Source organism: Mesocricetus auratus, unplaced genomic scaffold (assembly GCF_017639785.1).
Source record: "Mesocricetus auratus isolate SY011 unplaced genomic scaffold, BCM_Maur_2.0 Super-Scaffold_100019, whole genome shotgun sequence".
NCBI lineage: Eukaryota > Metazoa > Chordata > Mammalia > Rodentia > Cricetidae > Mesocricetus > Mesocricetus auratus.
This window is the reverse complement of record NW_024429200.1, coordinates 26640186-26712274: the sequence shown is the minus strand read 5'-3', so window position 1 is coordinate 26712274 and position 72089 is coordinate 26640186. Positions and strand designations below refer to the sequence as shown.

General features: G+C 38.2%; 1 protein-coding gene across 1 annotated transcript; it reads right to left on the bottom strand.

The window, feature by feature from the left end:
- Positions 1-19820: 19820 nt before the first annotated feature.
- Positions 19821-69444, bottom strand: Bmt2 (base methyltransferase of 25S rRNA 2 homolog). Its single transcript, XM_040728563.1, has 5 exons — positions 69170-69444; positions 53685-53826; positions 37859-38029; positions 24786-24900; positions 19821-23015 (listed from the first exon to the last, which is right to left on the bottom strand). Exons 1-5 carry the CDS (start codon positions 69321-69323, stop codon positions 22386-22388), a joined length of 1212 nt encoding a protein of 403 aa, XP_040584497.1. The 5' UTR covers positions 69324-69444; the 3' UTR covers positions 19821-22385.
- Between the last annotated feature and the right edge of the window lie 2645 nt (positions 69445-72089).

Sequence of the window (72089 nt, the reverse complement as noted above, 5' to 3'; positions counted from 1 at the left end):
GTACTTTTTAATTGTCTTCCTAATCTTCTCCCCTTGAAGGTCACCTATATTAATCTTATTGAAAGTTACCGAAAGGATCTAAAATTTTATGGAGGACTACATTTATTTATTTAATTTTCCTTCTTTCTTTCTTTTTAAGTTGGGAGGGCAATGAGATGCCTCGGCCAGTAAATGTGTCAGCCTCCAAGCCTAATGGCCTGAGTTCTATCCTTAAACCCCACACAGTGGAAGGACAGGACTGAGTCCTGTAAGTTGCCCCTGACATCCAAGCACATGCCGATAGCCATTTCCTAACATCTGGCAAATCCACAGTCAAACACCTGAACATAAGACAGTTGTTTGGGACTCATTTCAGTGTCAGGAGATTTAGGGCTATGGTGATTGATGATAATGTAACGACCCTAACAGCTGGAACAGATGTTCTCTGACACATGCTTCTTTGTAGGCAAAGTCTATGTGCGCCATGCCAAGAAGATCGCCCAGAGCAGTTAATTCAGATGAAAAGCACCTGTTAAAAATAGAACCATGTTAATAGCAAGAAAGGGCAGAGGGAATAGCCCCTGTGTCACAAGAAGAATGGCTGTTTCTATCATGTATTCCAATCCTGCGTGGCAAGAAGCCAACAGTGAGTCTTACATAATTTCTTCCTCATAGTCTGTTGCTTTCCTTCCTTCTAATTCCTCAGTCTGGACCTGCGGCTAAAGTCCAGGTTCCCATGGGATGGTAGCAGTGTACCATTTTGGTTGCAAAGTGTTTTCTTCTATATTATATAATCTTTCTAAAAATCCAATGCTGTAAATAGCTCCACTGGTTTAAAAATAAAGTATTCAAGATCCAGAGAAACTACATGGCTTCAGGTCCTTATAATTAGTCATCATAGAGCAGGAACTTAAACCCATTTTATGGTTTCAGTTTTGGATCCTCACTGGGGAGCAATCTTATCATCGTAGTTTACAGTAAGAGGAAAAGGGCTGCAGTGCTACTCTTGGAAAAATCTTAGAGCCATCTCAAAGAGTCTAAAGTACATCCCCACTCCGGGTCTACTCTGTAGTAAGTCCTAGGTGTTCTGAAGTGATTATAGCAAGGGAAGTCTCAAAATCACTGAGACCTTACCTTTATCCATACTGTGGTGTTTCAGTGTGGTCCCCAGAGGAACTCATCTCAGAACCAGTTAGAAAAGGAAGGATCGCCATGCAGTGGTGGCACATGCCTGTAATCCCAGCACTCGGGAGGCAGAGGCAGGTGGATCGCTGTGAGTTCGAGGCCAGGCTGGACCGACAGCCTCCAAAACAATACAGAGAAACCCTGTCTCGTAAAACCAAAAACAAACAAACAAACAAACAAACAAAACAAAAGAAAAGAAAAGGAAGAATCATCCTCTAACCTCAGGTCTACTGAACCAAGAGCTCCTGAGGGTAGATCCAGGATTTAAGGATTAAACTCAGAGAGGTACATGGTTCATACTACTTAATATTTTTTACTTAAAATTTTAATTTTATCTTACTGTTCTCCATGTACTAAAAAGTGCATAACAAATACTGATCCTTTGCCTCTTTGAGATCTGCTGCATATGGCATTTAAAAGTTTAAGTTTTCTTCACTGAACCTCGACCACACCTAATAGCAATCTTTGATGGGTCCCCACAACGACAATTTCATCAGGACTATGATAACACTAGTAAGCTGACAAACATCTCCTAAAGATCAGCTACAAACTGCTCCAGACAATTTCAATATGACCCAGTCTTGCAGACTACTCTAGCCAGGACATGATGTAAGTCCTGCATTTTCCCATTATGCGGAGACTGAACATGATATCTATGTTCCCAAGAGGTGGGGTGAGTGGGCCATCCAATGGGTTATGGATATTTGTCTTTGTTTAGGTTACAAGCTGTTATTGATAATGGTCAAGAACAAAGCTGAACAAAGGAAATTCAATTCAGAAAAGAAAAGAGAGAGATATGGATATGATAGGGTAATATATGGACTATTGAATTTACTTTATAACCAAAAAAGCAACTACTAGTTTTAAATATTTTACTTGGCTTGGATGTTTGTATATTGATACAAAATTGAGGTTATTTTTGTTATATTGTATATATGTTATACAAATGATAGAATTAAAAGGTAGATTATTGAATCTACTTTTAAACCAAAAAAACAACTATTAGTTTGAAATATTTTTCATTGTTATGGACTTTTGTATATTGATACAAATTTAAGATTATTTTTGTTAGAACATACTGTACATACATTTTAAATCTTGTTGAAGGTATTGTTCCTATGCAGCTCAATTAACAATTTAATGTAGATTTCTAGCCCTTGAAACTTATTATTGCAAACTAGTTAAGAAAATAAAGAAATGCAGGTAAATAGTCATTTATTACAGTTGAACTTGTAATCATGTTAAGAATGTTTGCAAGGTCAAACAGAGATATATTTTAGACATACAGGTGGTCTTCAAATACTTCAGAGATCTACAGAATATGGCATTTAAGATGTTTTAATAACACAGTTACTGTTTTATGATATTGAGACATGTCTGCTCCTGGCATCTTCAGAGAAGATGATGGGAATTGAAAAAACTCCATTTGGAGTTTACTTTCTTTGTGGCAAAAGTTACCCACTGAAGAAGAAAGTGTCCTTGCCTTAACTGCTGACAATTTGTTGTCCAAATTAGACAAACAGGACACAAAGGACAGTGACTGCTAAAACAAGGTAGGATAGCCCTTCAGAATATCCTGCTTCACAGAAATGTCACAGATATGCTAGGCCTAAAGGCCAAAGATGGATGCCCCAATGTTACAGAAGAACCTTGGGTGACTGTCCAGGCCGCCAGCTGTTTCTGTCATTTCTCAACCTTTTTTGAAGCTGCTTGCTTGCACTTTCTGTTTACTCAGGTAATGTTATTTCTTTCTCAGGTCTCTGATGGAGTAGAAGACTAGGTAGCTATACTTTTTCTTGTTAACAAATTCAGAAAAAAACTCACAAAAGAGGTGTAAAGTGTATAAGGTTGAGAGACATCAAAAGATAGTTTGGGGTTGGTAATACGAATTAGGATAGGTACAATCCTTTGAACTTATCAAGATAGGATAGATAATGGAGTATTTTCTCCGAATTTTTCAAATGCTGATGGACTAGACATTGTTAATGTAATTATGCCTTTATATAGTTATTGTCCTTATCGTATATAGTTTTCCTAGGTTAGTTAGAACCTTCCCTTTTTATTTAAACAAAAAGGGGGAAATGTGGTATTTTGTTTGTGTTCTGACAAATAAAGCTTGCCCAGAGATCAGAGGGCAGAGCTAGCCACTAGTTAACCATGGAGGTCTGGAGGTCTTTACAGAGAGGAGACCCGTAGTGACAATGCAGGGCAGAGATGACAGGGTCTTGACCCCCTTGGTCTGAGGATACAGGAGGGGTAAGAAGTGACTGTGTCTGCTCCTTTGCTTCTCTGATATTACAGCATTTACCTCAATATCTTACTACTGGTTTTTATTGATAAGACCAGTTAGGCTCACACTTTAACTCTGTGTGTGATTGTTCATATCTTTCCAAGGATTAGGAAAGTTTTATATTACTTTATTGATTGAATACATTTTCTTTGCCCTTTTCTCTTCTTACCTTTAGGGGTTCCAGAGGGGTAGATTCTTACTCAGTGGTGCTCCAAAGTTCTTGAATTCTCTCTCTCTCTCTCTCTCTCTCTCTCTCTCTCTCTCTCTCTCTCTCTCTCTCTCTCTCTCTCTCTCTCTCTCTCTCTGTCTCTCATCCTTCTCTGCTTAACTGAATTATTTCAAAAGACCTAGCATCAAGTTCAAATATCCTTTATTTTTGTACTTGACTGCTCAAGATCTTATCTAAAGTTTTTATATGGCTTCTTACATTCTTCATTTATGTGATTTCTAGTGATTTTTATCCTAAAATCTCACTTAACTCATTCATATCCTGAGTGACTTACCTTCCTGTTTGTTTTTTTAAGTGTGTGGTATTTTGCCTGTATGCATGCCGGTGTACTACTTTAGTGCCTTATGGCTGTGGAGGGTAGAAGAGAGCAATGGATCTCATGGAACTGGAGTTACAGACCACTGCAGTCCACTAGAATTGGACAGGAGTCCTCTGGAAGAGTAATCAATGCCCTTGATCACTGAGCCATCTTTCCACCCTGTTTTTCTAGTTGTGTTTTTTTTTTTTTTGTAACTGCTTATCTGCCTTGTTTTGGATCTCAAAGGAGATATCAGTTGGTTTATTTAGTCATTACTGGTTATTTATTTGCAGTGAGTGAAGGTGTGTAGAGATAAAAGGACAGGTGGGTGCTTTCTTTCCACCAATGTGAGCCCAGGACTCATATTTAGGCCATAAGACTTGGTAGCAAGTGCCTTGACTCACTGAGCCCTGATTTACTGAAAACGGAATCTTGCTTTGTCACCAAGGATGTCCTCAAACTTACTATGTATCGGAGTTTGGCTTTGCAAGCCTACCTCTGCAGCCTGCCAGGTTGACACATGTGTTCCACCATGTCTAGTGGATACATTCTTCACTGGTCATTTAATCCATATCAGTTTATTTGTAATGTATTCCTAGAGAGTTATGTTATTCTGAAGATATTACTTTTTTAAATGTTTCTTATGTGGCATGCTGAGATTTGTACAACACGTTACCACTTATATGTGGCCTTCTTAGTAAGAAGCTTTGTCTTGAAGATATGTCTTGGGTGTCTGTCATGCAATGTTGGTGTTAATTTGAGCTGGGTACTGCAGTGAAGCCTCTTACTAAAGTCTTTAGCTGTGATGAATTATCCTGGGCATGACACTATGTCAGGGCTAGAAAGAACCACCATCCTTGGTTTCAACAGATGTGGTATAGACATCAAAAAGGTGGCTTTGTTTTCTATGTAGCCTTCTCCTAAAATAAGAGTGGTGGTACACTCATGTTGATTTAAGGTATTTTATTTATGTATATATCTGTGAATATATGTGTTAGTATGCAGGCATTGGATTCCTGGAGCTGGAGTTATAGATGAATGAGCTACACAGCTTGGGTGTTAGCAACTCAAATTGGTTCTCTGCCAGGGCAGTGTATGGGCTGAGGCTGAGGCATCTCTGCAGCCCCTATGGAGACATGCTTGATGTTCCCAGCAGAGCCTCTGACACAGGCAGAACTGCTCTGCTCTTCAGAAGGGCTCCAAGAAGGCACAGCATAGGCCTAATGTATGGAAGGAGAAAGCTGGAGAAACTTCAGGGTCCCCTTCTGAGGTGTCCTACCCAGGCAGGACAGCTGTGCCTTGTCAGACATGGTAAGAACAGAACCAGAGTAGAAAATCTATGCAGATGGCAGCAAGGACTGCAGCTTTCTAAGGGAACACATCTTCAAGTGAGAAGCCAAAAATCACAGCTGGCATAGGAGAGTGAAGAGGTATGTTACTACCTGCAGAAAGGAGAGCACAACTCTCACAAATAAAAGGTGAGAAATTTATTAGGGATACCTATACGTCTTCTTATGGGGGAAGGCACTCTGGCGCTGGGTCATTGCTGCACATGCTCGAATTAAGATCCATATTTGTAAGCAAGCATGCTGAAGGCCCTAATTCAACAAGAAAATATGGCAGACAGGCATACCCACATTTTCATTACAGTAGCATTGTAGAGGTCATGTGGTAAAGCTTAGCAGCAATCAACACTTGCTGGTGACAATTGGCTTTTGTGATCAACTGCAGTGGCTTAGGAGACAGGCAGCTCATTGTGAGTCACCCTGACTTTCAGAAGAGAGAAAACAGGCTCCTGCAGACTAACCCTTTTCACTAGACGGCAGTTTTCTTTTGGGGTAGTATCTTTATGCAATTTTGGAGTGAGGGCTTTATAGAATGAATCTGGTAGTTTCTTTCCATTCAATTTTATGCATTAGTGTATTAAATCTTCCTTAAAAGTTTGACAGAAGTCAGGTGTGTGGTGAATACTTTTAGTCAGAACACTCAAGAGGCAGAAGCAGGTAGATCTCTGTGAGTTTGAGGCCAACTTAGTCTATACAGAAAAGGAAGTTCCAGGCCAACCAGGACTAGATACATAGAGAGATTCTGTCCAAAAAAAAAAAAAAAGTTTGACAAAATTCAACAGTAAGCCAGGCAGTGGCAGCACATATGTTTAATCCCAGCATTCAGGAGGCAGATACAGACTGATCTCTGAGTTGGAAGTCAGTCTAGTGTACAGACTGTGCTCTAGGGCAACCAGGGCTACGCAGAGTAACTCTACATGGAAAAACCAGAACAAAACAAATGAACAAAATCTGAATTAATCTCATTCTAGGCTATTCTTTTTTTCCCCAAGGAGACTTAATTACAGCCTCCATCTCCTTGTTCTAATGGGCCAGCTCATTGTAACATCTGGATTTAATTATGATAGGGCTTGTGTATTTAGAAATTCACAACTTTCATGGGTTTTCCAGATTTTTGGTGTGTAAATTTTCAAAGCATTCCCTACCCTTCCTGAATTTCACTGGAGTCTGTTATAACAACACTTTTTTTTACACTTTTTATTTTATATTTAAATTAGAAACAAGCTTGCTTCCCATGTCAGTTCCAGTTCCGTCTCTCTCCCCTCCATGACCACTCCCTCCCCCTGGCCACCCCAGCCCCCCACCCAATCCCCACTCCATTCCCCAGGGAGATTAAGGCCCTCCATAGGGGATCTCTGGAGTCTGTCATTTTGTTGCAGGGAGGGCCCAGGCCCTCCCCAAAGTGTCCAAATTGAGAAAGCATCCCTCATTGTGGGATGGGTCCCCAAAGTCCATTTGTGTGCCAGGAATAAATATTGATCTACTACTCAAAAACCCCATAGATTGCCTGAGTCTCCTCATTGACACCCACATTCAGTGAGTCTGGATCAGTCCCATGCTGGCCTCTTAGCCATCAGGATGGGGTTCTAGTTCTCTCCCTTGTTCAGATCAGCTGTTTCTCTGTGATTCACCAGTCCAGTCTTGATCCCTTTGCTCATCACTCCTCCCTGTCTGTCACTGGGTTCCAGAAGTTCAGTTCAGTGTTTACCTGTGGGTGTCTGCCTCTGTTTCCGTCTGTCACTGGATGGAGATTCTAGGATGGTATGTAAGATAGACATCAACATCATTATTAGGGAGGGACATTTAAACTAATCTCTCCACTACTGCTTAGTTTGCCAGTTGGTGTCATCCTTGTACATCTATGGAGATTTCATTAGTGCCAGATCTCCCCTCAAACCTAGAATGGCTCCCTCTATTATGGTATCTCTCATCCTGCTCTCCTCTATTCTTCTCCCAACTCAACTTTCCTGTTCTCCCGTGTCCTCCTCTCCCTTCCTCTTGTTTCCCTTTCTTTTTCTTGGATCCCTTTCCCCTCTCCCGCCCTGTGCTCCAAATCTGCTCAGGAGATCTTGCCTCATTCCACCTTCTCTGGGGTACCATGTATATCTCTCTAGGGTTCTTCCTGTTTCCCTGCCTCTCTGGCAGTGGGACTGTAGACAGGCACTCCCATGACTCATGTCTAAAATCCATATATGAGAGAGTGCATACCATGTTTGTCTTTTTCTGACTGTGCTACCTCACCCAGGATGGTTTCTTCTAAGGCCATCCATTTGCCTGCAAATTTCAGGATTCCATTGTTTTTTCTGCTGAATAGTATTCCATTGTGTAAATGTACCACATTTTCTTTATCCACTCTTCAGTTGAGGGGCATCTAGGTTGCTTCCAGATTCTGGCTATTACAGATAGTGCTGCTATAAAACATAGTGGAACAGATGTCCTTGTGGTATGAATGTGCATTTTTTGGGTATATGACTAACAGTAGAATTGCTAGGTCTTGTGGTAGACAGATTTCCATTTTCCTGAGGAGTTTCCATACTGATTTCCATAGTGGCTGTACAAGTTGGCACTCCCACCAGCAGTGGAGAATTGTTCCCCTTTCTCCACATCCTCTCCAGCATAAACTGTCATTGGTGTTTTTGCTTTTAGCCATTCTGACAGGAGTGAGATGGTATCTCAGAGTTCTTTTGATTTGCATTTCTCTGATGGCTAAGGATGTTGAGCACTTTCTCAAGTGTCTCATAGCCATTTTAGTCTCCTCTATTGAGAATTCTCTATTTAGTTCTGTAGCCCATTTTTAAATTGGATCCTTTGGTGTTTTGGAGACTTGCTTCTTGAGATCTTTGTAGATTTTGGAGATCAGCCCTCTGTCAGATGTGGAATTAGTGACTATCTTTTCCTATTTTGTGGGCTGCCTTTTTGTCTTGTTGACTGTGTCCTTTGCCTTGCAGAAGCTTCTCAGCTTCAGCAGGTCCCATTTATTAATTGTAGATCTCAGTGTCTGTGCTACTGGTGTTGTGTTCAGGAAGCAGTCTCCTTTACCAATTCAATCAAGGGTATGCCCCACTTTCTCTTCTGACAGGTTCAGTGTGACTGGATTGATGTTGAGGTCTTTAATCCATTTAGACTTAAGTTTTGTACAAGGCAATAAACATGGATCTATGTGCAGTGTTCTGCATGCCAATACCCAGTTATGCCAGCACCATTTGTTGAAGATGCTTTCTTTTTTCCATTGTATAGTTTTAGCTTCTTTGTCAAAAATCAAGTGTTCATAGGTGTTTGGGTTAAAATCAGGGTTTTCAATCCGATTCCATTGGTCTACCTGCCTATTTTTGTGCCAATACCAAGCTGTTTTCAGGACTATAGCTCTATAATAGAGCTTAAAGTCAGGTATGGTGATGCCTCCTGAAGTTCCTTTATTGTATAGGATTGTTTTGGCTATCCTGGGCCTTTTGTTTTTTCCATATAAAGTTGATTATTGTTCTTTCCAGGTCCTTGAAGAATTGTGATGGAATTTTGATAGGAATTGCATTGAATCTGTGGACTGCTTTTGACAAGATTGCCATTTTTATTATGTTGATCCTACCAATCCAAGAGCATGGAAATCTTTCCATTTTGTAGCATCCTCTTTGATTCTTTCTTTAAAGACTCAAAGTTCTTGATATGCATGTCTTTCACTTCCTTGGTTAACATTATCCCCAGATATTTGATGCTGTTTATGGCTATTGTAAAGGGTGATGTTTCTCTGATTTCCTGCTCCACCCTTTTATTGTCTGTATAGAGTAGGGCTACTGATTTTCTTGAGTTGATCTTGTATCCTACAACTTTACTGAAGGTATTTATCAGCTGTAGGAGTTCCCTGGTAGAGTTTTTCTGGTCACTTACATAAACTATCATATCATCTGCAAGTAGTGAAAGTTTGACTTCTTCCTTTCCAACGTGTATTCCCTTGATCTCCTTTTGTTGTCTTACTACTCTGGCTAGAACTTCAAGCACAGTATTGAAGATGTATGGAGAGAGTGGGCAGCCTTGTCTTGTTCCTGATTTTAGAGGAATTGCTTTGAGTTTCTCTCCATTTAGTTTGATGTTGGCTGTTGGTTTGCTGTATATAGCTTTTATTATGTTTAGGTATGTTGCTGTTATCCCTGATCTCTCCAAGACCTTTATCTTGAAGGGGTTTTGGATTTTCTCAAAGGCTTTTTAACATCTAGTGAGATGATCATCTGATTTTTGTTTCTAAGTTTATTTATATGGTGGATTACATTGATGGATTTTCATATGTTGAACCATCCCTGCATCCCTGGGATGAAACCTACTTGATCATGGTGGATGAGTTTTCTGATGTGTTCTTGGATCCGATTTGCCAGTATTTTATTGAGTATTTTTGCATCAATGTTCATGAAGAATATTGGTCTGAAATTCTCTTTCTTAGTGGTTTCTTTGTGTGGCTTGGGTATCAAGGTTATTCAAGCCTTGTAAAAAGAGTTTGGCAAAGACCCTTCTGCTTTTAATGTGTGGAATACTTTGAGGAGAATTGGTATAAAACACTCTTTGAATTTCTTGTAGAATTCTGCACTGAGGCCATGTGGCCCTGGGCTTGTTTTAGTTCAGAGACTTTTGATGACTTTCTATTTCCATAGGAGTTATAGCCTTATTTAAATTGTTTATATGTTTTTGATTAAATTTTGGCAGGTGATATCTATCCAGAAAGTTGTCCATTTCCTTTAAATTTTCGAATTTTGTGGAGTATAGGTTTTCAAAGTATGCCCTGATGATTCTCTGAAATTCCTCAGTGTCCGTTGTTATGTCCCCCTTTCCATTTCAGATTTTGTTAATTTGCATGTTCAAAATGTGCTGTTTCCTTAGGTGGGATAAAGGTTTGTCTATCTTGTTGATTTTCTCAAAGAACCAACTCTTTCTTACATTGATTCTTTGTGTGGTTTTCCTAGTTTCTACTTTATTGAGTTCAGCCCTCAATTTGATTATTTCCTGGCATCTACTCCTCCTGGGTGAGTTTGCTTCTTTTTGTTTTAGAGCTTTCAGTTGTGCTGTTAAATCTCTAGTGTGACATTCTCCAGTTTCTTCATGTGGGCATTTAGTGCTATGGAACTTTCCTCTTAACACTGTTTTCAAAGTGTCTCATAAGTTTGGGTATCTTGTGTCTTCATTCTCATTGAATTCTAGGAAGTCTTTAATTTCTTTTTTATTTGTTCTGTGACCCAGGAGTGGTGGAATTGTGCATTATTCAATTTTCACGAGTTTGTAGGGTTTCTGCAATTTGTGTTGTTGTTGAATTCTAACTTTAAAGCATGGTGGTCTGATGAGATACATGGAGTTATTCCAATTTTTTTGTACCTGCTGAGGTTTGATATGTTGCCAAGTATGTGTTTGATTTTTAAGAAGTTTCCATGTGACACTGAGAAGAAGGTATATTCATTTGTGTTTCGATGGAATGTTCTGTAGATGTCTGTTAAACCCAATAGGGTCATAACTTTTATTAATTCCTATGTTTCCTTGTTAATTTTCTTTCTGGTAGTCCTGTCTAGTGGTGAGAGTGGGGTGTTGAAATCTCCCACTATAAGTGTGTGAGGTTTTATGTGTGGTTTGAGTTTTAGTAATGTCTCTTTTACAAATGTGGATGTCTTTGTATTTGGAGTATAGATGTTCAGAATTGATACTTCATCATGGTGGATTTTTCCTGTGATGAATATGAAATGACCTTCTTCATCTCTTTGATTGATTTCCGTTTGTTAAATATTATGATTGCTACCCCTGCTTGTTTCTTGGGTCCATTTGATTGAAAAATCTTTTCCCAACCACTAACTCTGAGGTAACATCTGTATTTGAAGCTGAGGTGTGTTTCTTGTATGCAGCAGAAGAATGGATTCTGTCTTCGAATCCATTCTGTTAGCCTGTGTTTTTATGGGCGAGTTAAGACCATTAGTACTGTGGGATATTAATTACCTTTGATTGCTCATTCTTGTTTGTTTTGGAATGGTTGATGGTGGTCGAATTGTGTGTGGATTTCCACACCTTTTCTCTTTTGGAAGTTGGTAAAGTTGGATAACCTATTACCTATGTTTGTCTGGTTGTAGCTAACTTCTTTGCATTGGAGTTTTCCTTCTAGAACTTTCTGTAGGGCTGGGTTAGTGGATATGTATTGTTTAAATCTTGTTTTGTCATGGAATATCTTGTTTTCTCCATCTGTAGTGATTGAAAGCTTTGCTGGGAATAGTAGTCTGGGCTGGCATCTGTGGTCTCTTAGTGTTGATAGAATATCTATCCAGGACCTTCTGGCTTTTAGAGTTTCCATGGAGAAGTCAGGTGTAATTCTTATAGGTTTGCCTTTATATGCTATTTGACCTTTTTCCTTAGCTGCTCTAAGTATTCTTCCTTTATTCTATCTGCTTGGGGTCTTGATTATTTTGTGGTGAGGGGACTTTTTGTGTGGTCCACTCTATTTGGTGTTCTGTAAGTTTCTTGTACCTTCATTGTTATGTCTTTATTTAAGTTGGGAAAGTTTTCGTCTATGATTTTGTTGAATATGTTTTCTGTCCCTTTGAGTTGGGTGTCTTCACCTTCTTCTGTGTCTACTATTCTTAGGTTTGGTCTTTTCACAGTGTCCCACATTTCCTGTATGTTTTGTGTTAGGGATTTGTTGTACTTAAGATTTTCTTTGGTCGATGAATCTATTTCTCCTAGTGTGTCTTCAACACCTGATATTCTTTCTTCCATCTCTTGTTTTCTGTTGGTTATGCTTGCATCTGTAGTACTTGACCTTTTCCCTAGTTAATCTATTTCCAGCATTCCCTCATACTGTGTTTTTTTATTGTTTCCACATAAGCTCTCAACCCTTGCATTGTTTGAATTGTGTCTTATAATTTTTGCTTCATGTTTTCCTCCCTTACTTGCATTTATTGGACTTTTTGGTTTGTTGTTTCTCCCATTTCTTTAAGGGATTTTCTCATATCCTCATTTAGGGCCTCTATCATTTTCATGAAGGTGTTTTTAAGGTCATTCCCTTCTGCTTTATCTGAACTGGGGTGTTCAGGTCTTGATGGTGTAGAATCTCTAGACTCTGGTGGTCTCATATTTGTTTTTCGGTTGCTGAGTGTGTTCTTATATTGCCTCTTTCCCATCGCTTCTTCCAGTGGGTGTAGAAAAAGCCTCTTCATCTCCTGGTGGGCATGGAATCAGGGTTCCCTTTCAGTGGGTGCAAGCAAACCCAATATTCTCTGTCCTCTGTCTCTCTGTAGGCTCCTGGTCGCTTGGCCAGCAGTCTGAGGGTGAGTCGACCTAGCTGCAGTCCCCCAGGGGACCCGAGAGAGGGCGAGAGGGAGGGATTCAGATCTAAGATGGGGACCCAGAGCTCACCTCTGGCCTCTGCCACCTATAACTTCCTTAAGTTTCACTTTCTCCTTCTTCCTTTTGCCAGTTTGTCTATGGTTTTGTCAATTTTCTCACCTTTTTCAAATAATTAAAGCTTTAGTCTTTAGTTGACTTATATATTTATTTTGGTCTATCTCATTAATTTCTTCCCAGATTTAAACATCTTCACCATCATCATATTATTATTATCGTCGTCGTCATCATCATCATCATCATCGTTACTGACTTCTTGTTTTTCAGAGCCTTGATGTGTGTCATTGGAATGTTTACTTCAAATGCCCTTTCTGGCATGAATGCATATAGCTATAAATTGTCTTTTTTTGTGTGTGATTTCTTTGAGACAGGGTTTCTCTATGAAATAGCTCTAGCTGTCTTGGAACTCATCATGCATACCAGACTGACCTTGAATTCACTGAGATCCACCTTCCTTTGCCTCCCGAGTACTGGGATCAAAGGTGTGCGCTGCTCCTGGCCTGTCTTCTTACGACTGCCTTGCTTATGTTGTAGAGTTTCTTGTAAGTTGTATTTTCCTTTTTGTTTCACACTAGGAACTTTTAGATTTCCTCAGATTTCTTTAATGATCCACCACTGATCCAAAACTATTTGTTTAACCTTGATTTATTGCCCATGACATGAACAGTTTTGCAGAGGGTGCTAAATGCCACTCAGAAGAATGTACATGACCTGCTTTTGGGTAGAGTGTCATTTATGTATCTGTTAAGTTTAGTTGACTGATGGTGCACCTTAACTTTTAAAAAATTTTTTTTTCAGATTCTAATACAAGTACATCATCTTCCCCTTCTCTTACCTCCCACCAAACATCACCATGTAAACCCCCCTCCTTCCCCCATGCATACCCTTTGTTCTCTTTGGCCTCATTTTGCTTTGTTTTTCACACATATATGTGCACCTAGAAACACTTTACTAAACCAGAAAAATCCCTAACTATGTCCTCAGCATCTCATCAAGGCAACATCTCTTTGCAACAACCAATCAAAATGCAGAGTTGTGGAGCCCAGTTCCCAACTGACACATCTACTACACAATTCTGCACCTAAGACTCAGGACTCATTATGGCAGAGGGAACAGAAATATTTTAAGATCCAGAGGAATGGGGAGTTTGCTGTGAGACTGAGACATTTCCTAAAAATATCAGAACCTACACCCATTAAGTCTCACCAACATGACTTGCTAATCATCCTAACAAGGACACCACCAGTAGATATGCTTTAGCTTTAAAAAAGTGTGTTTGTGGAAGTTTTCTCTACATGTGTCTGTGTACCACACACATGCAATGCCCATAGAGGCCCAAAGGGTGTCAAATCCCTGGGACTTGAGTTACAAATGATTGTGAGTTATTATGCACATGCTAGGGAGCTGGGGTGCTGGGAATTGAACCTGAGTCCTTTGGAATCAGCAGCCAGTGGCTCCAAACCCCTTTTTGTAATAACTTGTTATTTTACCCTAGCTTTGAAATTTTAGTTTCGGAAACCTCAGAGTGGGGGGACTTGAATCTCCCAATGTTTCTGTGACAGTGGCCATGTCTCAGAGTAAGGATTGAAGTTTCCCACTGTTGCTGTGGCAGGATCCATGTATCCCTTTTAATGATTTTCAGTGGTTATTTCATGGAACTTGAAGCTCAAGGTTCTGGCTAACTGTTCACAAATGGTGTATTTTTTGGCTTGCTTTTCTTTTATAAATGCATAGTGCCACTCTTTATCTCTTCTGATTAGTTTGAAGTCTACTTTGTCAAATATGGGGATAGCTTTGTCAATGTGGTTATTTCATGGAACTTGAAGCCCAAGGTTCTGGCTAAATGTTTACAAATGGTGCATTTTTTGGCTTGCTTTTCTTTTATAAATGCATAGTGCCACTCTTTATCTCTTCTTAGTTTTGAAGTCTTTGTCAAACATGGGGATAGCTTTGTCTGCTTGTTTATGGTTCCTAACTTTTCTTGGCAATTTGATCCCATTTGTACTTAAATTTTGTATGTCTTTGCTAATGTATTTTATCAAGGTAACTTTAATCCAGACAGTTCTGTATCTTATCTATCGGCCAAGTGAGACCACTTAAAGATTATTATTGAAAGGAACCTGTTAATGTATAAGGAGTTGTCAGACAGTGTTTACTAGATTATTGGTATTTCCTTTATTTCTCCATTAGTTTTCAGATTTTACTGTTTTGCTGTGTTGACATGATTGACACTTTCCTGGCTTTTTCTTCATTTGTTTGTTCATTTCTTGGTGTGCCCTCTGATGTGCTTGCCTAGAAGCTTTATTTCTTCTTCCTCCCAACAGAGAATTCCTTTCAGAACTTGCTGCAATGTTGGCTTGGTTGTTATGAATTGTCTGATGTAATTGTCTTAAAATATCCATATCTCTACATCAGTTTTGAAAACTAACTTTGATGGGCATAGCATTCATGCTCCATTCTTAATTTTGGAGCTTAAAGCATTATTCTGTGTTTTTCTGGTTCTTAGGATTTCTGATTAAAGGTCTGAGGTTATTATGATTCCTAGCTTTGTATGTGAGTTGGTCTTTTTCTATTATCACATTATTATTCCATTTTTGACATCTTGACTATGATGTCCTGGGGTTTCTTCTCTTGGAATATCTATGTTTCTTGTGCTTGGTCTACTTCATTCTCAAGGTTTGGGAATGGTTCTGCTATAATTTCACTTAACAGCTTATTCCTTTTGATTTTAATCTCTATTCTTTCTTCTGTGACATGAAGTTTTACATCTAGACTCTTGACTGTGTCCTAAGCTTCTTGAAAATACTGATCATTTTCTTTATTCTTTAATGTTTTTCCCCTATACATGTCAGATTATATTTTTGTTTCCTATCCCTGTCATTCATTTCCCTTCATGGTTTTGTCTGTTGATGCTTTCTGGTGCCAATTTTGACACTTTCTTTCCAGTATGTTTGGTTCAATTTCCCTCCATAATTTGGATGCACACCTCCAATTTGTTGTTTAAAATTCACTTTGGATATTATCCTGTAAAGGTCTTTGACTTTGTTAGTTTGTGTAACTGTTTGATTCTTCAGTAAGTCATTAATTTTTTTACAACGTAAACTTCTGAATTCTGTCTCAGACACTTCAGTTATCTGTGTGATTTTGGACTCTGTAAAGGGAGGCTTTTCCTTGCTAGCCGCTTTGGTTTATCACCTGCCAGTCACCTGGGCTCTGCCAAGTTGTAGACCCCAAATAACACACAGGAGGCTATATTAATTATGAAGTATTGGCCTTGCTTGTTTCTTACTGGCTAGCTCTGACTTAAGTAATTACCCCATAATTGTTAATCTAAGTATATCTCTTACCGGAGAAGTTTCTGGGCTTCCTACCCCACGGTGTTACATCTTGACTTCCTGTGTTTCTCCTTCCCAGAGTCCTCCTGGACTCCTAGTCCCACCTATCTTGATTCCCTATTGGCCAGCAGTGCTTTATTGACATATACACAGGACTTCCCCAACAGGACTCCATTATAGGGGACGTGGGAATTTAGAAATAGGTTGTAGCTGGTAGTTGTATTTCTTTGCTGTGTCTTATGATCTGTTAGACTGGGTTTGTCTTCCAGTTTTAACATCTACCTTTTCCAAATCTATTTGGTTGTTTTTGGAGCATCTGCCTGAGATGCAGTAGTACATAAAATTCAGAGCATGAGACTGGTAAAGAATGGAACAGACTCCTAGGTGGGGTAGCTGAGGTGATCTGGTTGTGGCTGGGTGATGGTAAGGCTATAGGCAGGCAGGGTTCCATGCTGATCACAGGCTAAACCAGGAGCTTCCACACTGCAAGAGCTAAAACCCTGCTGTGAACTCTAGGCACCACTGGAAACAAAGCTCTCCTTCTAATGAACTATGAAATAAAGCTGGAACTGCTCCCTAGACCTGTTGAAGTCAAAGCCCTGGTCTCCAGTTCCAACAAAGTGATATAAAACATGAGCATATTTGATGCGGATGGACCCAGTATCAGAAACTATAAAAATGAATGTATAAAGCAAAGTAGTTTATTACTTTTATTATTAAGAATAAGAATATTAGGTAATGCTTTATGGTATTTCAAAACTGAACAGATTTTTTTTTAATTCACACTACATGGCTGTAAAGATGGCTCAGTAATTAAGAGTGCTTGCTACATCTACAGAGGACCCAGGCTCGGTTTCCAGCGCCCACAATAAAGCAGCTTACAACACAAACACAGCAGTCTGGAAATCCATCTCCAGAGAACTGGATGCCCTTTTCAGAATCCCATGGCCACCAGGCATGAATATGGTACACACATACACACACAAGGGCAAACACTCATACACATAAAAAATAAATCCTTAAAAAATGAAGCTAGGTGAGATACTACTTCTAATAAATACAAATTATGATTACATAGAGTTATAAGTAAGAGGAATATTGTCCTAACAAACAAGCCAGGTGTGGTGGCTTATGCCTGCAATTCCAAGAGTTAGGAGGCTGAGGCCAGAGAATTTCTGGGAGTTGAAGGCCTTCTTAGACTACACAGTAAGGTTGTTTCAACAAAACAAATAAATACAACAGACAAAACTCCCAATAAAACAAACTTAAAAACACAGTGAGCTACTGAAATTGTGAATCTATTTTTAAGTCAAAGCATTCAATTTAAGGATAGTACATACAAATCAAATTTAAAGGTAAAATACTTCCTAGGTGTTGAACATTGCATTTCTCTATTGAGTATTGTTTAGGAAACTCGGCACTTCTATGCAACGTGAGTTCTAATAGGTCTTAATAATAAAAGTCTGGAGCCAGAAAGTGCTGAGATCAGAGTAGAAGCAAGCCAAAGCCACCTTCACCTCACTAGCTTCCCAGTGGAAAATAGAGTGAGCTCCTGTTTCCTCCTGCCTGTATTCCTTTCTCCACTCAGCCATCTCACTTCCTGTCTGTACAGACCTCCAGACCTCTATGGTTAGCTAGCAGCAAGCTCTATGCTCTGACCTCCAGACAGGCTTTATTTGTACAAGCAAGGTATCACTACACTTCTTTCCATTATGACATTTATAGGAAGGGCCTAAAAGTTATTGCAGTTGCTGGCTGTGGTAAAATGCCTATTCTCTGGGCATTGTACAATATAGACTAAGACTGGTACTGTGGGGATGGGGTAGCTTCACAGTGGATCATGTGATTTTTCTCCACTATCATAGATGATAATTTAAGAGTGAAATGACTGAGAAAAGTAAAATGCCATGTCCACCTTTGTTTTTTTGGTTTTTTTTTTTTTTTTTTGGTTTTTCGAGACAGGGTTTCTCTGTATTGTTTTGGAGGCTGTCGGTCCAGCCCAGCCTCGAACTCACAGAGATCCGCCTGCCTCTGCCTCCCGAGTGCTGGGATTAAAGGCGTGCGCCACCACCGCCCTGCCATGTCCACCTTCGTTATCTAACACTGTGAAACACTGTATTAATATAGCGCAGGGGATTGAAGCTAGGGCCTTGTACATGCTAAGCACATTCTCTCTCCCTGAGCTATGTTTGCAGCCCACACCTTAAATCTACCCTCTGCTGACTGCTTCCCGAGGAGTATCACTGCTGCACTTGCACTGAACTCAGGAACGTGTGGGAAATGGACAAATGCTCCAATGCATTTTTATTTCTTTTACAATCAGATGATTTCTACTTAGCTCCTGCTTTTCTGGAGTAGTGAGCGATGCAATTTGCTGAACTGTTTTGTGTTTGTGTGCAAGTGTGTGAGCATTTAAAACCTGCTCCACAACACCTGTTCTACTTCTGGGAAATAAATGAGGGATCCTAAGCATAAGCAGAAAGCCTATAGGATCAGGAAGCAATCATTCCTTACATAGAAAGATGGTACAAGGGACGCTTGACTTTTCTATTATATTATAAGCTCCAAGAAAGTAAGGGACTAAATCACTTCATGCCTGCTGTTTCTCCAGCATATTGTCTGTTACCTGAATGTTTCTGGCCTGGCTAGGCCCCGCTGCCACTTCAGCCCCAAAGATAGATGATAGAATATTTTCTTTAAATTTTGCCAAATGTTAAAGAACTAAATATTATAACTATAGTTCTTATTTGATAAGTGTTTTATTATATATAATTTTACTATGTTAATGTTAAATGCCTTCTTTTTATTTAGACAGAAAAGAGGTGATGATGGGGGAAGTCCTTCTGTGTATGTTTCTCTTATTCGTTAATGAATAAAACATGGATTGGTTGATTGACCAGGCAGGAAGTGACGTAGCTAGGTAGAATCAGGATATAAGCAAAGACAAACAGGAAATCTAGCTCTTCTTCTCTCTTCACTGCCGAGACAGTGAACAGTCGAGATGTAGGACACCAGAGGAGTAACAGGTCCTTGAACCTTTCTCTGGTAAGAGAAGACCACATGGAAACAATTATACTAGTAGTTATGGGTTAATAATTAAGTCAAAGCTAGCCAATAAAAAAACCATAGCCAAAAGGCCAACAGTTTCATGACTAAAATAGCGTCTTTGTGATCATTTGGGGCTAAAGTGGTGGTGGGACCAGCCAGGTCAAGAAAACTCACATAACAATTGTACATGGTAAAATACAAACAATTAAAATTAACAATTAAATTGTTTAATTGTTCAATTAAAAATCTTTCATGGGAAAGCTGGACATTACCCTAAAGGGAAAGATACTTAACTGTAACAACTGCTATCACATTTCCTTTTCTTTGAGAATCAATTACATATGATGGATATAAACTTAATGAGAATGTCTGCTGTTATTTGTCATGAAGAACAGGGCAGTTAACAGGAAGTCACTTGCACTCTCCAGATCTCCGGGAATGAGTTTATGACACAAAGGGACTTGACTAAATGAGATGCAAAATTCTAAAAGTCAAATTCTAAGTTGCTTCCCAGATTTCAAATTTTTTAGGAAAACACACTGAAGACCAAAAGCCTTGCCAGGAAACGGTGATGCATGCCTCTAATCCTTGCATATGGGAGGCAAAGACAGGTGGATCTCTGATTTTGAGGCTAGCCTGCTCTACAGAGCAAGTTCCAAGACAGCCAGGGCTACACAGAGAAACCCTGACTCCAAAAACAAACAAATAATAAAAAAAGCTTTTCAAATGTACAAGTAACAGACAAAGAATATTAGAAAATTTAAATTTTTTAATAAATGTGCTTTGTTCACAAAATGTGAAAAAATACAACAAACACAGACGTACATTTTCAGGTTTACTACCTCCAACCACTTTGCAACTATGATAAAACCACATGATCTGTTCACGATCCCGATGAGCCCAACCAACCACATGATTATCATCTGTTTTTGAAATACCAAATTATTTTGGAGGAATTGCTGTGAATGTGACGGGAAGTCCCTTAAATTATTCATATCCAAATGAAACAATATTTAGCGTACCCATACAATACTGAAAGGACACTATTAACTTCACTTATATAATCTGGCCCCACCAAGTGCTCATATTTCAGCATTTACACCCTGAACTGGCCTTGGGGAATATGTATTGGTGTAAGTTCTAATTTGAGTAAGCTAAGTTTACAGTAACAAATGACACAAAATCAAACATTTATACTAAGTGGTAGTAGTTCTCATAAAGAGATATTTTTAAGTACTGCTTAAAATACATCATGCATGCCTTGGAAAAAGCAGACTCAATGTCAGTAAACAATCACAAGAATTTGTAGCACCAACATTTTTGCTGTAACACAGAAACTATCTCAAAGGTCATACCAAGATCATTCTTCCAAAGCACTCTTTTCATTTACTTTCAAAGCAATTTCATTCGGTGTATTTTCTTTTTTTTTCTCTCTTAGAATTGTAATTAGTAAGTAAAACAAACAGTGTGGTAAGAGGGATGCTACCAAAACATAGTTTTGTTTGATCCTGAACACAGTGCCTTTTCAATCTTTGTCTTTTCTTTTGAGGGAACTGTAAGACATTATCCTGTAGTGCCTAAATGAAAAGATATATCAACTCTAGTAATTATGGAACTGTATGCTATTTAAAGCAAATGAGAAATTTCAAGTTACTTATGGCATATTTGAACAACCAATGTTTATTGCATTTACACAACTGACTTTTCTAAAATTAGTTATAATCATGTTACTTTCATTAATTTACCCTGTGAAACTGAACTTGAAATATTTGATATACACAATGAACCTATTTTAAAGGGTAAGTTTATGTATTTCTAAATAAAATTTGACATTCAAAGTTAACTATAGCAATTCACAATAAGCACAAAAACATCAGTTAACCAGAATAAAGAAGTGCAGTTTATGAAATTTAGGATTAACTATTGAAAATGCAAGTTTCCTTTAAAAATACACATTCGTGTGCACAAACACGTACGCGCATACATATACACACACACACACACATACACACACACCATTAACCATGAAATCTGAAACTGTTATATTTCAGTGCAAACACCTCAGTATGAGGTAATTTTAATGTAATAACCACTTGAAAAAAATCCACACAGTGGCACGCTTAAAAATGATAGTTTACATGACAATTGCTGGCTGACAAGACAATGTGGACTGCATGTTTTTAAAACTGGTTGAACTTGTCTTGTTTGGACATATAGTTCTCATTTGCTTCTGATTCAGAAACACAGAAAGGCATTTATCAATGTGGAAAGGGAAATTTCCCACAGCCAACTAATTGTTTATATAATCACAGAAAATTATCTGCTAGGGATTAGAAAGAAATTAGGGTACCAATAGGTCAAGACCATTCTATGAGATATCAGTAGAGGGATAATTTCCAAAAGGTCAATGGAATTCCAAACTTGTAGTGCAGCACCGCCTTAATGGACAGGTAAGAACCCTATCACAGCTGGTCTCAATAAACTCTTATAAGTGCAAACCCTTTCACAGAGGTGGTCTCAGTCAGTATTGAGTATTATACATTGCTCCTTGCTTAAGCACAAAATTTTGTAAATGTACTCTAAGTTTTAAAAAATAAAAATGAACTTTTACAGGTAAAATGGACTGTAACACCGAAGCCTAAATTAGTAGGAAAGTCATGGAAAATATTACTTTGGCAATGGTGTTTGCTGTACTGTGTTAATGAAATTAGAACATAACTTGGGAAATCACTCTTCCAATGTCTAATGTTTCCAAAATAAGCTTAATATTAAGATTTGTCACCCATTTCAAAAAGATCCAGGAATACCATATCATCAGATTAAACTGAGGGGAAAATATTTTCCATAATAGGTAACAATTTAAAGGAAAAGATAAGTGTACCACAAACAACTAAACCAACCTATGTGTGAAATATGTAACTTGTGAGTCATCAAAGTGCAATCTACAGCTTTCTACACATCTTAAGGTTCCTCATGGCAATGGTGTAAAGTCAACACTAGACCGAAAGGAACATACATAGTAATTTAGACTTCACAACAGCACTAAGGAGAAAAGAGGTACCTTTTTAAATCTTAATGAAAAATGCTAAAGTAACAGTGGTTTCTGCTAAGATGAAGTCACTCTGCATGGAACTGTAAGCTTCCTATATAAGAATAAATTTTGAAATCCAGAAGTAGAAAAAAATAGCAAACTCTGTAAATGTTTGCATTTCTTCTATGCAAACCAGGCTTTAAATACTGAGTTCATGTTAGTATTCTGATTAGTGTAAGCAATATGGTTTAGGAGTCTGGAATGGAAGGGCCTTTTGCTTTTATATTAACTTAACAGTAAAATGGGATCTTCTAGCTCATAGAATGGAATAGAGCTGGCTTGACTTTCTCCAGAATCTGAGTCATAAGGAGCATCGGGGAGCTCCGTGAAACCATACGCTAGTTGTTCATCTTCTATATCTGACCGGACATAGCAGGAAGGGTTAGAATACTCCTCATCTTCTACACTGTTGAAATCTTGAGGAATATATAACATCCCTGGGTAGTTCCTACTAACCAAGTCACTTGTGGTTTTAAGGGAAGTTTTCCTAAAAGCCATGAGATGCATATGAGAAAATTTGGAATACTTGAAGCGTTTAAAGCCCAGGGATTCTATAGCAATCCTCCAGCTCTTCATCATCATAGCATGCCGGTTCTGATGGGAGGAATCAGGGGTGATGATTAGCAATAAACCGTTCAGCACTAACAGCTCATGGGCTTTCTTGCAGCAAATCCATCGCTGGTAGGGTGATGGAAAATAGGAAAGGAGGAGAGAGAAAACAACCACATGGAAAAGTTCTCCAGGAAGAGAATCAATAGGATTTTTCAGCTGCTTCAGGAAAGCGTCTATAGCATCTTGTGCAAGCTGGAGAGGCTGCTGAAGCTGTAAGTTCAGGAAGTCACACTTATACACACTCTGTGGAAATAAAAACAACAACAAAGGCATATTAAGAATTTCAAAGATTGTTGCATGCATGCCTGTAATCCCAATACTCAGGACTGTATATGCTAGAAGCCAGCCTGTCTCAGAAAGGAAAAAACAACAACAACAACAAAAACAAATTCAAGAATATGTTTACCCTAATAAGTGTTGTACACAGCAATATTTAACATCTCACAGCTTTTCAACAGAATTCAGCAACCCTTTCCTTCTAATTCTATACAGATTTTCCTTTTGTTTATTATTTTTTATCTTTCTGAGACAGAGTCTCCAGTGGTCCAGGGTAACCTCAAACTTCAAAGTCAAGGCTAACTCGGGGCTCCTGAACCCTTTGTCTCCTCCTTTCAAGTATGTGGACCACCATGTATGTGTGTACCACTATATATGTACTACCATGCCCTGTGCGCAAAAAGTTAAAATTTGAGTAATTAAGTCCTCCAAATTTCTAATCATCACTCTATAGATACAAACAAATACACTCTCAAAATTAGGAAAATGTTAAAGCATCTATTTAAAATTGATACTTATTTATAATTTAATTTAGGTAAGAACATACAGGAATGATTAATTTCTAATGGTAGAAACATTAATATTTATTATCAACTGTTAGCCAAATAAGCAAAAACAAACAAACAACAAAAAAAGCCAAAAACACAAAACAAAACAGGAAAAACTTTTAAGGAGATTGTCGGAGTTGGTATATGTTACACAGTTTATAACTGAGATGTCTGTCAAAGAATGTGTACTAAAGACTTGCAAACCAGCCACTGGAACTCACGTCGTGGATGTCAGGAGTGAGGGAGGTGACTAAACAAAAAAACTAAGCATAGTGGTGGACTGGTGGGGTGATGGGTTCACGGGTGAATGGACTATTGGGAGGTGACAAAAAATGTACACGGTGCAGCCTAATTAAAGCAATGGATGCTGTCTCAGTCTCTATCTGTATCTCTGTTTGAGGAGAGTCTGCCTTGCCTCAGGCTCAGAGTGAATAAGCTAGCTGACTGCAACCTCTGACACCCTGAGACAAGAATAACTTTACCTCCAAAATTTGACTTTGTCAAGTACTTTGTCACAGTGACAGAGAGGTGACTGACAGATAATACAGAATAGAAAGAATGATGCTGACACTCTTTAAAGTTGAGTAACAGTTAAAAATGATACTGACACGACTTTTAAAAGCTAATGCCTACAATTCCTGCCTTGAAGCAAATACACATTAAATTTAATTAACACCATCAATGGCTGAGGTAAATACAACAAAGAAATATTTCATATTTGGCTGAATACTAACATGCTAAAGAAATACGGTAAGCTAAGCTCCCCAAAAGGAGGCTGGGACAGGAGAATCTCTGTATATGTTGTTCAGAGGCAAACAACTATGAATCCTAAGCAATACACTTTCCGTTGTATTGCTTCACTCTGTAACAAAGGTGTTACAAAGACATCTTTGCAACCTACAGATTTCTAAATCACAATGGTTTTACTATAGCATACGTCCAAATTCTGGCTTCCTAGATACAAAGGAGGAACAAAACAAAACAAAATAATAAAAAATAAAACATTAATATTATTTAGCTAAATGCTAAAAAATTTCAGAACCTGTATTTATTTTTGAATAGAAATAATTTACATGTTGGTATATCAGAAGTATATCTTTGCTATTTTAAGAATGTAAAGAAAGTGCTTTTCCTTTTTAAAGATACATGTAAAAAGAAAAAAATCAAGTCTGTAAATAAAACCACATACCTCTACAGCAGGTACAATATCTATGCCAACAGTTAGAAATTCTTCAAACTTCAAAAATGGATTAAAGCAGCTGCCAACATCAAGTAATCTGATCTTTCCTGAGGCTTGAAGCAACCTGAAAACAGACATACTCTTAAAAAGCAAACAGATTCACATGGAGAAGAAAGATTATCACGTAGACTATTAGCTCCTGGAAGGAGGGCTTGAAGAAATGCTGTTGATGTTGACAGTTATATTTATGCATTCTATGGCAAAATAGGAATAATCTTTAAATGAAAAGTTTCAAAGTTGTTGTAAAAAGTGAGCCTTTGTTTTCTGTTTCTTGAACTGTCTTTAATATCTGCCATACAATGGACTCTAGGAGCTGTTTGACCATTTACACTTCTGTGGTATTTCTCAGCATGAAGAAATACTCTGAAAATACCACTCTAACAGAAGAAATTAAAATACAAAAAAGGCAACTTATTATTGTGAAAATAACGTTTCTCTAAAAAAAACCCCGAAAGTGTCTGAAACCCATACAAGACATTTTGAGATCTATTGTTATATAGGGAAAAATAAGCTCAAATTAATTCTCAATAGTCAATTAGATTTCACTTTAACTTGGCTCAATGACTTAAATGAACCAAAGAAAAACAATTAATAAAATAGAATTCTTTAAAACAAAAAACTTTCTTATTGTATGCAAGTATTACTCATTTTCAAAAATAATAGAACATGAGGTAGGAAATTTAAATCATAATGGCTCTAGTTAGTAGACAATGGCCTTTTTTTTTTTGGTCCTAACCCTATAGTCTGGATAAAAACAATAATTAAAATAGTATGACTATTTCAACCTTGAACATATGTCATTTTAACTAATGTTATAATAATTTTCTCTACAAAATTTATACGGACACACTGGAAAAATAAAGGAAAGAGAACATAAACAATTTTGCAAAGACAAAATGTCGGTATTTTTTGAAAGCTAAAGTGTAGAGACTTGTCTAGCTTTGTTCTAGCATTTACTTTAGAGGGGTTTTAAAACAGATCTTACAGTGATGTTTTCGAGAAGAGATGCAATAAAGGGGTTATATATTCAGCTAAGAGCTTGACAGCCTGCCATTTTATAGAAACAGACAGTCATCTGTTTTGTTACAAATCACCTATAGTGGACTTCTCTACTAGTGCACAACACAAGATATTACCAAAATATGATTCAGTTAAAAACAAGTTTTTGTCAATAAAATGTAATTATAAGAACTTATCTGAACAGGTTATAGGAATATGGGGTAGTCTTTAAAATATGACAATAAGCTAGTTGAAGGAAGATAGAAGTCAGCAAATTCTTGTGGCATAGTTACAAAATGCTTAGTCAGAGTAAAAAGTCTAGCCGGCAATCAGAGAAGTGCCTAGCATATACTTGTGCAAATTTGAGTATTTGGATGCCATCTTCCTGCCTTAGTCCCCTAAGTGTGACAAGTACACTAGAATTATAATTCTATGTCCTAGAATGCCAATTTCTTTGACATTTAATATTAATAAACAGATCAAGCAATAAAAACATCATTGTCTTTTATTTAAAAGGAAGAAGCAACTGAATTTACTGAACTGTGTTATCCTATGTTAATATTGAGATAATGAAAATATTTGGAAAAATTAGCTTTAAAAGTGCATTAACAGTGAGGAGGTAAGTTAAGGAACAAAAGACTGTAAGTTGATATATGGCTATAAGACTGTTGGGCTACTTTCTATTTTCAGCATATTTGCTATTTCTTTTTGTTGAGCTGCAAATAATCACAAATTTCAAATTAATAACATTATACATCAGTGAGTTACTTATGAAAGCTATATACTTAATGAAGCATGCATAATGTTTTTCTTTGTATGTTAACAATAGGTCTGTATTATAAATGAAACTCAAAAAGATTCACGCTAAAACTAGAAATAACACCAAGTTATGAGGCAGTGTGAGAAAGCAGTATCAGAACTTCAATTCATCTGTGATATTTGATCAAATACCAGTGTAGCTATCATAGAGGTATTTTTTAAAGATGAGATTAATATTTATATCATTACTCTGAGTTAAGCTGACTGCCCTCTACAAATGGACAGGTTGCATCCAATCTGTTAAAAGCTAAGAGAAAAAGATAGAGCTGCCTAAAGAAAAAGAAATTTTGCCTCCAGAATGATTGCACACTCATCTCTAGCATCTCCTATTCCATGGGTTCACAGCATACTAGCTCTTCATGACAGACTACAAACCAGGCAAACCCTGTATCCATGGGGGACAATTTCTTCAAATAAATTCTTCTCACTGTATTATGTATGTATGCACATTCCATTTATTGTTTTTTTTTGTTTGGTTGTTTTTTTTTTTTTTGAGAAACATTGACTACAGTGCAATCTCAATATAATCTCTGTATGTGACAGTTGAACTTCTTATCTATTATGATTACCAAGGGGACAAAAGGGAATTCAAACCACAGAGGAATGATAGTGGAAGCCTACTGTTAGTTTCTTTCTTGCATACTATTATGTGTTGTTGTTTCCTTGTCCCCAAAGTTAGTCTGAACTATGACTTAATAAATACAATTTCTTGAAAGGAGGCTTAGTCAGCAGGAACACTGGTGATTTTTATGGATGTATAGATCTGACATTACCACTAATATGCCTATACATAAATTATTTATTGTTTTCCTCAACACAGTTGCTCTCCTTCCATACAGCCATATTTTAAAATTAATATATCTAAACCTGTATCTTAAGGTTTCCAACATGATAAACATAAAAATATTTTTCTCTGAGGCTGAATGTAGCTCACTTGCCTATCATGCCCAATGACTAGGATTTGGTTCCTAGCAATTGGAAAAAAATAAAGTGTTTTAAACTTTTAGTTCCAAAGCAACTATTTAAATTGATGTCGTGTTCTCTCTGGGTAGTTAAATGTAAGTTAGTAAAACTGGATCAACTATCATACTATTAGGGGAGGAGCTAAATAGTAGATACTGACATTAGATCATTTTTTAACAAAACAGCATTTTTTTTTTAAGAAGAGCACTTTGAGTAGTTTATTTTTCAACATTTTGATTTTTCATCTCGTTGGAACCACTTGCAATGTTTCTGGAGTTGCATCTTACTCTAAGCATTCCCAGGCATTTCACCTTACTGAATGGTACACAGACTGAAAAGATAGTCTAGGGTAACAAGAAATACAAGAGAAGAATAATATTAATTTTTTTCTGTTTCTAGCCTCAATTCATCTCCATGCTATACCAGAATTAATGCAATCATGAAATGGACATAACTGGGAACTGGGAGTGTATTTTCATATGTATGTATGTTTTCCTTACTTGATTTTTCCCTTCTTTTCAAACTTCTTCAATACAATGTTAACACTATTTTTTCAAAACAGCAAGGTTGCAAGCAAAGCAGTGATCTTATTAGACAGAATAAAATACTTGAAGATTAGAATTCATAAATTCAGTGATGCATTAGTGGACAAAGTGTAGAGAGTGAGAGACCTTAGAAAACTCAGTCTTTAATAGGATCTCTCCATCTAATCCTTCCCCTCAGGGCTCAGGGAACTCTGCTGAAAATGAGGCAGAAAGACTGTAGGAGTCAGAAGGGATGGAGGACACCAAGACTTTCTTATCCAACAGGATTGAGGCACATATAAGCTCACAGACTGTGGAAGTACACATAGGGCCTGCACAAGTCTAAGCCAGATAGGGGCACAGTGCTGAGTTGGGAGAGAAATGGACACAAGTCCCCATCCTTAGCCTAGAAACTGTCTCCAACTGATAACTGCTTGCAAAGGAAAAATTGGTTTTCTCCAATAGATGCTCACTGGGTATTTAAACCACAATTAAGGGAAGGCCCATGCCCAACAGTAGATACAGGAGATAGCCAAGATAAAATGAACTCAATGGTATTTTTGGAGGGAGTGTGTGTGTGTGTGTGTGTGTGTGTGTGTGTGTGTGTGTGTGTATGGTTTTCAAACACTACTTTTGCTTATATATTATTATGTTTTCTGATTTTGTTTTTATGGGATTTCTGTATTTGCAAATATGTGTGTCTCTGAGTCTATATGTGTTTCTTGTACTTTTTCTTGGGTTCTTTTTTCTTTTCTGTTTACTTATTTGTTTTTACCTTGTTCCTGTTTGTTTTTATCTGTTCATTATTATTATTTTAGATACATTTGTTTTCTAATAAGAGGGAGAGCAAAAGGTTGTGGATTTGGGTGGTTGGGGAGATATGCTAGGAATTGGGAAAGAAAAACCATCAACAGAATATACTGAATGAAAAAAATCTATTTTCAAAAATAAATAAAAAAAGAAAATTGGAATTTGTGTTTCTCCCTGCATACCACTGCAAATGAAACTTGTTTTTGTAGGTCTTGAAAACTGGAACAATGTCAAAGATAGCAGCTTATTTGCCATCTTAATAGAAACAGTAAAATTTATGAGTACTACTCAGAACAGAAAACTGTCCACCTCTCAGTATCATTCATATCCAGTGTGCATATAACTGAAAGTTAAAGTCAACTATCATGAATTTCATGGATTCCAAAATATGCACTAGATTACAAATTATGCACAATTTATTAGAAACGTGTTGTTTATTGTTTAAACAATGATATATAATTAGTTTTCTTCTTTTGAAATTTTTTTCTTCTAGCCATCTAACTTTCCTATTATTTCCTAACCCTTATAAATACCACTTTTCAGGACATTTTTGAGACTGCAAAGCTCATGAACTGAACTCATCACTGCAGAGTGCCTGTCCCTCCATGCTTGGCTTCCAGAAACACAGGCATAAAAACAGCCACCAGTACACAGAGCAGGTTAGTCTCTTCGCCAAGGGAAACCATTCTGTTCCAGTGTTTCCATCACTATGGAAAATGAAGCGCATCTCTACTCCAAAAACATAACCCTGAAATGCTCCTAAAGCTGAGAATCACTGCACCCTGGACATGATGCCTTAGGTGGAAAATTCCACAACTGACCTTACATGGTGAGTCCTAGTCAAAAGCATAATGTTGTTACACACAGGGTAACAATTAATTCTAGGCTATGTGTCATTAAAAAAAATGAACCTGATGTCCCACCTGGCTTCCTTTTCTAATCTATCTTGTTGGATATGTATATAATTCCTTTAAAAGAAATCAGAAATCTAAAGCACTGATGTTTCTAACCATTTAGATATCCAACCTGTGATATAGCTTTTTGGCATTATATCTATTTATTTTTAGTAATTTTATTTTTACATTCCAGAATGGGTGGCTTTTAAACCATGTAATTATACTCAGAAACTTTGATTTAATTTCATTTAACTTGAATTGCAGTTCAAGTTAAAACAAAAATTAGTTTTTCTACCAAATCACCATTGGTACTATCTACAACAAAGCACAGATTGTTTTTGTGAAAAGTACCTTGTTTTCTGTTGCTCGTTTTGGTTAGTGTTGGGCACTGAACTCGGGGCCTCAGGTAGGCTTGTCAGGTTTTCAACCACTAAGTTATGATGCTTTCAATCCCTATCAAAACCATATACTTGCAAATGACTAAGTGTACTACTTAACAACCAAAAAATGGCAATAGAGAAATATATAGCTGAAATTAAACATAAACTAAGACACCTGTAACGCCACATACATTCATCTCCTTTATATCACACTTTCTTTTTAAATATCTTAACACTTGTTTTTCCTGATTTCCCTGTTACCTAGCAGACAGCAAGAAAACATTACCTAGTTAGCAAATACTACTCTTTTAAATGATTGGAAATTTTTCATGGATTTTCTGCTCTTCAACTATAAACTTTTCAGACTGAATCTTTTCAAACAGTTATTATTTTTGTGCCTGTTTCCTACACACACACACACACACACACACACACACACAAAATACCTATAACACAGTTGAGATTAGAAAACCAATTAGTTTTGTACTTTGTATTCTCTTTCACAACTCTTGCCCTATTGCCTGAATTTCATCCTCTGTCTTTGCATAATATTAGCCTTCCTCGGTTTCTTTTCTAAATGTTACATTACACCTACACCTAGCAGTTATTTACCTATAGGCTGTGCTCCACCAGAGGGAACATGTGGATATTTGCTTTCAAATTGGCTGACCACTCAATATGCACGCTCAGTCCACTTTGTTACTGCAAATCTCATGATTTCATTTTTTCTTTATAGCTAAACAATATTCATCTTGAATGCATACATTTTCATTATTGATTCTTTTAGAGGGACATCTATTTCCTTGCTATAGTAAATAGAGGAGCAATAAACAAAATATCTCTGTGGTAGGATATGGATACTCTGGGTATATGTCTAGGAGTAGAAGAGCTGGGTTATGTGGCAGTTAATTTTAAATAAAAAATTTTAAATACAAATTTGAGGAATTTCCATAAAGTCTGAATTGATTTGCAAACCCACTAGCAATGAATCAGGGTTCTTCTTTTCTCATGTCCTCTCTGGCACTGGTCAGATTACTTGATGATAGCTATTCTATCTGGGATGAGGCAGAACCTCAAAGTAGTTTTAACTATCATTCCCCAATAACTAAGGTATAGTTCTGAATAGATTAAATTCAGTCCTGTATGCAGTGTGGACCCACCAGGACCCAAAACATAGCTCCAACCTCAAGTCCACACAGATGACCCCAGTCATCCCCAGAAGAAAACAAGGAAAACAAAAAGACAGGAGAGACATGAATGTAGGAAAAGAATACCTGCAAGAGACAGGGCAAATGGGAAGGAGGGAGAAGAGAGAGTGGGGTGAAAGCAACCAGAAGGCGTAAGGCACACATATGAAACTATTAAACTTCAAATTTAATTAATAAGGATTACAAAGGAAAATGGTCCTCATGGGGAAATAAGTATGTGATGATTAAGACTTTAATGTTACATCTTCTCTTCCATCAACCTAATTCTATAACCCACAAGACCATCTGGGCAGGAGCCTGAGGTCTATTCTGTCTTACAGTTCTGTTAATGTGTTAACGTTAGAATATTTATTTAGGTGGTTCAGGATAATGAAAAAACAGGTCACTACACATAGAGGTACATAATTAATATGTGCTGCAGTCAGCTGGGTAGAACTCTCAACCTGCATTTCCAGGTATTTCTCACTTAACCTTTCCACTTAACCATCACACTTAAAGATTGCTATTAGCCTACTAGGAACCTCCCAATTGAACTTCAAGTCAATAAAATTTGCTGTCACCCTTAAAATTGTACAAATATCTCAAGGTCAATGACATCTTAGTTGTTACAGCCAAGAATAGCCACTTAGTTTGTATTTTACTGGCAAAAACAGCAATTTGTTATTTCAAAAGAAAACACTGAAGACTCCATTCCTTGAATTATCTTTGTATAGTTTTGTGTAAGGTCTCACTAGTTTTGTGTTTACATTAGATCAAGTTACATTAACTTCCAGTAACCAAGGTAATGATTTGTTTCAGGCAGTAATCCTATATGATGCTGGGGACACAGTTCACAGAGTTATATTAAAATCTTAAAGCCTGAGATTAGTAAAATGTTTAAGTGATTTAAAAGTCTCACTAAGAAGGCACATTTAGCCTTTTATCTCAGCACTAGGGAGGCAGAGGCAAGAGGATCTCTGTGAGTTCCAGACCAGTCTGGTCTACGAAGTGAATTTCAGGTCAGCCAGGGATGTTATACAGAGAAACCCCATCTCAAAATAACCAACCAAACAAACAAACAAACAACCAACATACCAAGAAATTTATAGGCCACCAAGTTCAGTTACTGCTGCAAGGATGTACACAGACATAGGACCATGTACTGGTAGGTGGATAACCTAAGAAAAGCCATGCTCCTTAAGAAAAACTGACTTGCTTTCCACCTGCAGTCATCAACTGTCAACAGCTCTCTGGGATAAAGGCCCTTGTGAGTGTCTCAACCCACCCATGCTGGAATGCTGACTAGTTTGATCTTGTGCTGATCTTGTACAGGCAGCCACAGATGCTGTGAGTTTATGAGTACAATCATCCTGTCACATCCAGAAAACATTGACAACAGTCCTTGATCTCTGGTTCTTAGAATCGTCCTGCTCTATCTTCCATGCTGATCCTTAAGCCTTGTGGGTAGGGGGTGATCTAACAAAGTCTCATTTGGGGTTCAGCACTACAGAGTGACTTATTATTTGTACTTTGCCCAGTTGTGAAACTGTGGGTCAGCCACCACCCATTTTAATAAGAAGTTTCTCTGATGATGGGTGTGAAGGTCTGTGATTGTCAACACCAGCTAAAGTCATTTAGGAAGAATCCAAATTGAGAAAAATCTCTCCAACGTATTTGTTTGTGGGAAAGCCTGGGGCAGGGGAGAACATTTCATGATTAATCATTTATGTAGGCAGGTTCACAGCTCTCTAGAGGGCAGTTCCACTCCTAGACAGGTGGTCTTGGATGTTATAAGCAAGCAGGCTGAACAAGCCATGAGCAAGTCAGTTAGCACCATCCCCCACAGCCTCTGAGTTAGTTCCTACCTCCAGGTTCCTGCCATGACTTCAGTGATGGACTGTTACACAGAAATGGAAACTAAATAAACCATTTCTCTCTGAGTTGCTTCTGGTTATTTTGTTTTTTTATCTATATGTATAAGGACAGTATTTGGAAGGCAGTTCAATGTTTTGTCTATTTATTTATGCAGATTCAGTATGTTAGATATTAGCCAGCTAAGCAACTACTAAAAAAAAGGAAAAAATTGTCTTCCCAACTGTTAGGAATACAGTAAGTAAATGTAATTATTTCCATTATGCTTACATATAAAATCTGCAACATGTATGTTTAACCAAGATAAGCTTGGAAGATGATGACATAGATTTTTACTTAAGCATTATTTTGGCAGAACTGGCTTTAAATTTTCAAAAATTCATTGTTTTAAATCAGAACTGCTATCTTGATAATTTTGCTAAGTGTCCTGAGTAGGTATTTACAAACTTACCTAATTAGCATACAGCAAACTAAATGAGAACTTTTACATTTAGATTCAAGTGCACACATTTGCATTAATATTTTTATATACTAATACAAGGGATTGACAATTTATTCTAGTGCCAATATAGAAAAAAACAAAAGCATGAAAACACTTAATGCTGGTAAATTTGGGCAAATGAATTTAACTCAACAATCATGGGCAAGAGTCTAGAACCATCTATAGCCATCCTAGGTAGATAATCATATCGTCTTTTCTCATACATAATGTATTTAGTAACAGATACTCATATAGGACATGTATTTTTCTTAATATCTAACAGATTTGGACAATTATTTTGAGGCACACACAACAGCGAAATTTTTATGAGGCATACTATGCAAAAAGATTGTTTTATTAGCATAGAAAGAGTTTACAAAGTTCTACATGGACATAGTGTTTACTGCCCAAAAAAAATGCATGAATGCCTTACAGAAAGCTTGGGAAGAAGTGCACTTAAGATATAACCAGGTTTGAGGGACTCTTTCCCTTTTATTTATAATCTTCACATACATTTTCATATCTTCATTGTATTGGTAGTCAGGAAAATCTCTAATAGCAATTTTTAATATGATATAAGCACTATGATAAATATATAAAAAAGGTTAAACAATATTGGTGTGGTAGTTTGAATGAGGATGGGCCCCACATAGTCATATAATTGAATGTTGGGGTCCTAGTTCTTACAGTGTTAGGATAGAAAAAATACCTAGGCAGAGTCATCTTCGGGAAAGTCACTCAATGCTTAATGTCATATAACATAAATTCCAGACTTTTAAAAACCATATTGAAATACTTTAAATACTAGAAACTATATTTCCCTTTACAACTTATAGTGGACCATGTCAAAGGTTGGTTGTGATGGTTAATGTTGCCTGTCAACATGGTGGTGTCTAGAATTTCCTAGAGAACAAGCCCCTGAACCTGTCTACAGGGGATTGCCAAGAGTAGAGATCAGGTTAGTCTCTGGGCATTCCTGGAGGGGTCATCTACATTAGAGTCCCTGAGATGAGAAGACCCATCTAAGCTGTTTGCACTCCAGTACCAAGTTGAGTTCTGGACTGAGTAAAGACAGAAAGCTCACTGATGCATTAGCATTCATCCTTCTCGGATTCCCAATGGGAATGCAGAAGAGCACTGTCCTCAAGCCCATGTCTGCCCTAATCAAGAGAACTGACTGTCCCCTTGAACTGCAGCCAAAATAGGTCCTTTCTTACATCACTTTACCAGGTATTTTATCACAGCAATGAGAAAAGCAACTAAACACATCAACAAATCTATTCTTCAACAAATACCTATGAGGTTGGACAAAGTCGTGAAAAATAAACATTCCAAGGGGTTTAATGGAGAGGCAAGTAGGGTGAAGAATGTCTGTCATGAAAAGAAGTTGAATGAAGGTTAAGAGCACTGAGCATCTGTGCTATGCTACCTGGAGCTGTTCTTGTTTCTGCCCTACCTGCTTCATCAAAGGGAACCCTCAGATTCCTCCAGGAGATAGCTGGCTGTAAAGCTGCAGCAACTTTACGGCTAGATGGAGTGGAACTGGATCGGAGTGTGGGGTGGAAATTTTTATAGCATATTCTCAGTGAACAAAGTAAACTGGGTTGGAACAAGCAGGGACAGTCAACAGGCATGCTAGTCTTACATTGATATGCTAGTCTTGGTCAGGCTGAGCTTCGCACTAAAGATAAACCAGAAATTTAGCAGCAAGACCCTGAAAACCGAAGTAAACACAGAGGCACTAGATAAGCCCTCCACAAGACCATGGCTTAGAAGGCAGTGTAGAGGGCCCTCAGCCCCCTCACTCAGCGCATACACTGAAGTCATCCTGGCCCACAGTATTTGAAAACAACTTCTATCACTGCTTCACACAGCATGATAAATAAATGACCCAGAGACGGGTATTGGGGTTCAAGCTTCAAGCTGAAGCTCAGAGAAGCAAAGCAGGTGGCCACTAGCTCATATCTCTACCTCAGCTCAGATCAAAGGGGAGATCTTCAAACTGCTCCCAACTTCACTGCTCCTCAGATTCACTCAGACTGTTTTGCTCTCCTCGACATGGCTGGAGAATGAATGGCAGCTCTGAGACCTGTTCCTGTCTTATATACCTCCCTAATGCTAAGATTAAAAGCATGTGATCCGAGGTGTTGAGATCACATTTGTGTGAGCTGTTTCTTTTAGGACTGGATTAATTTTGTGTAGTCGATGTGGCCTTGAACTAACAGATCCATCTACTTCTTAATACTGAGTCCTAGGATAAAAGGTGTGTCCACCACTGCCTGATCTCTATAGTTTGAGGCTGGCTTTGCTTTCTGGATCCAAAGGCAAGCTTTAATAAATCATAAATATTATATTATATAATATATACATTATATTATATATATTAAACTGTGGTGATATAATATATAATATATCACCACAGTTTAATCAATATTCTATCAGTGTTTAATCATGCAGCTGTGGATATACAGGTATACTTAAAATAAGCAACTAAAAAAGAAGTAACATAGACATCAGCATACACAAACCACAAAAGATCAATTACATCTAGGAGAAAAGCAAAAGAGACAAAGGAAAGGAAGAAAGGAGGTAGGACAGGAGGGCGAGAAGGAGGGAGGGAGGCAGGAGAGGAGGGGAGAAGGGAGGGAGGGAGGGAGAGAAAGAGGGAAGGAGAGAGGGGGAGACAGAGACAGAGGCAGAAGCAGAGGTCCTATTCTTCGACCCCCTTCTTAGGCGAAAACCCTCAATGACAAGTTTTGTATTACATTATGGGCAATGATCAGATGCCAACAAGACACCGTAAAATATGCAAAGAAAAATGTAGAAGCAAAACAGGATGAGGCAAGAATTGCCTGAACCCAGGAATTGAAGGTCAACTGTGAAAAATAACAAGATCCCATCTCAAAAACAGAAATTTAAAAAGGATTTAGACACTTTAAAAAAATATGTTTAAAGAATGAATGAAAAATATGACAGAAGTATATAAGGGAATCTCAGAGACTACAGCTGAAGAATCATATAGCTAGAACTATATAATAGAGAACCATGTAGTAGAGCTAATGTTTTTCATGGCTACCTGTTTTGAGGTAGCTATGAGTGTTTATCCTTAGCAACATTTTATTTATTTGGCAGTATTTTCTGATTGAACCTAGGACCTCACAGATGCTGGGCAAATGCTCTATCTCTAAGCTATAGCCTTAGCCAACAACTTAAAAATACTTTAGCTTCTAAGGCACAAGATGTTTGGTAAGTCATTATAAGCTTTGCAATAACCTTAAGTTAAAAATGACTTGCTCTTTTCTAGTGAACTAATCAATGGCGTGTTGGTTTCATTTAAATAAAAGTACTCATAACTAGGTAATACTTTCAACACAGAATACAGTCAGAGTAACCAAAGATATGCTATGGTAGCATCAATAGTCCTGAAATTACTTAAGCATTTAATTTTGCTGTTATTAGCTTCTACCATTTATCAAGAATGTTTCTACAACTCTCAAGCAATTAATAAAATATTACATGACACCAAAATTTACTCTGACAATAAGATGCATAAATAGTTTTATACTAATGATTAACTGGACTACAATACTCATGAACTTGGAAATATATATATATATATATATATATATATATATATATATATATCACCAACATGCACATTTCCAATTCAACAAAAACATGATGGTGATGATGGTTGGCTAGTATTAACTTTTTTTATTTGTTATTTCTTAGTGGCTAAATACTTGAAACAGTTTAATTGGCTTTCATTACTTTGATTCTTTGTATTGGTATAAAAACTTTAATTGTCACAACAAATAGTTGTCATTGTAACATTTAATAAACCACACTTTTTTCATTTTTATAAGGACAACATACTATAGAAACACTAAGTTTTCCTATACTTAATCTACTTAACAATATTATAAATTTTCGTTTCTCAAATGTACATATACCAGAGCAAAAAATAAATGGCCTGCTACTGAGTATTGACTATTACACTATTTTACACTGTGTAAACCATTCTATTGCACTGTTCACATTAACACTGCTACCTAGGGATATGCTGACTGAAACAGACAAAGTATACTTACTCAGTTATAAATTCAGGGCTTGTAAAGCTGAGGTTTGTTAAATGACCTTCAAGTTTAGAAGACTCGTGCACGTTTAAGGCTGGAGTGGTCTTAGTGGCGAGTACAGCTCTTTTTTCATCTTTCTCAAGTGCTTTTCTCTTCCCACCATTTTGGAAATACTCTCTGCATATACTAAAAATAAAAAAAAAAGTTGTGTTTTAAAACATTAGATCTAATGAAGTAAAATAAAATTTAAAAACAACAAAAAAATCAATCTTCATTATTCAAAATGGCAAATTTTCAAATGAAAAGGTTCCATTTTAAAAAGGTCAAATATTACAGCGATGGCTACTTGTTAACTTGACTGCATGTGAACAAGTGTCTGGGTACACCCGTGAGAGATTTTTCTTGGTTGGATCATTGAGGTAAGAAGATGCACCCTCAATGCAGACCTCCCGAGGTAGGAGAACCACCTTAAATCTGGGCCACACCTCCTGCTGGCAGCCGTATAAAGGGCAGTGAAGAAAGACTTGTTCTTCGCCTGCTTCCCCTGGGCTCCCTGGCTCACCCTTCATTGGTATTAAAGCCTGCTTCTTTAGGACCCTGACATACACTGAGGACCAGCTGAGACACCCAGCCGTGTGGGCTGAACAAGACTGGATCATGCACTTTTTGTTGGTAGGACTGCTATTGCTGGATTAACTAGACAAAGCCTGTAAAGCACTCCAATAAATCCCATTTATTTATTTATTATGTATTTAGTAGATTGACTCATTCATTCTATTCTGTCAGTTCTGTTCCCCTCAAGAGCCCTGACGAATGCAATTACAATTTCAAAAACCATTACTATTGAAAAAGCAAATGTTAAACAGGTCCATTCCTGAGCCATCCTCATTAGGTAAGTTGCTTCTCTATTTGCTATCCCTTCCATCATCTATATGCTATCTGTACACAAGCCTAGCTCCATACTTGCAAGATGTGATTCCTGACCCCTTTTGTCAATCAGGTGCCACCTTTGCTGTCTGGATGAGGAGTTCTGTCTTATCCCATCATTCACCTTGTGTGCTGTCATTTTCACACCCACAGCCCTAGTTTCTGTATGCTTGTCAGGCTTTGAATCTGCCTTCTTCTTGATCCATCTTTGACTGGTGAGATGTTCGTTCGCTATTCCAGTCTTCTTTGTACCCACTGCAATCTCTATACCCACTGTCGTAGCTCCAGACCTGTGGTGAGGAGTCACCTTTGCCCGGTCCAGTTCATACCCGATCATCAGTTCTACCTTGCCTAGTTCTACTCATACAGCTCCCGCAGTAACTCAGTCTAAGGCAGGCCCAATTCTCACATCAGACACAAACCAACGAGAAAGCTCACATGCCTAGGTCAACTCACAAAATCAAAAGCAAGGCAAATGTCTTATATCAAACTCACTAGTCCTACAGAGTGCTCTGAGAACAACCTAGACGAATCCCATGACAGAATTTAGAAGAATTATATATTTTATCAAAATTCCTGTAATTTAAAGAAGAATGAGCAAATACTTCATTCAACTCCAAGAGGATAACAATAAATATCAGAGTGATGTTTAAGAAAACAAATGCACTGCCATATGGTGAAGGTAATTCAGGATATGAAAACAGAGGTCTATAAAGAGATAAAAACTATTGAAGAAAACACAAACTGAAATGAAGAGGGAATTGAAAAGCTCAATATCACAAATAGAAAGCTCAGGGGCAAGCCTTACAAATAGAAATAATCAAGAAGAATACAGAATATCAGTACGCAAAGTTAGGGTAGAGGGTCTAGATCAAACAAGTAAAGAGTATTAAAAAAAATTTAAAGCACAGGAAAGGAACATGTGAGATATGTGAGACACTATAAGGAGGGGCATCATTGGTTAATGGTATAGATCAGATCATCAACAAGACCATAGAAGAAAACTTCCCCAAACTAAGGAAAGACACACACACACACACACACACACACACACACACACACACACACACACAGTGCCCAGAGCAACAAATAGACAAGATCAGAAAAAAAAAATACCCTATGGGTGATTGCAACAAAATGAATGCAAGCTCTGCACATCATAGTTAAAACACTTAATATATAGAACAAAGAAAAAAAGTGAAAGTGGAAAGACAACAAAAGTTACACATAAAGGAAAAAACATGAGAGTGACGGTTGATTTTTCAATGAGAACTTTGAAAGCTGTCCGTCAACCTAGACTATTCTAACCAGCAAAACTATTTGCCACAGTAGAAGGAGAAAGAAAACTTCCTTGATCCAAACAGTCTAAAAAAGAATCATATCCAATTCGAATAATCTAAAAACTAATCAGAATAGTGGAAGCAACAGTTCTAAAGGATGAGAGACTAAATACAGCCACGATTCTACAAAGAAAACAAACAAAGCTATAGTTAATGAACTACAAGCACAACTAAGAACACAAACCTGCAAACAATGAAATGATTGCAAGCTACACAAACCTTTCAACAATAACTCAATCATCCCAATTCTCCAATCAAGACATAGGCTAGCTGAATGGAGTAAGAAACAAAATCCATCTTTCTATTTTCTAGAGGAAACTGAGCTTGAAAAATAGGTACCATCTTAAAATGAAAGAATGGAAAAAATATTCCAAGAAGCAAGGAGGCATAGCTATCTTAAAATGTAACAAAATATACTTCAAACTAAAAGTAATTATTTTTTATTTATTTTTATGATAAAGGTGTTCTGCTGGAATGTATGTCTGTGCAAAATATGCATGCGGGGTATAGGAAGGAAGGCATTAGATCCCCTATGATGGGAGTTGTGAGCTGCCATGTGGTTACTGGGAATTGAACCCAGGTTCTTAGGAAGAACACTCAGTGCTCTTAACCATTGTGCCATTTCTTGGCCCTGGGAAGGGGAATTAGATGAGATCTCCTGGGTAAACTGGGGGCAGAGCAGGGTGGTAAAGGGGAGGGAACGGAGGATGACAATATAAGGGAATGAGATGGTCAAGTTGGGGGAGGGACAGAGTGGGAGAGCAATGAAAGAGGCATCTTGATAGAGAGGGCCATTATAGGTTAGGGAGAAACCGGGTGCTAGGGAAATTTCCAGGAATTCACAAGGATGATCACAGTTAAGACTCCTAGCAATAGTGGAGAGGGTGCCTGAACTGGCCTTCCACTGTAATCAGATTGGTGAATACCCTAACTGTCATCAGAGTCTTCATCCAGTAATTGATAAAACCCAGATGCAGAGATCTACAACCAAGTACCCAACAGAGCTCCAGAAATCCAGTTGAAGAGAAGAAGGAGGGAAAATATGAGCAAGGGAGGTCAAGATCTTGATGGAGAAATCTACAGAGACACTTGAACCAAGCTCATGGGAGCTCATGAACTCCAGACAACCAGCTACATGGAACCCTCTGCATGTAGGAAACAGTTGTGTAGCTTGGTCTATCTGAGGGGCCCCCGATAGTAGGACCAGGATCTAACCCTGGTGCATGAACTAGCTTGTAGGAGCCTATTCCCTATGGAGGGATGCTGTGCTAGGCCTTAATGCAGGAGAAAAGGGCTTGGTCCTGCCTCAGCTTAATGGGTCAGGCTTTGTTGACCCCTCATGGGAGCCCTTACCCTGTGGAAGGAATGAATGGGGGGTGGGCTGGGGACAGGCAAGGGAGGGCAGGAGGTGAGAGGGACAGGAGGAGGGGTGGGAGGAAGAATTGTGATTATAATGTAAAATGAAATTAAAATAAATGTTAAAAAGTAATTAAGAGACAAAGATGGGAACTTCATTACAACCAAGATACCAATTAATCAAGAAAATAATACAATACCAAACATAAGTGCACCAAACTCTGATGCACCCAGTTTTATAAAAAAGTATGTAAATGGAAGTAAAGACACAAATTAACACAAACCCCAATTATAGTTAAGTAGGTGATTACAACATAGACAGAAAAACAAGCTAAATGAAAAATCTCAGAATTTAAGATATTATATCAAATGGACCCAAGAAATAACTACAGAATATTCTAGCCAAACAAAGAATATATATTCTACTCAGAAGCACAAAAAAGCTTCTGTAAAATAGAACACATCCTGGGACCAAAACCAACCTAAAAATACAGAAAATTCCATGCATCCTACCTGGCCAATAGGCAATAAAACTAAAAATTGAAGTGAACAAAACTCTAGTATGTATACAAATTTATGGAGAATAAACACGTCTCTACTGAATGATGAAGGGATCAAAGGGAAAAATAATTAAGAAAGAAATAAAAATATCCTGGAACTAAATTCAAAATAAAAAACAAGAAAACCTATGGACCACAGTAAAAGCAGCTCTAAGGGAAATGTTTATAGCCCTAGGTGCCTACATATTAAATAATTTGAAATAGCACAAATAAATGACTTAATTATGCAACTCAAAAATTTGGAAAAAGAGGAAGAAAACAAAGTGAAACCTAGAAGACAGTAAGTATTAAGAAAAACCACAATAAAAATTAATAAAGTATAAACAAACAATACAAAGAATCAATTCATTTAAGAGCTAATTCTTTGAGACGACAAGCAAGACACTCAGCCCAACTAACAGCACCAAAAGAACAGGGAAACATTATAATAGACCTCCAAAGACATTCAGAATGTTAGAAGAGAATACTTGCAAAAACCTATACTCCATTAAGATGGAAAATGTAAAAGAAATGAATAAATTTCCAAGCTACCAAACTGAAACCAAGGAGAGGTCAACTGTCTAAACAGGCCCATAATAAAGCAGGAGATTCAAACAGCAATAGAAAGCCTTTTGACTAAGAAAAGCCCAGGCCCAGATTAACACTTAAAAGCTTATTCTAGGAAGCCAGTATTACTAGACTACCCAAAGCAGGCAATAACACAACAGCAAGGAAACAATCAAATGACAGGCAATATACCTGATAAACACAAACGCAAGCACTCTAAATAAAATCCTCTTAAACTTAGTATAGAGACATGTTGTCCAGGAGTAGCTGCCAATACAAAAGGGATCTATGTCTTGGACTTCTTGTCTCATTTTGGTGTTATTTTTCGATCTCACCAGTTTTTTTGTTTGTATTCATTTTCATTTTTTTTTGTTTATTATTTGCTTGGGTTTTCTGGAGGGGATAGGGAGGTGAGAAGAGTTGAGAGAAGGGAAATAATATGATAAAAATATACTGTGTGACAATTAAATTTTAAATGAAAAGCAAAGAAGATCATTCACCAAAAACAAGTTGGTTTTGTTAAGGAAACACAGCATGGATCAATATATGTATGTATGTATACATGTATAAACCAATATATTATGCCAATAAATACAATAAATGATATAAATGGGCTAAAAGACAAAATTATCATTATCATCTCAAGAGATGTAGAAAAAGCCTTTGACAAAATACAAAATATTTTAATGATAAAAGTTCTAGAGAGTAAGACTAGAAGGAATATAACACAACAAAAATAAGGGTTCTGTATGGCAAATTCACTGCCAGGACTGTAAAATACCCCCTTCTTTTCAACTAACCATGGGCCAGGCAATATAGCAAGAGATGAAAATTAAAAGAAAAGTAATGGGGAAAAAATAAGCCACTTATCTCTATTTGTAGGCAGTCTGGTATTACACACAAGTGTGATGGCTATTCTTGGTTGTTAACTTGACTACATAACGAATCAACTAAAATCCAAGTGGGTGGGCACACCTGTGAGGGATTTTCCTTAATAAGTTCATTTGAAGTAGAAAGACCTACTTTTAAAAGACGCCCAGTATTCAAGAGTTTGTAGAATTAATATTGTGAAAAAGACCATCCTACCAAAAGAAATTCAAAAATTCAATGCAATTCCAATAAAACTAACCACAACATTCCATGTAGAATCAGAAAAGACTCTGGATAGCTAAAGCAATCTGATCAAAAAAAAAATTGGAGAGATCATCATCCTAGATCTCAAAAGATATTACAGGAGTATCTTTAACTATAGCCATCTGGTATTTGACGAAAGAGGCCAAAAAAACATGCACTGGAGAAAAGAGAGCATCTTTAACAAATGCTAAAAGAGCTTATAGCCCAAGCTATGTCTCTGGATCTTTGGGTGCAAGGAATCATCTCACAACAGTTATCTTCTGATCTCTTCTTCCCACAAATATAGACAAAATAAAAACTATGGCTGAGGAAAGCAGAGACTAAGAGAAATTTTACATAATAGGAACTAAGAAACACTGAGGCCTGGGAGAAGTGAGTCTTGTTCCTTGTCTTCATCTCTTTTCCTATTGCTGTGATAAAATACTCCTGACAAAAGCAATTTAAGGCAGAAAGGGTTTATTCTGTGTCACAGCTCCATATAATTATTGTGAAGTCAAGGACCCTGACACAGTTGTTCACATTTCGTTCATACTTAAGAAACAGGCACTAGAGCTGACAAGATGGCTCAGTGTGTAAAAACAAGTAGAGTAGGCAGGTTACATGAACTGGAGAGGAAGAAATAAAATGCAATATATTAAGATGATACGGTGAATATATGGTTAACCCAAGAGAATCAATCATCAACTAACACAAATAGTAATAAAATTATGTAAAATGGCAATAGATATAAAAATGAGACGTATCCATAAACATGTTCAAACAACTACATACACTAGCCTCTTAAAATATGTAATGAAAGGGAAGCTCGTATTTATAATAGCAAAAATTTTAATGTACCTAGAAATAAAACAAGAGATAAGTTATAGCCACTATATAGAAAACCTTGAAATACTGACTGAAACATAGAAAAAATTCAAATGGTGTACTTTTTTTCATGGGCAAGATGATTCAATATTGTGATGTCATCAGTTTTTATAATTTATAATTTCATCTAAAACAATTAAAAAATAAGTAAACCAGCTCATTCTAAGGTAAACATGAAAAAACAAATAATCAAGAAATTCTGAAAAAGCAAAAGGATGGGTAGGATATATGACATAGAAAGATATATAGGTACATAACTAAAATACTGATATTAGCTATAGATCAACAATATGCATAACTAAGAGAAAGAAAATATAAAACAAAATCAACTATGAGGTAAACAGTAAAACATGTAAGTATCAAGCAAACATGTAAGTATCAAGTATACTGTAATCTAGTTCATAAATGTGTCATGTATACATACACACATATTGCTTCTATTTCTCTGGAAACATCTAACATAATATCAAATAGCACCATCTCCACAACTGAGTAAAAAGGCAAGGAAAAATATATCATGCTATCACCTATGGTTAATAAAGAATAGATATTGGAGAGCAAATTAGTACAGATTCTATGGAAATCAGTGTCGTGGCTCCTCAATAAATTAAGACATCTACTAACATATGAAAGGACTGTATTTCCAACTACATGTTCTTTGCTGCTCTATTCACAACAGCTAGGATGTGGAAGCATCTAGACGTCAAACAATAATGACCGAAAAAGGTGGCACCTATACACAACAAAATTTCATCTGTAAAGAAAGTGAAATGATGAAATTTTCAGGTAAATAAATGGAGCTGAAAAAGCATTTCACTAAGTACAGTGACCCAGACCTACAGAGACAATGTTCTGTGTTCTCATTTATATGTTGATATTAGCATCAATTTTTTATGTTTGTATGTTTAACTCAGAGTACCTGTAGAATCCAGAAAACTAGAAACGAACTTTGCTGGGGATGGGAAAGAAAGATCTTAAGGGAAGACTGCATCACAGGCGATATGAATGGGAAAAGAGAATGGAAAGAGAAGTTTAAGTGAGGAGAGTGATGGGAAGAGAGGATTGGAGGAGAGAACAGAGGAGGAGGTGGGGGAAGAAATAACATTAGGGATATTTGAAAAAGTTATATGAAAACCTACTATTTTATAAGGATCAGTATATTTTCATGTCAGAGGTTAACGGAGTTACGCTCTGTAGGGCATTCCTTGCAGAAGCCAGAGTGCCAAATAAAAAACCTAGTGACATGTGTGGGATAACCGCTAGAAATGTTGAACAGTGGTGTCCTAGAGACCCCACAAACAACAGAGACTATTGTCACTGCTCTTGAATGACCACCAGAATTTGAGGGTAAGTTCCTACTATTAAAAACACCCCAGACTTTGGTCACAAGATAGGTAAAGTTATAAATGGCCAAAAAGATTCCTCCATTCTAGCTAACTTTCATAGCATTGGAAGCTGCTAAATAAGCTACTGGAGGGACGAGGAGGGGTGAAAGTCATCAACAGGGTGAACCTCAATAATAAGTGGCATGGCAAGACATGCCTAAGAGTGCAATAGTAGCACAAGTATTAAGGGGTAACTATCTATTTCTGATTAAAGGATCGAAGATGTGCTCAACAGGAGGAATTCTGCCTGGTAGTGTAATATGACCAAGAATCCATGCTTGGGGAGCATACGAGTCACAGTATGAACTATTATAGTTCTGCCAAATGGTCACAGTATGAACTATTATAGTTCTGCTAAATGGTCACAGTATGAACTATTATAGTTCTGCTAAATGGACATAGAAGCAAACTATTGATAGATAGTACCACAGCTTGCTATCTACTGTTGTGATAAACATTAAGATCCAAAGCAACAGGGGTGGGGGGGAGCAAAGGGTTTATGTAAGCTTACATGTCCCAATCGCAGTTGATGATGAAGGAGAGGATCTAAAGGCAGGAACCTGGAGGCAGGAACAGAAGCAGAGGCCATGGGGGCATCTGCCTATGGTCTGGGCCTTCCCACATCAATCACTAATCAGGAAAATGTCCATAGGCTTATCTACAGGCTAAGTTGATGGAGGCATTTTCTCCTTAGCTCTTCCCAGATGACCACTGGGAAAGGGTTGTTCAAACCTCCACCACCACCCCTCCAAAGGGTCACGATCCCACTGGTCAAGAACCACTGCTCTGGAGCCAACTTCCACTTTACAATATGACTAAATAGCTCCAAGAGGAAGCAAACACATGAATCCTGAATATAAGTAACAAAACTGCTTTAAGACTAGGATAGAGACAATTACAAGTTTCCAACATCTGAATATCAAAAAAAAAAAAAAAAAAACCAATGGAATCTAAAAACAATGTTTACTTTTAAAAGCCTGGAGGAGAAAGTATGCAATGAGGCTTAAAGGAATGAAGAAACAAACTACAAAGAGCAGCCTGTCCTGAGTAAGGGAACACAGGCATTGGGAGCATGCGTGGCAATGCTTCTGAGCAGGAAGAATCAGGCTTGCCAGGGTCCTGAAGCGGCAGAGCTTTAAAGAATGATCACCGCATGAATCAAACTACAGATATAATTCCTCATACATTCTTTCTGATTCTTGGGCAGTAGCAGCAAGAGAGCCTGGGAATAGAATGAAAAACGAGAGAAGGATCATTGTGCTTTCTTGTGCTAATACCTCAAGCTACTAGCTCCTCTTCTCCAAGAGCTGTCCCTCTGCACACACACACAGAGCATGCATTCATTCACTCTCAGAGTGTCCAAAACGTAATGTGAACTGACGCTTTCTAAAGAGGTAATTTACTCCATTCCAGACCAATTACTACTGATGGATCTAAGTGTTCTTTCTCTCACCCCAGCACCCGTATCAGAGAAAAAAAAGTCCTGTCCTTTCTGAGGAAAATATTTATACCAGTGTCTTTAAAGCACAAAAGCAATATTACCAAACCACCACATACACAATGATGAAGGAAAAAAAATAGCCTACAGACCTGAAGCTAAATTATGTTAAAATAAGCAGAGAAAGTCTTAGTGTGTTACAAACATAACAAGTAAAAATAGAGAAAATAGTCAAGTAATTTTAAGCAATTTGAGAAAATTAATCTTATAACATTTCTCAGTAATTGATAAAATAAAATACCTATATATATGTGTGTGTGTGTATATATATATAGTGAATATACCTAAAATATTTGAACAATGCAATTAGCCACTTTTAAGCAACAATCAAAATTAAACTATGTGGTTTTCTAAAAAACTGCATTTTGACAAAAACCCAATGCTATGAAAAACAAGGTAAGACCATAGAGATATAATGGCATTTAGAAAAAAACTTGGAAACTTGTCTTAGTTACTGTTCTACTGTTGTGACAAAGCACCACAACCAAAGCAAACTACAAAAGAAAGCATTTAATTTGGGACTCATGGTTCCCGGGTGTTAGTCCATGAGCATTGACATACATACTGCTTACATGTGGAGACAACCATTAGGCTAGCTAGCAACAGAGAAGGAGCATGAGCTTGCTAACTGGGAGTGACACGGGCTTTTGAAACTTTCAAGTCCCGCCCACCCCTCTAAGACACACCTCCTCTAAGAAAGTCACACCTCCTATTCCTTTTCAAACAGTTCCACCAACTGTGGAACAGTATTCAAATATATGAGCCTATGGGGGCCACCACAAAACTCTAAGATGCATCTAATTTAGTAAATCAGAAAATTACTGATAATGGCATTGTGGTTAAACAAAAGGATTTTCTTCTTAGGAGTTGTGAGTTCAGGCATAAAATGGCATGCTATTTGTGAACTGCTTTCAAATAGTTCAGAAAAGAATGTGTTTATGTATCTTTGGGAATATACATAAAAATGCCTTATTGAAATTATACTTTTGCCTTTATATGTTTATTTTTCTGTTTATTTCATATTACATTTGAAATCTATTCTTATAAAGAAATTCAACACTCAATTATTCCAACTAAATGGCAAAAAAAAAATCTTAAGTAAACAAGTCAGTCTTATTTCACACATCAAATTTCTTTAAAATTTTAAGTACAACTAAATGGAAGCAAACTTTTGCCCAACTGGCATTAAAGCCCATATTAGCTTTGAAAGTAATACTGATCTGTTATAATTACCAAGAGGGAAAGAAATTATATACAATTTAAATTAAAATTATATATACTGTAAATTTAATACTGTTCTGAAGGCTTTAGTTTTAAATAAAGACACTGTACAACCTCTCTTACACAAACCTTTTGTTCTGGATCAAGATCTCAGTGTATAGCCCAGGCATGTTCGAACTCAGCTCTGTTGACCCTGCCTCTTAAGTGCAGTGTTTTAAAAGCATGAGTCATGATGATAGGCTCAATCTTGTGTTGTTTTTAAATCCACATCTTGTACTTGACTATTGTTCTCCAGAAGTTTGAGATAAATTCATACCAACTATTTTTAGCAGTTTGACCTAAAATAATCTTTTTCTGAACACAAGAAGATACAATGCCTCTTGGAAAAAACAAATTCAGAGAGAAAGAAAGGAGAGTGAATGCAAGGCAGAGTCTTTACACAAGTAGAAGGCACAAATGTTCCTCTGAGAATGCTACACATCAAAGTCCGCTTAAGCAAAACAGGAGGAGGGTTTGCCTCTCAGGCTGTAATGATAGTTTAAAAGCCAAGGCTATGGAGGGAAGCAAGGATGGCTCTGTTCCTGATGGATGACACTGGAACTTCATATTATCAGGGAGGTTTCTAGCCTACCAGCACAGCTGTTTGGTTTCCTAGTTGGGGGGCAGGATGTAAATGGTCAACTCTACAACCATTCTCTCTACAAAGCTAAGCAAGTAAAACTAAGCAGTTAATTACAAACACCCCATTCTTTTCTCGTTTTTGGGGGGTTAGGGGGAAAAAGGACCCTTCCTTTATTTCCCCAACTGTACAATTCTTTGTTCCACAATCCACTGTTCTCATTCTCTTACTACTTTCACTTACCTCATATATGCATGAATGTATTTGTGTGTGTGTGTGTGTGTGTGTGTGTGTGTGTGCGTGTGTGGCTCTCCTAAAAAATATTAAGTAAGTGAAATGTACATAATTTAAAATTTAATTATATGTAACTGATATTTTAATATTGTATGGAAGTCTTTTTGGTCAAAATTGCTTTAGGTTTCAATAAAGACACTGTATAACCTCTCTTACATACACATTTGTTCCGGATCACACAGACAGACAGACAGACAGACAGACAGACAGACAGACACACACACACACACACACACACACACTACTACTACTACTACTACTACTACTATACTACTAATTATAGAAAGGGTCATGAAATGGGGGGAGGACATGGGAGGAGGAGTTGGAGAAAGTGGGATAGGCCGAATGTAAACAGAGTACTCAGGTAGAAGATTTTCAAGAAACTAATGGATGATGAAATCTCAAAGTACCAATTTGCATTGCTGGTGGCTACAGATGTTGACCCTCATTTATGTGTTCCTTAGCAAGGTGTATTTGGTCTTTTAAGAATACTCCCAGTTAAACAAACAAACAAACAAACAAAACCACTCTTAGTTTCATGACTGACATTTTAACTGGATTATTATTATTTTGATGTTTTACCATAGTCAGAATAGCTAGGATTAAGAAGAAAACAACAACAACAATCCAAATGAAGTGGATGACCTGGAGATTGCTCAAGAAGACAAAAATAGGTCTACCACAAGATGTAACCATACCACTCTTCAACATATAAAAAAAGGACTGTTACCTTACTACAGAGACACTTGCTCATCCATGTTCGTTGCCCGTCTACTCACAATAAATAGTCAGGAAATAGAAAACAGCCTAGGTATCTACCAACTGAAGAATAGAAAACAAAAATGTGCTACACGTACATTAAAATAGCTGAACACTATTCATTTGTTAAAAAAAAGAAACATAGGTAAATGGGTGGAACTGGAAACAATCATGATGAAGGAGGTAACCCTTTGATTATGGTTAATCCAGAAAGATAAGCATTGCACGTTTCCTCTCATAAGTGGATTTAAGCTTTAAAACTCTAATTATGTTTCCTTTGGAATACCCATATAGGTTAGGTAAGGGCCATTGGGAAGGAGGAACCTTTCAAGGACTGGGTAATAGAAAATAGCATTATTGAAGGATTGGCTAAGATGAAGGACAAGAGGGCAGGGTAAAAGAGAGTATGGGGAGAAGAACCTAGCACTGAAGGCCTTTTGGAAAGTAATACAGAAACCTACTTTGTAGAAACTTTCTAAAATGTATACACGATATAAAAATTAGTTCCACCTTGAAATTCGCAGGCAAATCGATGGCACTAGAAGAAACCATCCTGAGTGAGGTAACCCAGTCAGAAAAAGACAAACATAGTATGTACTCACTCCTGAGTAAATGTGACAGACCACAGGAATTATGCAATGAGATCTCAGTTGACAAAATCACTAGTCTGACCCATTGAGATCATCATGCATTCCCTTGGAGGAAACCCCATTTGCAAAGCCCTGGGGACACTTGTCTTTTGATTAATCACTGTCATCTCTATGGAACATCTGTGAAGCCATAGCACCCCTTTTTCCATAGTGGGAACCAAAAAAAAAAACCCCAAACCAACAATGTATTAATCTATTATTCTTCTTTAAGTCATCTTCAGACTTTTATTTACCCACAGTTTACACTGCTCAAGGAGAGCCATGTCACTGCTCAAGGAAAGCGATGTACACAGTTCTTAAAAATAAACTAAGAAAAGAGTGTGATGCTGGAAGTCTTTATCATTTATTATAGAAGCAGCAATTAATACTCTAGGTATCAACCCACCAGAATTTACTCCTCATGGAGAAAAAATTCTGGGTGCTCTATATTCTCAAAAAGGTCCCAGAGAAAGGAAATTCCTTCTCACAGGCATTATGTGGTAAGAGCTGCAGCCTCTAGATCACATTCTACATAGCCTCAGTTTTCCCCTTTGATACAGCTTTGAGAAGTCCCATTTAATCAGTTAACAGTGCTTTTTACAAGTCTTGTCCCCTCGAAGACTTAAGTTTTCCTGGGCATTTTACAAGTCACACTCCACTCTGAGACATAAGGTACCTGCTTTTCTTAAGATTCTATCTGCCTTCCTGGTTCTGAGAGATATGCATGCCAGGTATTCTTGCTATTACCGGAGAGTTGTTGTTTTTATCTGTTTTGGATATATAAAGTGGAAACTTGTGGGATCTACGAGAATTTTTCGAAAGGACACCAGGAGAATTTTTAGGAACCTCTAAAGAGAACTGAGGGAACTTTTAGAGAAAGAACCTTTGAAGAGAAATCTTAAAGACAGCTTTTTGAGAGAGAACTTTTGGGAAGAACATCTTTTGAAGAATAAAGAGCCATGAGAAATGTGTGTATGAACTGATTCATTCGCCCTCGGACCTTATTAGTCAGCCTCAACTCACCTGCTGTAAGCCTTCTTCCTGAACCCTCCTTAAGTAAATTGGGAATGTGGGAGGCAAGGGGGAGGGTGGGAGGGGAGAAGGGAAGGGGAGTTGGGAAAAATGTGTAGCTTAATAAAATAATTGGCAAAGAATTTTTAACAAAGGAGAAGAAAAAAACAAAATAACATTGTTAACCTTCAACAGAAGAAGTATTAAAACAGAGCAGAATACATATACTTGTTATAGTTAAACTGTTTTTGTCCATTAGAATGATTTATATATTTCTAATAAAAACAAATATTTTAAAAAAACATAGAATATGATTTCAGAAATATTACTAAAGAAAAATTTAATTAAATGGGCTGGGTTTGGGTTTTAAGAGGTGGGCAGAATATGGGAGTAGTTGGGATGGGGAAACTAAAATCAGACTTTATTTTATGAAACAATCGATTTTCAATAAAATGCAAACATTTTAAAGAGGTGGAGGCTGATGGCAGCAGTTAAGTCCACTAGCCGTTCTTCCAGAGGACCTGAGTTGAGTTTCCAGTACACAGGTATGTCATGGCACTCACAAACGCCTATGACTTTATCTTTAAGAGATCCAACAACCTCTTCTGTCTTCTTCAGACTTCACACAGATGGCACACACACACACACACACACACACACACACACACACACACACACACACACACGCACACGCAAATAAATCTCTAAGAAAACTGAATTTAAAGAGGGAAAAATTTTAATGAAGAAGGAAGTGTAAGTTGGAAGCAATCTTATACTTATGGTTTACACAAACAAAACAGAGCTCCAGTTCTGGGAATTAGTTTTAAAATTCAACCAACATATAAGTAGCTCCTTGTAATTTTACTATATTTTATAGTAATAGTATTTCGTTTTCTGACTTTCAACATTAGAAATTGTACTATTAGAAAATAAACACCCAAAGTCAATGTACATGCTGGCATACTCCAAAATCACATACCAAAAATCTAAGATTTTAAAACGTGCCATGCTTTTAAGTTTAACGTACTCACTTTTTACTTGAATCTAAATGTATTATCAAAGGAGATTTTTTTTAAATTATGGGTGAATTAAGAGTTCTTGTATTTAAGGCTGGGCGGTGATGGTGCACGCCTTTAATCCCAGCACTCGGGAGGCAGAGGCAGGCGGATCTCTATGAGTTCGAGGCCAGGCTGGACCGACAGCCTCCAAAACAATACAGAGAAACCCTGTCTCGTAAAACAAACAAAAAAAAAAGTTCTTGTATTTAAAATATAGTGTTCAAAGTACTTAAATTCATATATATCACATTACTTTGGCCCACCAGGTTTTTGTCTATCAATTAAATTTTTTCCAGCCTGACTACAGTTTCCCCTCCCCCAAACCTCCCAATTACCCGCCCATCTACTCCTCCTCCTTTCTCTTCAGAAAAGGATAGACACCTCATGTATATTAGCCAGCCATTCCATATCAAGCTGCAGTAAGACTAGCCTTAAAGCATGTGAAGGAAAAACATTTCAATTAAGAAAAGGTAACTGAAATAAACCTAGGCAATGTGAAACACTAGGGAAAAAGAGGATCTTAAAGACATCACTTAGAGTATGTATAGTTTCCATTGTGGTACAGTAAGCTGAACATCATTTTACACTTAAGTTAAAGAGGATATCAGAGACTAAAAGCACCCATTTGTAAAACACTCACCTACAACACCACTCAATGCGACCTTCACCCTCGCAAGTTTTTGCCCAGTGATTATCTGCCAAATTTTTCATTGCAACAGCATATTCACAAAGTGTTTCAGCATCTTCACAGTGTTCTCTCCAGATCTTATCAAAATCTCCCACTGTATGCAAAGAAAAGAAGACCCAAGTTACCTATTTTTTTGTGTCAGATAATTTTAGGAAAATAAAGCTAGCTCATAAAATAAGAATACAAAAAAATCATAATTAAAACTTAGTGAAGTTTTACCTATTGCTTTACAATCAATGATCTGACAATCAAAATTTACCCTTTTTAACAGACGTGTAAAGTTGAACATGACTGATTGTATGTATACACACACACAGATATACATATATGAACTATCAATTCATTAAGCAAATGCATGTTAGTAGGTTACATGTATGGTTCTAAATCAAGCAAATAGTTTCACGTTATACAACTCTGTAAGGAAGAAGAGAACCACCTGTGTTGTGTACTTAGTCTAAGTATATTGCTACCTTCCAAATTTCTCTCTCTTTCTGAAACAAAGCATGCTACGAGCCTCTCCAAAGTTTTGAGCTTGTGTTAATGTCCTGAAAAAGAGTGTAAGTGGCCAGGAGGGACATGCTTCACTTGATAAAATGTCTGCTTTACAAACACAAAGACTTGAGCTTCCATTGTCAGAAGCTACAAATTTGTGATCCAAGGGCTGGGGAGGGGGAGACAGGTCGGTCCCTTCTGGCTTACTGATCATGGCTACAAGCCAACCAACAGTCCAGTTGGTCAGTACATGAGTAGGGATAGACCTTGATTTCAAAAACAATAAAAATATAAGGGGAATGGTACCTGAGAATGACACCCAAGGTTGTCCCTTGTTTTACTTTTAAATCAGCCATTATCACATTTAAGATGGAATTTCTAATGTCATTGTGAAGACTGATAAAGACTGGAGAACTATTTGGCCAAATAACAGTCATTTGCACAATAGGGTCAAGAATTAAAATTATCTGAGTACCTTCCTTCAACATTTTTAACAAAGGTATTGGGTTCTCTTGTACCATATCCAAATATAGATATTTACATAGTAACAATAAACATATACAAGAAGTAGCCAACTGTTGGGTCAATCTACATTTAAATTCTTTTCCTAAGTAAAATTAAGTCTCTCTTTTTTTTTTAACAGAAAAGCAATGAATATAGCTTATATTTAACAATCAATACATTTATTCAAAATTGAAGAACAGCCAATTGATTCTACCTACTGGCTACTTTAGTTCCACGGTATAGTAAGTACTGACTTGAAAACCTATTTATTATCTTCTACTTTTGACTCGGCCCATAAACACAAGTAAAGGTACAACACACCTACATACACACTGTTCATTTAAAATGATCATAGTACCAATGATTCACAGACGTAGTGACTTTAATTCAAAGTAAATGGAAACTTAACTGATGGTAAGGGGGTGTGGTGCCCTTAGTATACCAACATTTTCATTAGTAACTACTATTTGTGAAGAGACTAAGGTCTTAATTTATTACACGTCAGGTTAGCCATCTCTGTCTCCTAAAAATCAAACAAAATTTTTCTAAATTCTCCAAAATTTCTTTCATAGCAACATCTACCAGATGCAGTGATATACTCAGACTTAAAGAGAATATGAGGTCTTCACAGCAGTACTCTGATTAGTAACCCCTTCATGCATTCACAACACTGCTCTTGAACTTACCCATCAGACTTGATACTAAATGACTCAGTGAGCTATCGTGTACTTGTAAAGCTGCTTCATGATTGGAGTTTTGCATCAGCTTTAGAAGACCCCTTGAACTTGTTTCACTGTCCCATATAACACATATATTACTCAGTAATATTTTACATGTGTTTGTAAATGTGGGTCATTTGTATAACAAGTCTATCATCAAATGTATTTCAAAGAACCTGTGTGCACTGAAAACTGATTTCATTCCTGCAAGACATAATTTAGATTCTACATGATAGGTAAAACTTAAACACTTGATTATTGGTACTTGATTTGGAAGATGGGAGGGGGAAGCTAGGGGAAAAAGCTAACAAAGAGTAGATGGGTTATCAGTGACACCGCTGGTGAGGACATCATACCCACAATGCTGCTGGATCTAAAGGCAAGAGGTTACAGCATAGCTTTCCTAGTTCCCATTAACTAGGGAATGTTAGATCCCTTGGATTCTAGCATGCACTTACTAAGTAAGGACATATCAACTGAAGGCTCCAAGCTCCAGAGAAAAGTAACAGAAACACAGAACACATTTAAAGTGACTATGAGTTCAGTGTTTGCCCATTACAGCTGAGAATAAGGGTGGTTATGTAAGACACTTCTGTCCTCTAATAAAACTTCTTAGTGTCCTTACCATGTCATTCCAGACTCTAAAACTTGATTTACTCTGTAATTAACTACTAGCTAAAAGATGCAAAGATGATTATAACTACAGAGAAGCCTATTTCTGTATAGCTTTTTAAAGGGCCTCTGTATTCTTCACATTCAACAAAATTGTCTTTAAATAGTACTTTTTATGTTGTTTTAAGGTCCATTATCTGCTTATCTGACATTTAAAGGATCCAAACATTTGTCTGTGTGTTTAATTGACTTTCATTGCAAACAACTTAGCATTTTAACATTTCCATTAACAGTAGTTTACATACCCTCGAAGTGTGTTCACACTGAAAGTTAATGTTATTGTGAGCACAGTGCACTTAGCTATATAACTGAAAAGAAACAATACATGTCATATATTTTTATTCTTATGCCATATTTGCCAAGAATGGTTTTTCTTTTTTGGAGAATATGTTGTGAAGAACACACACATACACACACATACACACACACACACACACACACACACACACACACACACACACACACACAGGCCACATGTGTGTAGGTGCCCATGAAAGCCAAAAGAAAATGTAAGATCAACTGAGCTGGAGATTATAGGCAGCTGTGAGCCACCTTACGTAAAAGTTGACTACCAAACTTGGATTCTTTGAAGGGTAGCAACTTCTCTTAATTGCCAAGTCATCTCTCCAGACCCAGACCCAGAAAAAAAAATACTGCTCAATGTTACATAAAATAGTAAGCCTAACAAACAGGTAATAAAACAGAGGTGAGTGCAAAATACACAAATAAAATGTGAGTGAGACTGTAATAAAACAGACATGAACTTAATATATTCCCCATGTCCTTTGTAAGTATCATGAACCACAAGTTTTAATTCAAGTCCTTACCCAACAAACATTTATCAAAGCCTACTAAATACACATTACAGTAAATGTTTAATGATTTAAAATGGACAAAACCATACTTGATTCTTAGTTATGAAAAAATTTCACTTTCCATTATTTTCCTGAAAGCTTATTAAGGGCAGTATTTTAAATAAATTAAAGAGAAAAATGGGAAGTTAATTTTTTTCATTGTATTCTGCTTTTATAGTGTTCAAAATACCGAATTTAACAAATGTTTAAGCATATTATAGTGCTGAAATCACTGCTCCCCAAATTTTTAAAAAATGGTTACCACATGTCTGGCATATATATATATTCAAATTTCTTCTACACACTCAAACTGTACACATAAAACATATATTAAAAGTTGACTCTAAGGATTTTAAGTCACTTGGTTACTAGGTCAACCACAGTTTTAACTACTGCTTCATTTAAAAGAACAATACACTCTGCTTCCTAGTCACCACTGAGATGTACGCAAGCCCCTGCACATTCCAACTACCAGGGGCAGGGATTGCTCCTACAACCATGAACTCCGCCATGATTTCCCTGCAAGAAACTGTGAGCTAAAATAAATCTACTCCCTCAAAAAGTACAGTAACTTGCAGCTGGGGAAATGGCTCAATGGGTACAGTGCTTGCTCAGCACCCACACACACACAAAAAGCTCAAGTGTGACTGCCTATCATCCTATCCTAGTGGTCAGTACACAGACTTCTGAAAGCTCACTGGCCAGCTACTGTATGTCAGTGAGCCCCAGATTCAGACAGAGAGACTGTCTTTTAAAAGGAACAATGGAATGCAACTAAGAAAGACACCAAACTTTTATTCTTGCCCTTCACATGGGTATACCTGAGGGTGTGCACTTGCCTATGCATGCATTGAATGTGCACAAAATAAATGATAATGCTTTCACTATCAAAAGACAAAACAAATAGAAGTCACGATCTGCTCAAAATTATAGTTCATTATAGTACAATGAATGTTTAAATATCCCAGCTCAGAGTTGGCAATGAGCTTACCTTATGATTTATTTCAATGTAATGTCATTTGTGAATGACTCAAAACCACTCTGATTTATAACCCATTTATTTTTGTTTATTCATTTTTTATTGTTTGAACATCCCATACATGCATAACTTGTCAATCTACCCATTATTCCCTCCCCTCCAATTTCTCTATATTCTCCTCCCACCCCTTTTCTCTCCCAACTTTGTGTGCTCCCTAAAGAAACTGAATTCTTCCTCCTCAGTTGCCACTGACTGCCACTGGCTCTTCGGCTAGGGGTGAAACTTCATGAGCTCTTCCCCCATCCAAGCTGGGACCTGTGTAGGTCTCAGGCATGCAATCCAAGTCACGATGAGTACAATATTTGCTGTGTCTAGCAAATACTGTTTCACTGCGCATATCCACTGCCTCTGGTTCATACTGGCATCCTCTCCCATGATGATCTCTGAGCCTTGGGGGAGGGTGTGTGATATAAATGTCCTATTGGGAGCCAAACTCCCAAGAGTCTCTCATTCTTTGCACACTGCTCAGTGGTAGTTCTCTTTATGAACTTTCACCTAGTGGAAAAAGAAGCTTCTCTGACGAGAGTTGAAAGGGTCTCATGGACCTGAACCTGTTCTACAGTTGGATGACCTGTACATCTGATCCTTCCGCCTCCAGCACCAATGTTGGGATTACAGGAGTGTGATCCCATGCTCAATTGTTTGTATGCAGTTCTGAGATGCGAACTCATGACTCTGTACATGCTTAGACAAGCAATGTACAGCCAAATTACAAGCCCAATGCCTAACTTTTAAAACTCACTCCCTACAGGCATCCTAGAAAAACTGGATTACTTTAAAGAGAGACAAAGCATGAATATATCCAACAAATATATAACTTCGCTTTTCCTATTACAAGGAATATAAAAATTACTTTAGAAAGATTTATTACACACATACATACACATACATACACATTTTATGATAAGAAGAATAAACTTAGAGAATCAACTATAACGTGTTCAACTACATAGTTTTAAAGTCAACTTAAAAGTCATAAATTCTGGAACAAAGTTCACAATAGCATGACTTCTACTTTTTGTATTCTCATTATTTACATTTTAAAAACCCACTAAAAAACAGCAACAAAAATAAACAACTAATTTACAGTGGAAGTGCAGTCATATCTATTGAGTTCACAGGCCTTTTGGGAAAAACTTTACACTTAAGGAAAAGGAATTTGAGTAAAAACACTGAACTATAATGAGTTCTTATATTTCAGGGAAGTGAACTAGGGCTTTTTACATGCTGGGATCATCTAATTAGAAATGATACTATTTTACTCAGTAACTATCCTAATTCTTATTTTTAAAAGGTACAAACATAAAGCAAAGATCTGAAGCTTAATGAGTATAACCCTACAACTAATTTATATATAAGCCACAAATGGTGAAAATGTTAATACAGAAAATTATATAGGCAATCATAAGATTCAATAGCAAAATTATACCAGTCTTTTTAAAAAGTGGGTAAAGGAACTGAAGCCACATTTTTTCCAATCCAGACATATAAAATGATCACCAGCTACATGAAAAGATGGCCATCATCACTAGTAGTTAGGATAATGCTAAATAAAACCACAATGTAATGGGTAGAATAACAGAAATAACTGCTGTATGTGGAGGAAAGGGAACCTATGAACTCTGTTCTGAGAGTATAAGACAACCACTATGGAAAACAATAGTTTTCCTTAAAACACCCCAAAGCTTTTGCCTCCTCCCTTCTTCTCCCTCTGTGTTTGTATGAAAAACAAAATCAATATGTAAGAGACTTTGTAATCTCATGTTCACTGTGGTATTAATTATAAATAGAAGGAAAAAAAACCCAAGCATCCCATCAATGGGTAGTAGGCAATAGAATTTTTTGTTCTATATTTTGTGGCAGTGACTTCACAGGTGCATATAATAATTAACATTCATAATATTCTGTACTTTAGAAGCTGTCTACTGTATATGAACCATATACACTACAATAAACCTAAGCTTTAAAAAAGTCAAGTATGAAGAACTTTTAAATGCTACTGTAGAACATGAAAAAATGAAGCTAATGACTGACTGGGAAAAATTATATTCCAATCACTACACGACCCTGCGATTCTTCATGAGTTTTGCATTTATGAATGTTGAACAAAGGTCTGCAACAGACAAACTACAATGACTTTTCTAACCACAAACAAATGAGCTTTTGTCAGTCAAACGTTATATTTAATCTCTGTAACTGCATTATCTTTAATTCTCTGGCAGTTGTTCGCATCTCTGGTTGCCAATTCTCAATGCACATGGTAACTGCCAACATTTCACTTCATGGATCTAGAGTTTGAATTGGTCACTTAGCCCAATGCTTTACAAATAAAACCACTGTATATTCATGGCTCAAAACTAACAGCCTATATAGCAAGGTTGTAGAGTCAAACCCCAGTGAAGCAATACAGAAAGCCATGAAGCTTGGGGCAAAGTAAGTTAAATTAAACTTTAAAAAAGCAAAATAGTTTTTGCTTATAGTATATCTTTATGAAGCAGCCTTTTATAAGAAACATTTATGATTAAGAAACTTCAACCAAAATACAAAAGTCTTCAACTACTTCCTGTAAGGGAGACGGTGTTTCTCCTTTGTGAAAATATGTATGTAGATATGACAACAATATACAATATACAAGTAGAAATTACTACCTAGTTGGTACAACACCAGACTTGCAAATAAAAGAACTTATGAATAGGACTTAATTGTGTAAGTAGGGAACTACTACACAAGTGGGAACTGACGATGCTCAGATACATGTCTTCACAGGTAAGAGATTAACAATTTATTCTAAACAGCCCTCATGATGGACATGAGTAAAGTTGCATTTGAGGCACCAGAGAGCAGTACACTAGTGGTTCTCAGATATTTTTTATAAATAGCATACATTTAGCCTCCAAAACTAAGGAGACTACTACTGAGCCATAAAATTTTGATCTGTAAATTCAGGGTATACAAATATAAATAAACATATACAAATATTCAAACTATTGCCATATTTTATATAACATGGAGATATTAAATCCATCAAAATATCTTTAATTTTTACAGGCTGAAAAAAAAATAAAATTGGACTGAGCAGTCTGAAGAAGGAGCCAGTGAGTAGGGAGGGCAGAGTAGCAAGTGGGAAGGGAGAGCAGAATTCACTACGGAAAGCAAAGATAATCCAGTGCAGTTTGCCAAATGAATATTACAGTATCTGCATTCTCCAATATTTGCAGTTTTAAGTATAAAAAAGGAGGGATGTTTAGAATAACTTGGATCACTAAAAAGGGGGTCACCAATACACTCAACAATAAACAATTTCTACTAGCTTCTTTTGTGTATGACTCTTCGATATATGTGAGGAATCATATTAGGGACAGTAAGGCAACCAGGATACTTCTACTGAAAGAACTAAGCTTCGTGGGAAAAGAGATAAGAGACACACGAGCAATAGACATGATAAAGGCACATCAACTGTGGTATGTGCAAAATCTGCACTAAACATTCTAAGGAACAAGCCTAAATGACAGCATGTAATAGTTTAAGAGGCAGAAAGAGTTCTCATTTTAAACCACAGTCTTGGTTAAACGATGAAGACTGCCTGATTTATCTCTTTAGTTTGTGTTGCTGTTGTTGTTGGGTATATTAATATTAAAATTATTATTGTGTTATATAGTTCAGGCTGGTCTCTAAATCTTCATCGTTCTGTTTCAATCTTTTACAACCTGGGATTAAAGACTTATTCCACCATGCTTGGCTAATAACTTGAATTTTATATCATCAAGAAAAAATATAAGGCTAAATTTTCTGAGTACCATTATTCCTAGTTTCAAGATAAATATTCTAGAAAATGTTACATGAACAGGTATGGATAGGATGGGGTAAGGGATAAGATCCAGAGGTCAACCAATTCTTAATGCTACCCTGGAGGTGTATAGGTAGGACAGCTGAAAACAACACCTCTGGTATTTATGCAACTTGAAGATGCTGGGAATCATACTGATTTTAGAAATTAGCAAAAACTCATAAAAATGGGAGATCTAAAAGTATACCTGAGAAGCTAGGAAACAAGGAGGACCCAAAAGAGACATACATGGTCCCCCAGAGAACGGGAAAGGGAGAAGATATCCTGAGCTAATTGGGAGCATGGGGGGGGGGGGGGGACATGAGGGAGCAGGAAGATTGAGTCAGGGGAAGAATAGAGGAGAGCAAAAAAAAGAGATATCATAATAGACGAAGCCATTATAGGTTTAAAGAGAAATCTGGCACTAGGGAAATGTCCAGAGATCTGCAAGGATGACCCCCAACTAACAATCTAAGAAATAGTGGAGAGGCTGCCTTAAGCACTCTTCTCCGATAATGAGATTGGTGACTACTTTATATGCCATCCTAGAGCCTTCATCCAGTAGCTGATGGAAGCAGAGACAGACACCCACAGCTAAACACTGAGCTGAACTCTGAAATCCAGTTGCAGAGAGGGAGGAGTGATGAGCAAAGGGATCAAGACTAGGCTGGTGAAACCCACAGAAACAGCTGACCTGAACAAGGGGGAGCTCATGGACCCAGACTGATAGCTGGGAAACCAGCATAGGACGACCCAGATCCCCTGAATGTGGATGTCAGTTAGGAGGTCTGGGCAATCTATGGGGCCTCTGGTAGTGGATGAGTATTTATCCCTAGTACACAAATGAACTTTGGGAGCCCATTCCATATAGAGGGATACTCTCTCAGCCTAGACACAAGGGCCTAAGCGCTGCTCCAAAATGATATGACTGACTTTGAAGATCCCCATGAAAGGCATCACCCTCCCTGGGGAGCAGAAAGGAGATGGGATAGGGGATTGGTGGGGGACAGGGAAGGAGGGGAGGGAAGGGAACTGGGATTGACATGCAAAACAAGCTTGTTTCTAATTTAGATTTTTTTAAAAAAGGAAAAAAGTATGTTTCATAATAAAACAGTACTTCTTTACAACACTGTCAATTATTAAAATTTACAACGTGAGATGGCTCTTTTTCTATAGCACAGTATGATTTTTAGGTAAATTTTGTTATATGTGACAGTTTTCAGTCTATAACAGAAACGGTATTTCCAAGTACCAAATTATTCTAAATTAATATAAATGTTACAAAGAGGATGGTATGGTGGGGCTATGTGAAGCATTTGCCTATATTAATTAGATATCAATAATGGTGTGCTTATTTTAACTACAGAAATATGAAGGTAGTTATTTTAAATAAGGAAATATGAAGACACAACCAAAAAAAGAAGAAAAAGACAATCTAATATATGAAATCAATTTAGGCATCAAAGCTATTCATAGGGAAATTTAAAGACATAACAGCTGATATGTACATTGTACTTTAAAAATAACTTTTTACATAGCACTGTAGCAAAAGTACTAAAATGTTAGTAGAAAAATCACTAACTTAGCTATCCCAACCAACACTTTGTTGGTATTCAGGCCTCTGTACTGGCCTGCCCTTGGGGTTCTGACAGGAAAGGTCCTCAGCTGCAGCCACTAAGAGCATCACCACCTGTGCACATTAACTATGTTCCTTTTTAAAAGGAGCCCTGCCCACCTCTCATCTTTCTTTGTCTGTTCCCCCTCTCTCTTTCTCTCTCTCTGCTTCTCTGCTGGTCTCTCTGCCTTCCCACCTCTCCTTTCTCTTCTGCTGCTCCTATCCCCAGAGGCCAGTCTCCCCACACTCCTGCCCCTTTTCCCATTCCCTTCCCCATAACAAAATGTCCCTCCATGTGAACTGTCACATAGCATCTTTTTCTAGTGCTGTTTTTAAAATTACAACACACTTCCCTATATACTATCCTTTTATTATAGAAATGAAGCATCATATAGGCAGATATAGAATTAGTTTCTTCTTTATATCGAACTATCTAGTTTTACAACAAAATATCCTTAGTTCTGTGTTATTCTCCTCCCCCACAACGCACACTCAAATCATCCAACAATAACCTGCATCAGAAGCAAACAAGAAATAGTTAAATGTGTTCTAATTTTCAACTCCCACAATGGCTTTCTGGGGACTTAAGAATTAGCATTTTAAAATTAACAGCGAACTGGCATATACTAAGACATAGGAAACAACACACTAGATACTGCAAGCTAAAAAATGGATATACACAAAAGCACCACACTTGGGCTAATGCTGAGAACATTTTCCAATCAAAACCAATCACCATTTCTTAAAGAATGTAAGACTCCTAATTTTGTCTTTTCTTGAAGACTGTAAGTTGTTATTTTGTGTGCTTTTAATGTAAATGAAACATAAATAGGTATAGATCTTCAGCATTACAACCTAGCACAGAAGAAACTCAACTTGTGGAAGTGCTTCCTGTATACTGTGAAACCTCCACTTTCTCCTTTACCCCCTAACTGCTGATGTCCCCATGTCATCATCACTTCTCTGGCCACTTTTGTTTGTTTGTTTTTTGTCCTCCACACTGAGTTTCCAAGCTTTAACTTCCAAAGAAGTCACCCACACTAAGTCACTGTCCTTGTCCCTATACAAAGGCAATCTGCTTGTCTACCATGTCCTCACAGCACGCTTACTCAACCATATAGGATGAATTTCTAAACTGGAGGTTTAATGGCTACTAACATACTCCCCCCCCCAAAAAAATCTTGCATTATCCTTGTCTTTTCCTCTTTATTTTAATGAAAACTGCTTATTCTACCCTTCAAAACATTCTTAACTTTTCTCCATTGCACCATCATGACTGTTGCTTATGTCTTTATCAACTCTTTATCAGATGAACATCAAGAGCCATCAAACCGGTTTCTTCTCCTCTGGATTACTTCCCATGCAGTCTTCTATACTGTGACTTCAGTGTTCTGACTTTCTGTCTACTGTATACTCTATGGAGTTTCAAAGTATTGTAGACAGTTATATCATACAAAGTTCTAAAGATAGTACTTATAATGGGCCCTTCGTTAAGAACCACAACATCTGGGTTTTTTGTTTGTGTTGTGCCTATTAAGTAACCAAAGGATTTTCATTAATACTTTTGTTTGAAATAGAACCCCCTTGCAAAGATACCACTAAGACACATATATGATGAAATCAAATAGGTAACATACACTACATACCTACTGTGTACCCTTCGCCCAAACTACTGCAGCACTGTTCCTTTTCATGTTACTGATTATAATTTTCCTTTCATTTCCCCCAAACAACCTCCCCAAAACAAACAAATACAAAAACCTCTCTAGAGCCAAGTTAACCAGATTTTTGGTGGACAGTCTATTATACCAATAAAGCAAAGGTTCTCACACACACACACACACACACACACACACACACACACACACACACACACACACACACACACTTTTCTGACTCTGCATCAGAATGAGTGCTGACTAGGGGAAAACATAAAAAGAAACCCCACTTGAAAAAGCGTTTTTAAAAAAAGAGAACATGTTCAAAATTTCTTGGTGGCCATAAAATTGGTCAAGTTATTAACACAGCTGTGGAGGAAGTCTATTGAAAGAACAGTTCAAGTTAAAATGGTTTCCCCACAATCCTTCCATTTCAGGTGTTTGCTCAAAAAGAAGTGACAGCTGGAGAGATGACTCAGTTACTAAAGTGCTTGCCTTGCAAGCATGAGGACCTATGTTCACATCTGTAACTCCATAAAAAGGCCCAGCAACTATAGCCCTACAACCTCAGGGGACTGCTGGACAGCCTGCCTGGCCGAATTAGTGAGCTCTAGGTTCAGAGAGAGACCCTGTCTCAAAAAATAAAATGGACACACCAGAGGAAGACACGTGAAGTTGACCTCCAGCCTTTATGGGTGTACGCACACATGCACACATACATCCACCACACACACACACACTCATACACCAAAACTACAAAAAAAAAAAAAACCCTGAAAATCCCCGAGTCCAGTTTAGTTCTCAATCAAGTATATCTGACCAAATCAACAAATTCCTTGTTTGGAAAGCAAAACTAAACTAGCTAGTTCTTAAATATATAGCTTATGATCAATTTAACACACTGAGTTGCTGTGGAAATCAAATTTTATAATTCTGTACAGCAAACATAGAAAGTAACTCTTTGTGTAAGTATACTTTGCCTCACATAAACTCAATCTATAAGTTTCTTACCTACAAATGGCTGGACATCAAAGCATCCCTTCTCATCACCAATGCTAGGACCCGTGCTCACACTTTCTTTTAGTAACTTATTCAGATACACAGTACTATCTCAAACACTGCCCTTTATTGTCAACCTTCGTTTCACTTACACAAACTGGCATAAGATCTTTGAGTGGTGACATAGGGCAGACAGAAAGATGGAACAGAGTAAAACGGTGGTAAGAGTACACTGAGTCCACCTACTCACCCTTGTAACACTATTCACTTTCCCAGCCCAAGCCTGCTCATTACTGCCAACACTTACCAGTTGGACAGATTAGAACTGGGGAGGAAAAAACCTTTTCTCATCACAGTAGGAAGATCTCACTTTCACTTTTCCTTCTGTTGCATTTGAAATCCTCTATGAGAGATAAAGGCAAGGAAAACTGTGTTCTTCAGCCCTACATCTTTTACTCTGGTGTTGTCACTTTTCAGTAACTGCTTTGTTTCCCTTTCCATTCCACCCAATCCATTTCTTTCATTACCAGTGTAGCCCTGAAAAAGCTGTCCTGTACACTGTCCCAATTCAACTATATACAGCTCCCATAGCCCATACCCACCAGCCCATCTCCTTCTTCCTTGCCCAACTTTTAGTGTTGCTTCCTGCTCTCCATGTTCCCTTATAGTCTAACATTTAAGTCACCAACATTAGGGTAAGGGATGGGAGGGAAACTATTATTTCACTGAAAATAGTGTAACACTAATAAAACAACCCCAGCTTCATGTAAGTTACTTTAATCATAGGACTAGGTCCACTTGTGTATGAAAATGAAAGAGTTAATTTAGGTTATAAACTAAACCTGGCTCTTATGTTTCCTGTCCCTAATGATGGACATGCAGAACCTGTCGATCTGAGATAAAATGTACACAATTCAAGATCAGTCATGTTTGACAATCCTTCATGAAAACTATGGGTTCTTAAAGTCTTACATGCCACGATTTTCAGTGAGACTTTTCACTGCATTTCCTGGTGAGAAAACTGTTAAGAGCTTGTAGAATACAAGTATGATTGGAGACCACCAGTACTACAGTACTGTGTTGTACTAATAAATAACAAGATTTATTTCTGTAGTTAAATAGCTAGGGTTTCTCAGAAGGCATTCAAACTAAGACTAGACCTATGTCAAATGTGAACGCCGGAAAGGGCACCCTCATTCAGATCATCTGTTTTGCAAGTTAACTAGTGGGGTATTGTATATCACTAGAGCAAAGCCTAGAGAAGCCTAGATTGTTGATGGAATTCAGGCCATTAACATGCCCAAAGAAAAGCTTCATTCAAATGCTCAGACTGTCCTGTTGCAACTTCTGAACTACCTGGATTGCTTTTAGTTCTGGCAATTTCTAAGTACCAATCCTCATTATGAACTAAGTGTTCCCCTCGTTAGAATTTGGGCTTAAAGACATGTATAAACATGCGGGACAAAGCATGCATAAACAGCAGCTTAAAGAGATAATGACACATTAGCAGTGTGTTAATTTAAGTGGAACCTATTCGCTTATGCATAAATGAATAACAATGAAATTATCACAAAAAGGTTAACAATGGGAACTGAATTACATACTAGTCATTTTCTTTTAAAAGATGTGCCTTAAATGTGTACAAAATGGCACAATAAATTGAAGAAAAGTGGGTCCACTTATTTCCTCATTTCTCCAAACAACACAAAAACCAACAGAGAATGCCATTATGTAAGTGCAGTTTGTGACTATCAAGAGTGATGCAACTGTTGCCATGGCAACCACTCATTTTATTGAATTGCGGTTGGGAACTAAAGCAATTTTAATAAAAAAAACTCAATACCTTAATATGTTTGCCAAGGCTCTTCTATTGGTACCTATCAAACAATACCTATAAACCATCTGTGGGGATATCAAATGGCCTCTATTAAAAGCTAGAACTGAGTGCTCAAGGAAAGAAACTTTGACTAGTTTTAAAAATAAAACACAGCATCAACACACAAAGAAAGACTTGCACTGAACTTCCAGAGTAATTTGAAGTGCATAAGTGAAAAGCAACATGATCTCACAACTCTTTGTTCCTACACAGTCATAATTTCTCTTTTAACCTAAATTATTAACTAGTCAAGAGACTAACATAAGAACATTGTGTTTTCATTTAGCAATTAAGCTAAAGCAAAAATCCGCTGAAAGTATCCCATTTTAATGCTTAAGAGAAATTTTCCCCCTGATCCTATATAGAATAAGGCAAGTTTCCACCTTCGGAGTCTCACAAAGTTGCTTTGTTTGAGAGCCTCCATTAACAAAATGCAAGGATAACTCGTAAAAATCCAACTACAGACACTGTTCCGGCATAAGCAAAAGCCACTAAAGCTGCCTCTTCCATGGAGGGGGCTGCACCTACGGCCGGCTTCAACAGCATCCGTGTCTTTCAGAGTCTCTGCGGTTAGACACTGTTCCCAACTGCACAGAACATTGAGAACCTGCCCCAGATCTCTTTCTTGCCTGCCTCCACAAAACTTGAAGACGGAGCCGCGGTGGAGCGGAGATCCCCCCATTCCCCGTTAAACAAGGTGAAGCACCTTGAGATCCTCTACCGGGCCTGCTGACTTCGCAACCCTGGGAGCCCAGGCCAGGCAGGGGAGGCCCTCGGCACGGCCTTGCCAATGAGCGAAGAGGAAGAGGGGCTGTTGCCAAGCGAGCAGAACAACAGGCTGGTCCAGCGCAGAAGAGTGAGGGCAGCTTGGCTTCTGCCAGTCTCCTTCCCGGGGTGGGTTTTCCCTTGTCTTCGGGTCTTCACCTGAAAGCCCGTCCCTTGCTCCCTCCCTCCTTCCCCCCGAGCGTGTGCTCGGTGACAGTGGTCTCAGCACAGCCCTGGCGACAGGGCCTGGGCCGGTGGCCACTGCCCATTGGGGTGCCGGGCACCGATCGCAGGAGGCCGGTGGCGGCCGGGGCAGACGTGCCGCCCCCGTGTGTGTCAATGGTGGCCTGCGGGGCTGGAAAGGAGCTGACCCAGCCGGGGGCCGCGCCTCCCCTTCCCTCCCCCGCTGCCTGTTTACCTTCGCGGTACTTCTTGCGGAGCCGCCGGTGGACGCTCTTCACCACCCCGGACAGCTTCTCCTGCTCGAGCTTCCGCTCCTGCTCGCGGGGCTGCGCGGCGCTCGGGGGCCGCTGTCCGCGCGCTGCGCCTCGGCCGCCCGACCCGGGCTCCATCGCGCCTCCGCCGCCGCCGCCGCCGCCGCCGCCCCTCGGGCCCCCGGCGGTCTCTCCCGGGACGGAGGAGGTGGAGAAGGAGCAGGCAGCAGCGGAGGCAGCAGCCGGGAGGATGAGGCCGAGGAGCCCCAGCCAAGGCCTCGGGGGCGGTGTCTTCCCCAGGCGGAGAGGTGATTGGTGGACTTCGGAGGGCTGGGCGGAAATGGAAAGGGCTGAGGGCCAATGGGCGGAGGGCAGCGGCGGAGAGCCGGTTTGTTTGGGAAGGAGCAGCTGGAGGAGGCGGAGGGAGCGCTGGGCTTCTCGCCAGGCCACGCCCCGGATGCTGTGCGGAGGAGCCCTGCGGCCTGGGGGGACTGGGGGGGAAGGGGGTCTGCGGTGCGAGGTGCGCTTGCGCCTCCGAGTATGCTTAGTTCGAGCTTCATTGTAAGAGCCAGCTTTGGCACGTCTCCCAACTTGGCGGTGTCTGTGTTATGATAGGATGCCGCCGTCTGAGTCCCGGTTGCACCTATGGAGATTTCCATCGATCCGATACCATCGAAGACTTGACCGCAAAGGGTTTTACACTTAAAGGAAGACTCCAAACTTGCGTGCTTTCTTTGGGGTCAAGGCGAGGTCAAGCTACCAAATCCGGATTTAATGCTCTAGCTACCCGTGGTTAATGCCATTTAACCTAAATGGGAAAAAGAAAGGAAATAGAAAAATCGCAATAGGAGATGTGGGACAACCAAGTTGGAAACATTGCAAGTCCACATCGTCTTTCTGGAGAACTTTTGCAGTCACCATACCATGGGGTTACAGGAAAACCTACAGTGATTGTAGGCCATCTCAGAACTCTGAAAAGTCTGCTCAGATGGTCTTCCTCACATGAGTTTGGAGAGTTAGTCCACTAGGGCATGCAAAGTTAACGGATCAGCTTCCTTTCTCATAACTTCTTTAGGCCTGGTGTGGTGGTGCAGGACTAATCCCAGTGCTCGGGGAACAGAGGCAGGTGGATCTCTATGAGTTCAAAGCCAGCCTGATCAAGTTGCAGACAGCCAGAGAAAACCTGTCTGGAAAAAAAGAAACATGGAAGACTGTTCTCCAGAACTAGACTTTGTTAGCTCGGTGCTGGTACCTAGGCTGCTGGAGATACTGCAGGCTAAGAATAAATTGTATCTGATTGTGCGGCTTTTGGTTACATTACATTGTATAGACATTGTTGCATTGAAACTTTCAGCTCAATCATTTTGTAATATTAGTAACATTCTCTTTCTGTAACTGTCCGCTCCAAAGGAAACTCCATTTCCCCACATTCTGGGGGTTAGACAAAAGCCAGCATTCCTCTCTGGAACTGGTGAACCTGGTTCTCCTCTCCCGAAGGAACCATTTCCCTTTCTTTTAGAGGAAGGTACAAATGGTTATCTGTGTTGCCTATTAGCATACCAAAGTACATCACAAGTACCTATTGTACATTTTAGAGTCCATACTGGCATCCTGACCCCACCCAACCCCCCACCCCCCCTGCAAACTTCTCCTACTCTGGATTGTCGTTGTGTGAGTCCACCCCCACCCCCCACCCCCAGCTTCTCATTCTCTTTATGACCCTGCTATTTTGGCTATGTGTACTGTTGATCCTCTTTTGGTCTTCCTCTCCCCTTTCCAACCAAACCCCACCACCACTCAAACCCTCCTCCTCCTCTTCCTCCTCCTCCTCCTCCTCCCCCTCTTTCCTCCTCCACCTCCTCCTCCTTCTACTTCTCTCTGTCTCTGTGTCTCTGTGTCTCTGTGTCTCTGTCTGTCTGTCTGTCTGTCTGTCTGTCTGTCTGTCTGTCTCTCTCTCTCTCTCTCTCTCTCTCTCTCTCTCTCTCTCTCTCTCTCTCTCTCTCTCTCTCTCTCTCTCTCTCTCTCTCCCCTGATGCTGCTTCCCTCCTGGTCAGATCCAGTCTTCTGGCCATGTTTAGTCCTACTACTTTTTCTCTCTTCTCTGGAGTCTACTAGATGCCTCTGGCTGTTCTTCCTATCTACAATACTGAAAGACCCCGGCCCAGCGCAAGCAGCTGAGGCTTATGGAAAATTCCTTTCCCCCACAGCTCAGCCGAATAGTCATTTTTTTGATCAGAAGGAAGCTCAGCTCAAGGTCTTTACAGCTGCATAGTCACTACTATCTCGGTCCAGATAGGGGCCCAGGTGTCTATGGTCTGCACAGCCAGCCCAGAAAGATTGGGCAGGCACAGAAACCTTTGTTCTTCAGATAGGGCCAAGGCCGAGAATTGAGTTCTGAGAGAAACCTTAATTGCCTCTCTGTCCAGATGAGAGAAATCTCGTTCTGAGCCCCAGCCTCATTTAAATTACCCAATCAGGGTCCCGTAACTAGGCTTCTCGCTTCTGTACTGCGCTTTTTGCTATAAAAGAACCCCTGAGTCCCCAGCTCGGGGCTCTCAGTTCCCGAGACTGAGACGCCCCGGGTACCCGTGTATTATCAATAAAGCCTCTTGCTGTTTGCATCCAAGCTCGTGGTCTCGGTGTTCCTTGGGTTCGGGTCTCCCTCCCGTGAAAGTCCCCCGCCTGGGGTCTTTCAATACAAACTTTCCCCTCAACCATACAATAGACTGGTAATCAGTTTGTATTTTGGGTTGTGAGCCTAGCCTTTAACTGCTGAGCCATCTCTCCAGCTCTGTGCTTGGTTTATAAGGTAACCATTTCCTGTTACCTCCAGGTTAAGATGATCCTGAAGAACAAAGCATTACACATACTTTTCACATCACAGGAGCAGAAATGTCACAGTGG

Coding starts and splice junctions, on each gene's coding strand:
- Bmt2 (XM_040728563.1), bottom strand. CDS start 69,323: ATGGAGCCCGGGTCGGGCGGCCGAGGCGCAGCGCGCGGACAGCGGCCC. Junction 53,827..69,169: donor CCGCAAGAAGTACCGCGAAG/GTAAACAGGCAG, acceptor CTTTGCATACAG/TGGGAGATTTTGATAAGATC. Junction 38,030..53,684: donor CGCATTGAGTGGTGTTGTAG/GTGAGTGTTTTA, acceptor TTTTATTTTTAG/TATATGCAGAGAGTATTTCC.